The sequence below is a fragment of the Cupressus sempervirens genome, chromosome 6 (assembly GCF_028749045.1).
Source record: "Cupressus sempervirens isolate cs-2001-9-10 chromosome 6, ASM2874904v1, whole genome shotgun sequence".
Taxonomy (NCBI): domain Eukaryota; kingdom Viridiplantae; phylum Streptophyta; class Pinopsida; order Cupressales; family Cupressaceae; genus Cupressus; species Cupressus sempervirens.
The window spans coordinates 337,536,766-337,608,854 of NC_143123.1; positions in this window are offsets into that span (position 1 = coordinate 337,536,766).

The following is a 72,089-nucleotide window of genomic DNA, read 5'->3' on the forward strand; positions in this document are numbered from 1 at the left end:
CCATGTTGTTTTATTAAGATCATTGCAAATTTTATAACATTGTCTATATGTTATATTTTTTTCAAAGGTATAAATATCCCTAATATTTATATTGTGGACGAGGCATGGAGAGACACATCCCTATATTGAGACATGTCTCTTCATTAACACATTCTCATTTAATTAATATAATGATATTCACACATATATGTATACACACATGCACACATATATGTACACACACAAATACATACATACACACACACACATATACAATTGATATGTTTGTATATATATATATATATATATGATATTCACACATATATGTATACACACATGCACACATATATGTACACACACAAATACATACATACATATATATATATATATATACATACATATATATATATATATATATATATATATATATGTATATATATATATATATATATATATATATATATATATATATATATATATATATATATGTATATAGATATGTATGTATATATTTGTATGTACAGACATACATGTGTGTGTGTGTGTGTGTGTGTGTGTGTGTGTGTGTGTGTGTGCGCGCGCGCGTACATAGTCTCAAAGGTTTATCTAGCTGAAGCTACCAACCATCAATTGTAGGATTGATTTATACATAAATTAATTTTTTTTATTAAACATTAAAATAAAAAAGTATACCCACCTTGGTAGGATAGAACCAAAAGAGAAGATGATTTGATCTTTTGAAGGTTAATCCTATTCATTGGACAAGATTGTATATTTGGGATCATAAGTATTTAAGATCATGTTCCCCAAATAGCAGTTTTGAGACCCAACACTAGCTGGAGTGAGACCTTGGATACTTTTGGGGCACACACTATCAAAATAGGCATGACTACTTTCCACCACCTCGCACATAGCTATTTCTATCTCTACCACCTCCTATATGCTCCAATCTACTACTAGGAGGCTTGTTTTATCTATACACAAACTGGTAAAAAAATGTCCTCCTTCCCTTATCTTTGAAGTTACCAGAAGGTGCATAAGTCAAAGTGATCCATTTAACTTGCAGTGAGATGACTATATTTTCTCTGGAATACCCCAAAGTCATTAAGGAAATTGGCCCAAAAATCCTCCAAGTAGGGCGTGTGATTTTTGGCCTTGGGCATTAATTTGGTATTTTGAGTAGTAATGTCAAAATTATGTTGGGTGAGGTAAAATTTATGAAATTGATATACTTCCAACTCATTGGAAACCTCCTTTTCTTGAGCCACCATGCAACTATAACTATCATATTTCACAAGGAACTCAACAATTTGATAATCCTCTTACTCGTACAAACGTAGTGGATCTCCATAATCTATCTACTAAATTCTAACAAAATTATTTTGTGAAAATAGACCCAAGGAAGTATCAAAGGGGAGACTATAAACTATCAATATGGATGTAGATACTTTGCTTATTTATAATTTAATAGGGTCCCCATCCTTTGATCAATTTGTTCACCCAATCTAAGAGGCATAATCCAACATCTCATGAGATTGTGATCATACAATCAGTAAAGAAATAATCATTCACATGTGAAAAACTATTTAAGTAATCATCAAAGAGTAGCTATGGATAATATACCTGAGGAAAAGAATCCTTGATCTTTAAATCCATTATTCTTACAATGTTTATACCTTAAAGTCAAAATGTTTACCTCGATTTAGCCAAATAACATAAGAAGTCATATAAAAAGACTTATTTTTTTCTAGATTCCTTAGCTAACCATATATGTGATGGTAGATAATGATGGGCCAATCAAACTTAACATCTTTCCATGTCATCATATGAATGCAATAGTACATTTAGGGGGAAAAATTGATGCAGAAGCATCTTGGATTATATTTCTATCTTGCATGTTTTTCATGTTTCTCTATTGGTGCCAAGTTCTTGGTTGATTTCAAGTTCCTTGTTGGTGCTGAGTTCCTTGTTGGTGCCAAGTTCCATGTTGGTGTCGAGTTGCTTGTTGGTGCTGAGTTGCTTGTAAGTGCCGAATTCCTATTGATGCTAAGTTCTTGTGTATGTCGAGCATTTTTGAGTGGCAATATTTTCCTTGGTCCTTTGTCAATTGAGTTGTCTGTGTTTGGTTCTAATTTGGGCCAACTATGCATGCATTTAATTTGGTATTTGCATTTAATATTTTTTGTGAGCTGACTTGTGGCTTGGTTTCACATTTAATATAAGAGTTTATTTAGTTGGTAATTATTTACAGACCAATTTATGGCCGTGCAAGTATTTAAGGGGATCTTGGGTAGAGTCTTAGGGATGATTATATGAGGAAGAGTGAGGAGTTAGAGAAAAAGGATAGTTTTGTCTAGAGAGTTAGAATGCGAAGATAATTATTGAAGATCAAAGTCTAAATTATATTATTGGTTGCAACCTAGAAGGCCTCACATCCAAGCATGTATGCTAATAATTTGATGAATCAATAAGAGTTATTCTCTTCTATCTCCTTTTATTTTTGTTCTTCGTATTGTGTTTCTAATGTGTTTACTCTTGCAGGTGACTTTGGTAGCTGGATGTGTGTTTGGTCCTAGTTTTGTTTAGTCTCCCTATGTTATGTGGTATCAAAACTTGAGGTTTGTCCTTCTAGATATTTGATTGTGTAGAACACTAAGTTTATTTGGTTGTAGGGTAGTAGATCTAAAGATTTAACCTACAACTTGCAGAGAGTTATGATATTGTAGGAACCTGATTGTAAAGATAGTTCGATGTAGTGGAAATGCTAACAATGCCATATTAGATACATTGAGAAAAATTGTAGCCAGATTAGATGTTGTAGAGACAACCTAGAGGAGAGGAGCACATCTTGATTATGTGAGTGATGATGAAGTAGTAGCACCAAAACCTAATCTAAAACCTGAAGAAGATCAACATGAGACAAGGTTGTTGAGAGTATTATCTAGGGCACATTCAAAGAGTGTTGTAAAAGTTGTTCCTTATGATAGAAAGTTGGACACCATTGCTATGTTGGATTGGATCTTTGTTACAGAGAAGTTCTTTGAGTATGAAAATAATCCTGATAATAAGAAGGTGAATATTATAGTTACTAGGTTGAAGAGTCATGCTTTACTGTCATGGGACAATCTGCAAACTAATAGACAAAGGAGAGGAAAGGAGAAAATTAGGACTTGGCTAAAAATGGAAAACAAGGTGAAGAACAAGTTACTTCTTGCTGATTATCAAGTTATCTTGTTGAGAAAGATGCAAAATTTAAGACAAAGGGACATGACTGCAAAGGAGTATACTGAGGAATTCTATAGATTGGACTTCAGATCTAGACATATGGATGATGATGTGGAGAAAATTGAAAGGTACATAAATGGATTGAGATCTAGGATTCAAGATAAAATAAGTTTTGTGAAATTGGAAAGTGTGGAGGAAGCATATCAATATGCCTTGAAAGCTAAGGAGATCTTGATAAAGAAGCATGAACAAAGAAAAAGAGGCAGAGGTGGAAGATTCTAGAGAGACAGAGGTAGATCTTATGGAGAAGGTGGAAGATCTAAATTTTTTATACAAGATAAGGAAAAATATGAATGGAAGAGTGATGAAAAAGGAAAGACTGAGTGGAAAGGTGGTGATGCTTACTGAGGAGGTACTAGTTCTCATCAAGGAAGAGGTAATTCTTATTCTAGAGGTAGTTTTCGTGGTAACTGTTTTAGATGTGGTAAAGAAGGGCATAGACCCTTTGAAAATGTGCAAGGTAACATAAATGATGTGGTTGAAGAAGACAGTGAGGGTTCATTGAGTGGACCTAAGGCTGGAGAAAATTTGATGGTAAGAAGAAACTTATGTAATAAGGGAAGTGATGAGGAACCTATTCTAAGGAGAAGTCTTTTCAAGACCAGATGTAAGATGGCTAGAAAATGTTACAAGGTGACCATTGATAGTGAAAGTTATACAGATTTGGCATCAAAAGAGCTGGTTACAAATTTTCAAATGCAGAGGCTAAAGCATCCTAAACCCCATCATATTTCATGGATCAAAGATGAGCATAAGATATTGGTAAGTGAACAATGTATCATGAAGTTCAAGATTGGACATTATTTTGATGAAGCTTTGTGTGATATTATGCTAATGGATTGTTGCCATATTTTGTTGGGTAGACCTTGGAAATATAATAGATATGCTATATATGATGGAATATTGAACCAATATACTCTTTGGATGAATGGGAGAAAGAAAATATTGTTAGCTTTGATTGAAAGTCTAGCTAAGGTTAATTATAGTACTACAAGAATTCACATGGTTAATGGAAATCAATTTGAAAAAGAATTGAAGATGAATAAAGTATTTTTCTAGATAATTCCAAGGAGGCAAAGTTGTACCAGTAGCAGGTGAATGATAGAAAATAGTGTTGACTAAGTGATAGTTGAAATTGGTAGAGGCCAAGTACTAGCAACAAATAAAAATTTTCTGAATGAGTATAAAGATATTGTTGCAGAAGATATTCCTGATGGTTTATCACCAGTAAGAAGTATAAGTCATTGTATGGACTTGATTCTTGGAGCTAGTTTGCTAGACAAAGCACCATATAGATTGACATCTATAGAGAATGAAGAACTTAACATACAAGTGCATGAGTTGTTACAGAAGGGTCTAATCAGAGAAAGTTTGAGTCCATGTGTTGTACATGCTATATTAGCACCTAAGAAGAATGAAGAATGGGGGATGTGTACTAATTTAAGAGAAATTAACAAGATCACAACGAAATATAGGTTTCCTATGTTGAGGATGGATAACATAATGGATTCTTTGAGTGGAGAAAAGTATTTTACCAAGATTGATTTGAAGAGTGGTTATCATCAGATAAAAATCAAAGAAGGTGATGAAGGGAATACTTCTTTGAAGACAAAAGATGGTTTTTATGAATGGTTGGTAATGCCTTTTGGTTTGACTAATGCACCTAGTACTTTCATGAGGTTGATGAATAAGGTTATCAAGAGATTCTTGGGTAATTTTGTGATTTTTTGTTTGGATGATATTCTAATATTCAGTAAGACTAAGGAAGAACATCTTGAGCATGTTAGACAAGTATTGCAAAGATTGAAAGAAGAAAAGTTGATGACTAACTTGAAAAAGTGTTCTTTTATGCAAGAGGAGATTGTGTATTTGGGATTTGTGATTTTAGTTGATGGTTTGAGATGGATCATGATAAGGTTAAAGAAATTTTGGAATGGCCTACACCTGAGAATGTGGGTGAGGTAAGATCATTTCATGGTTTGGCTAGATTTTTTAGGAAGTTAATAAATAATTTAAATTTTTTTTGTAATGCTATGACTAAGACAATGAGAAGAGACAAAACGAATTTCAAGTGGACACATGAAGCTAATAAGAGTTTTGATGCTTTGAAACAAAAGGTTATTGTGTTTTAGATTAAGGCAAAAATAGGTTTTGAAGGGACTCGAAACACTTTACAACAATCTAGATAAAAATATTAAGAACCACCAAGTTTTACAAGGACCTAAAACATAAAGTAAAGACAAAACACACCCAAAAACTAGGTTTTACAAGGACTTAAAACCACAAGTTTAAACCAAAAAAAGAAACCAGGTTTTACAAGGACCTAGAATCTAAAGTTTTAAACAAGCTAGAAAACAAAAAGCAAAACCAATAAAACCACATGGACCAACAACCAACACACTAACACCCACAACCAACACCTACAATAGGTCTTTGATGATATTCGCCACCTCTTTACCTACTTCTACAATATTTTGGATAATTTTAGCCAAAGCTAAAATAGGAGCCTCAAGAGCCTCAGTGACCTTTTTCCTAATGCCCTACCTGGTTCTCTTACTAGGTCCTCCTAAACTCCCCATCCCAACATTACTTGGAGACATAATCTCCTCATTGCTCTTCTTACCCAAATTAGCCGCTGCAACACACAAATTGGAAGGACCCTATCCCATTCTTTACCCACTTTTCTTTATTAAGTAATGGAGTTCCCACTTATACTCCTTGAGCTTTTTAGGGATGTTACCAACTTAAATTTATAGCTATGCTCTCATAGTATGTTCATGGTCCAACTCTTTCTACATAACCCTCACTTTTTTCTTGAGCATTGTAATTTTATTATAAAGCCAGGAATCACCTTAAAGGGATGACTCTGCTTTAAGATTAGTAGTATGAAATGAAGGAAGGATGATTTTGCTTCATGAGACTCTTCCATGAACCCTTCAACAACCCTAACTTTAGAATCAATAGCAGTAGTAACTGTATTGATCTAGAATTCAATGTTAGCATCTTGCTTCTCCATCATCTCCTCTTTTTTCTCTTTACTTAGGCTGTTGTCCTTCACAACAAGGTCTTTACCCTCATTTTCCTTTCCAATATCCTTTTCCATTTTCTCCTCACTATCATTCCTCTTCGAAGGGGAAATGTGAAAACTCTATTTCTCTTCATCATCTCCTAAGGATTTTGACCCAACATTAGATTTAGTTAATTTGTCCTTGCTACCCTCCATATTATCTTTACCAGTTGAAACACCTTTGCTACTAGAATATCCATCCAGGTTGGAACTGAGGTCCCCCATTTCCATTTTGTCTATTTGTCTAAATTCTCAGACTCTATGATTTCCTCCACATTTTTCTTTTTACTCTCCTATTTGAAACCCTCTTTGATACTCTTGCTATCACTAGTACCTTCTTCATTTTTGACCTTAATTCTCTTAGAGTGAGGATCATTACTAGACACTTTCCACTTCTCCACAACCAAAGAGGGTTTAATAGCCTTGCCCTTAAAATTTTTTTCTATAAGTAAAATTAATCCCTCACAAAGCATAGGACAAGATTCTTTCTTCCTATGAGCATAGAGGATTTGAAGCAGATAATATTTCAAGTAAAATGGAAAAGAGATCCTATCTTTATGCCTAAAATAATTTAGGAAAACAAAGTAAAACTTATGGACTCTCTTTTTTCTACCATAAAGAATAAAATACTCATGAATGTATGACAACACATCCCTCCAGATGACCTTGATCTATTTTAGGTGGTAGAGATCTCCATTTTTTCTCCAAGTTTTTCTCTTTTGCTTCCATTTTTGGGAATTTATTAAATGCTACATTCGAGATACTAGTCTCCTTGCTGAATTTAATCCCATCCACGGGAAGGTCCATAAGCTCGGAAATAAATTCTTCAGACAAATTCATGGTGACCCCCATATAATGGGACCCTTTCTTCAATCCAAAATTTGAAGAAAATCTTAGTAATATGAGGCTTATACCCATGGAGTCTCTTAATGTAAGTCATTACTTTCCCCTTTTGCCAAATCTCCCACACAAAAGCATTCACCTTCCACTCCCTACAATTACTCAGTTCTTTCTTTCTTGGTTCCCCTCCCATCTCATACTCTTCTTTGCACCTACAATTCGCCTGAGAAATGAAAACCAAAAGAAAGAATAAAGTTTTTATGATTACTGAGGAGATTTTAAGCTTACATATGTGTCAAATACAAATCATAATAGCACCATAGTACTTCCTAGGGAAACTCATACTTTCCTTTGTAAACCCATCATTCCCCTTAAAAAATTTTCCAATCTTAGGAGATCTTTCCTTCTCTAGCATGCATCTTGTCATAATTAGTTATAGCTATAAGCTCTGATTCCTTGCATAGGTTAGCTTGCCACCTCAGTTTACTTTCCCTATAGATAGCTTGGTTAGCAATCCATCTAGCTACTAAATTGCCCTCCCAAAATATATGAGGAATTAAAACATTATCAAATTTATTCATAAGATCTTTAATTTCCAAATATACTTCCCTCAATGGTCCAAGTTATCAGACTCTTGTTACTAAGAATATTAATAATATTAAGTGAATCTCCTTCCAACCATAGATCTTGATATCTAGAATCCATAACCAACCTCATAGCATACAAAGCAGCCGTTGCCTCTACTTTATGGCTAGTAGAGATACTTATAGGAATGACAATAACATCAACAATTCTACTAGATTGGTCCCTCAAAACACCTCCACAACCATATTTTTCAAGATTCCTTTAGCTACACCATCAAAATTACCTTTAATCTATCCCATACATGGAGAATTCCATTTAACAATCTATCTCTAATCATCAATTTTGGTTTTATTGCTTTTAGTCTTCATAGGATTACTAATTTGGGTTTCATCAATCATTTTTCTTTGAGATTTGAAGTTTTCCTTGATATTCATGATAATATTATGACTAAGAACCTACTAAAGAATTTATTTATCTCTAAAGATTCTAAAATTTGTCTCTTTCCAGATTCCCCACCAAAGATGGGGTAGAGAAAATTTACAAAGGAAACCAATATCAACATCCTTTGAAGGGAAAGTCCAACTCTAGAAACATTGATTAATGTTGTTACATTGGACCCAATTTAAATTCCAATAAAGAAGGATATAATTCCAATTTTTTTGGCTATACCTACAATTTAAGAAAAGGTGATTCCTATCTTTAGATTCCATTTTACATAAACAAGATCTGTTGACCAAATAAATCCATCTTTTTTGCAAATTTTTTAGAGCTAAGACTTTGTTTGGAGCATAATACAAATAAAGATATTGATTTTAGGAGTAAGAACTTTAATCCAAGCTTTAGCCCATAAAGGTATATTTCCCATATCCCCCAAACTATTTTATCTTCAATATGAGGATAAAGGCTAAAAGCATTAAGAATTAATTGGATATTGGTAAAAATTAGATTAATCTTAGCAAGATTAACCCATTCTCTATTAATCCAATATTTATCCACTAAAATGCCATAAATATGTTTACATCTATCAACAAGAGTTCTATCCTCAAAATCCTTAATCAAAGGATGATCCAGAAGCCACACATCATCCTAGAACCTAATCTTATGCCCATTGCCCACTTTCCATTTGTAACCCTTGTTTAAAATATGTTTAGCTCCCTAGACAACACCCCAAATTGTAGAAGAAGACTAAACATTTGGGTATGATAGAAAATTAGGCAGAGTAGAAGTAGAAAAAAGGTATTTATGTTTTCAAATAGAACTCCATTCCTTATTCTCATGATAAAATCTCCAGCCCTGCTTTGCAAGTAAAGTTTTATTCATACTCCTAACTATACACTATAAACATGTCACACTCTAAACCATTCTATCCAAGGGATTCCATGAGTTCAGAATGCTTGGATGCTAGCTTAGAGCTCCCTATCCATGGAGTGTAAGAGAGTATGATTCGAATATGTGGGCTCTCAACTAAGCCTTATGAATACTCTTCTTGCTAGTAAACAATGTAATGGGATGTTCCAAAGATGAGATGCAAGAATGCAAATGTCCACAAGGAGTTCCTCAAAGATGAAATATAAATGTGAAGTAAGCTAAGATGGAATGGAAAGTGCAACTATGCTAACAAGATGAAAGTATTACAATATCCAAGCTAATTGTGCTATGTGAGATAAATCATTGCAAAAGAGAAACTGAACCAACATGCAACATGATATTAAGCTAGAATTCTATGGAATGAGAGCATGAAGACAAGAAAATGGAAGTTTTCCATAAATCTCCAAAGAATCCTATTAGAAAACCTCTAGCATAACAATATTCAAAAGGTGGATGGATCCTGTGACAAGGGGAGAGCTCTTTCTTTCAAAGTCGTACGAACGATAGAGATCAAGGTCAAGATGATGGATGATCAATGACAGAGTTTGAAAATAGGAGTGATCCATGTGTAGACACAAGTTAACCAATAAAATATAAGTTGACTTCCCATATAAGACAAAAATCACAAAGACTTTTGTTTTAATTTGAAAAATAGAAAAAAGGACTTTATCTGTCCACTTTAAGTGGGTTAGAAGAATAGGGTATTTTATTTAATTAAAAGGGGAATGTTCTTTTAATCAAATAATGAACTTAGGATAGCATAGTCAAACTATAGGTTATAATCAAATTAATTGATTATTAGCAATTTGGTCTAGGTAAATGATTAATTAAATTAGCTAAAATGGTAAGAAGGGGGCTAATAGTCTAGATGACCATTTTTGGATGATTACATTTACCCCTCTTTGACTAATGCATGATCAATCTGGGAATACATTACATTAAAGAAAATAGAAACCAAGTAAGTAGCAATAGATATAGATATATGATTTTGAAGAACAAAATGCAGAAAGAGCTAGCAAATCCTGAATGTACAATCTAGTAACAATAGTACTGAACACTAGGAAAAAGATGATGTCAAAATTCAAGAAGAATGCTAACACCTAGAAAAGCAGATAGATCGAGAGCAAATGAAAAGATCAAAGATATGCTCCTAAGAAATATATATCTGTAGTAAGTGATGATAGAGTATTTCAGTGAGGTTTAGATGTATGAGGTGGTAGGATAATTTTAGAAGAAGATGGAGTGGAAGGCTTTGGAAGCTTTTTATGAAGCTTTTTGGAAGAAGATGGAGTGGAAGACTTTGGAAGCTTTGAATGTAAACTTTGATATATTCAAGTCTTTCAAGAGAGACTTGGGGATCCATATAGCTTTAGATTTTTCTTTTTCTTTGGATGATTGAGAGTGCATTTCTTCAATGATGGATTTAGGAACCCATATTTTCTTTGATTTAGCTCTTTGGGTAGTAGACCTTTGTGGTCTCTTGAATGTTTTATATTTCTTAGCATTCACATGTTGATTAGATAGAACATAGTGATCTTCATTTTTCAATGGATTCTTATGTTTATTCTCGCTTCCAAAAGACTTGGGATTTGTGGATGAATAAGGCTGATATGACTGGTTTAGATGGATAGATGGGTGAAAATTCATTAAGGATAAGTGTCTTTGTTGATCTTGAGTCATGATAGGAGAGTTAGGAATGGAAAATATTGGAGATGAAGGAACATAAGGTCCCAATATAGATGGAAGGTTTGGAGGCTTTAACTTTGATGGATAAGGACCAAGGATAGATTCAATAGATGAAAATCCATAGTGGAAAGGGATATCAACATATTTAGAGTGAGAAATATGGTCAAATCCATCAATAGATTCATGAGTAGCTTTGATAGGAGCAACGATTTTAATAGGAGCACTTGAAGCTTGAGCACAATTTTGAAGTGGATATGGAGAAGTAGAACAAGAAGGGATACTTTGATCTTGAAAAGTAGCTTTCGATAGCATAGGAAGAGAACTTTCTTCATAATTTTTAGTAAGCTCAATGGAAATAGTGGAAGTGATGTCTTCATCATACTTAGGAGGTGGATAAGACATAGGATATGGAGGAGTGACATTTTGAAGGAGATGAAAGTGTGCTTGATCTTGATCTTTCTTGACATTTATAAATTTTTCTTTTTGAGAGTCCTCTTGACATGGAGCCACTTCTAAAGACAAGGGAGAAAGCATGGATTTCCTAATAGGACCTTGAAGAGGTAATGAAGAACTATCTAGAGGAGGAATAGTAGGCATAGAATTGGATGAAGGTTGAGGATTTTTAGTTTTAGTAGCATGTAAAAGGTTTGCAGCCAAGTGAAGGTTAGCTTGAGTTTCTTTTAGAGGTATCCCTTGAGGATATGCATAGTCAGTGCATAAAGCATTAGGTTCTTTATTTGATGGAGGCATGTTGGAAAGATTTGAAGTGTTAGGAGATGCATAATTGTTAGAAGAAGTGGAGGTGTCAAGGAGACCACGTATAGACATAGGTTCATAAACATGATCTTTCCCAAGAGAAGTATCCTCACCACATGAGTCACTAGAGGTTCCAAGATAAAAAATCTCATCATTAATGAGATCTTGCACTTTATGTTTCAGCTCTATACAATTAGAAGTAGCATGGTCATTAGATTGATGATAAGAAAAATAATCATCCAAGAAATGATTTCCATAGTAGCTAGACTTAGGCAACATGATGAGCTTGGTGCCAAGAATTGTTCTCAAAATGTCATCATAAGAATTTTCTATGGGAGTAAAAGTTCTCTCAAAAATATGTCTAGAATCATTTTTTTGTTTCTCAAGCAAATAACAAGCTATCATGTCTTCATCATATTGGTCAAAGATAGGCTTGTTGTGAAATTTTGGTGTATGCTCCAAGGATGTATCATTTTCTTGCTCTAAAAAAAGGCCTTTAGATCTAGTAGGAGAAGACAATTGATGTCTTGAAGTAGAGCATGTAGACCTAGAAGAAGAGGATGACCTTAAAGAGGATGGCTTATGTACATATAGAGAACTAGAAAGAGAATCATCTGATGATTTTGTTTGTTCCTCAACTATTTTCTTAAATATAGCATATGTTTTTATCATGCCCTTAGTGAGACTAGTGTAAGTAGGGTCTGGGGTCTCTCAAGTTTATTGTACTAATGTGTAAGCTTTGCAATTCCCTAAAGAGCTCAAACATATCAGGATCATCTAGATTTGGTTGAGATCTAATAGCACAAGATTTAGATCCAATAATTGTAGATGCAAAGCCAAGCATAAAAGATCCTAGAAGATAACATGATGTTCTAACTATAGGAGGTAGAGTGTTCGCTTGTTAAATAGAGGGTAGCAACAAGAGAATGACTTGTCAAACAATGTTTCCAAGAAACTTACGACATGAATGACCCAAGTCAAGAGTTAGGAAAGAAGCCAAATATCCAAGTAGCCAAGTAGATAGATAGGTAAAGACAAGTGAATGACTCTCCTAATCAAGCAAGACAATCAAGAGGTCAAGGTAGTCATTTTAGCAAAACATACTCTAACATGTAGCTTCCAGACCCAAGGAACCATGGTAAACAAAGTATAGATACTTTAGACAACCTAAAAACAAGTTCAAAGCAAGAGAAATCTAGTTTAGAAACTAGGTGAGACAATACAGTAACTCAGATGACAGTTTAATAGCATAAAATGTTGTACGATATTGTTCACAGTAACAAGATGACACTTTTTCTTGGTACGACAATTTTTCTTTAGCAATGCAACATAATTTATTATAAGTAGGAGATATTAGTCAAAGTAACTGGGCAATACTTATTTTGGACAAAAATTATCGTACAATATTTCTCCAGCAAGGATGCAACAGTTTTCTAGTGAATTGTGAAAAATAAATAAATAGTGTTGACCCAAAAGTTTATGTTTCAATTTGACAATCATGTAGTTTTTAGATTAGATAGTGTGAGATTTCAGTTTGTGTCAATAAACAACATGGTTTGTAGATATGAAAGGTATTTTGCATGTCTCAATTAGTTGAACAAGGGACAAAGCAACCTTGCCAACACACGTATCATGTGATATCAGAAGAACTTTCTACCATGCTAGCGAGATGTTTGATGTAAAAGAATGTTTACATAGGTCAGCACATTTGAGAACACTTTCCAAGCATATCTACCTAGAGGTCATGGTTCATTACTCAACAGCTTGGCCCATGCTTGATGATCCTTTTGCTCACACCAAGTGGTTGCCCACAAGAGATATTAGCTTTGTCATGGAAATGCCATAAGCATAACCAAGGGAACACATATGGTGAGTGTAAAATGTTGGGGTGATCTGGGTAGTCCACTAGGATCGATCCTTGCACCAAGAAGTTGAGCTAAAAAATAGGGTAGCTACTAAGTTAGAGTGTTTAGAAAGGGCTTCCATTCATAATCTTCCTCTTGTACCCAAGTAATAGACACCCCACCTTGCGGTGGGTAATAGATCTCACGGTCATAAGAGCACCTTAAGCATTCTTGCCTAGTGATCTCCTCATGGTCGCAATCCCACAATCAATCACACTAAGTGAAGACAAACAATACATCTACCAAGGTTTTATGTCCTTGATAACCTTGAGTTTATAGTGGGCTGGAAGAGCTAGGTATTAGTTTTTCCCCACTTGGGTCATTCCTTTTAGGTTGTCCAAGAGCAGACCCTCTAAAGGATTCTAACTACTAAAAATTGGATCCACTTTCAAGAGTCAAGATTTTTGATTCACCACAATGGTGAAGACCACACTCTCCTATCTTGATCACTTCCCCCAATCATGCCAAGAAGATCCAATTATCCCCTTGCTTTCAAAGCCCAAAGGCAAGTCAAGATTTGTGATTCACCACAAGGGTGAAGAGCATACTCTTCTATCACCAAAGGACCTTAATTGCAAGTTTAATGTGCCTATGAAAATTAAACAACTAGTAGATGCCACACATGGAATAAAAGAAAAAAGCAAGCAATTTTGATTTTTATGCATTGGGCAGCCTTGCAACAAAATGTTAGTAGCCCTTGTGCATTTGAAGCTTTGACATGAGTTCTTTTTTTTTTTGCTATTTAAAAAAAAAATCTTTGACAAGCGTTCCCTACAAAACCACAAGCTAGAGTGTATGAAAGTAGATAACAAACATGAGCTATGAAAATGTTAACACCTTAGCATGATTTATGATGTCTACCATCCTACATGGAAGCTTGACTATGGGAGAATTTTTTTTTAAATTATTTTTTATACATGTAAAATAGTTTAGAAAAGACCAAATCCTACAGAACCAATAAAAGTAATTTTTTTAAGTATACCACAAGTTAGTCCCAAAATAATAGCAAAAAACTATAAAGAAACCTTTGTCAGACAGTTGCAGACTTGTAAAAACCAATAAGCAGCAAGCATCAATTGAAAAATTGACACAATCACCCAAAAAATAAGCAAATTCAAGCTAGGTGACAATTTATGTTGGAAGATTGTTGCATGATACTTCTTAGGATACACGTGCGATAGTTTTCTCTTACACAATATTTCTTCTTCAGCTAGGTGACAAAACTTATAATACCAAGGCAAGAAAGTTTAGTATTAGCATGTGATAATTTTATAGGAAAAGTGTCACACTATGGTACTAACAAAAGTCACATGATATTGGAAAAATATCACTTGAAATCTACGACTGTAAAAAAAGAAAATTTACGAAAAGAATGCAAAAAATGTAGAAATGCAGCAAGATAAAGAGAAAAACTAAGAAAATCTGCCCCACGGTGGGCACCATAAATGTACACTATAAATGTGTCACACTCTAAACCATTCTATTCAAGGGATTCCATGAGTTTGGAATGCTTGGATGCTGGCTTAGAGCTCCCTATCCATGGAGTGTAAGAGAGTATGATTCAAATATGAGGGCTCTCAGTTGAGCCTTAGGAATGCTCTTCTTGCTACTAAACCATGCAATGGGAGGTTCCAAAGACAAGATGCAAGAATTCAAATATCCAACAAAGATGCAATGCAAATGTGAAGTAAGCTAATATGGAATGCAAAGTGTAGCTATGTTAACAAGATAAAAGTATTAAAATATCCAAGCTATTTGTGCTATGTAAGATAAATGATTGCAAAAGAGAAACTAAACTAACATGCAACATGGTATTAAGCTAGAATGCAATGGAATGAGAGAATGAAGACAAGAAAATGGAAGTTCTCCATAAAGCTCCAAATAAACCTATTAAAAAACTTGCAACATAACAATATTCAAAAGGTGGATGGATCCTTTGACAAGGGGAGAACTCTTTCTTTTAAATTTGTATAGATGGTAGTGATCAAGGTCAAGATGATGTATGATAAACAATGGAGTTTGAAAATAGGAGTGATCCATGTGCATACACAAGTCAACCAATAAAATATAAGTTGACTTCCCATATAAGACAAAAGTCACAAAGCCTTTTCTTCTAATTTAAAAAATAGAAAAATGACTTTATGTGTGCACTTTAATTGGCTTAGAAGAATGGGGTATTTTATTGAATTAAAAGGGGACATGCTCTTTTAATCAAATAATGAACTTAGGATAGCATAGTCAAACTATAGGTTATAATAAAATTAATTGATTATTAGCAATTTGGTCTAGGTAAATGATTAATTAAATTAGCCAAAAAGTTGAGAAGGGGGCTAATAGTCTAGATGACCATTTTTAGGTGATTATACTAACAAACCTAATACCTAGCCCACCATCCAATTTAGGCTTAAAAATTTTCTCCCAAGCAATTAATGCCATTCTCCTCTTCACCTCAGATCCAGACCAAAGAAAGTTCCTTTGGATTTTGTCAACAATATCGACATATTTAGCTAGAATCCTAAAGAGACTCAAAGCATACTTAGGAATACTTTGGAGGCAAGCTTTAAGAAGAGTAACTTTACCAGCTTGACTCAACAAATTACCTTTCCACCCTACCAATTTCATATTGAATTTCTTAAATAGATCCTCCCAAAAAGAATCCAAAGGATTAGGTCCCAAAGGGTTGTTAGAGTAAGTTATTTATTACTCTAGTTGCTTTAGCTCTCTTAGGTGCATATAATTAATATTTTATATTAATTATAATCTGCAAACCTAGTTTTCTTTCCTTTAGAGTTTTGTTCACCTTAAAAGGTTAAACTTTTGTATTTTGTTTTGAATAACTTAGAATACATTTTTTGCTCTCATATTCTTGAGAACTTCTAAGCTCTTCTTTTTCCATTTTTTGGTTTCTCTTCATTGTAGGATATTGCATGAAGGTGTTCTTGAGGATCCGTGAAGTTGGTTTTCTCAACTTCTACATGGTATCAGAGTGGACCTACTGCTTCCTCATCTAAAGATTCTTGAAGCCACGATTTGGAGTCAGAAACCCTAGTTTTTTTGGAGTTTTTTTCTTCAAAAGGGTGAAGGGAAAATTTTTGGGGTAGTTTGGGCCCAAATAGATGCCGCCATTGAATATGGAAGGCTGTTTGCAGCCAAGAAACATATAAAACTTTTCATTTTTGGCTTTCGGGCATCTGTGAATTTTTTTTTTGTCCCCTTGCATGCTGCCGTACGGTTGTATGGACACAAGAATTTAAAAAAAAAACAAAAATATATAAAAATTGCGTTTAAAAAATGTGCTCAGCTCTGGCCTAGCCGCCGCCCCAGCTCTACCTTAGCTCAGTCTCCACCAGAGGGTGTTGCCAAGTTCTCCTCCTAGGTGCCACCTCCGCTAGAGGCACCACCGCTACGAAATCGCCAGCTGACGTTAGCATTTTGTTTATTGATGTTAGCATTCTGACTATTGACATCACTTAATGGTGACATTTTTTGGCAGCTGCTGACATCACTTGCCAACTAGGTGATGTCACTATCTGGCCACTGATGTTATTTCTAAGCTACTAGATTTTTTTTTGGTGGTGGTCTGGTGATGGCCATATGGGCATCAAAGTTAAGCCTGTGTTTGTAATTTTCTAGTGAGCTCCTCTTGTGGACCTGAAGTCAGTTTTTTGCTCATAACTTGAGCATACAGATGTATTTTTGTAATCCAAAAGAAGTGCCAAAAAGTTGACTGAGAGACAGAGATAATGGTGCTAGTTTTATTTAATTCCAAGTTCATTTGAGCTTCCATATTTGGTGTTGAAGTAGAGGCTTTTGTTTTCCTCTTCTCTACATCTAAATTTTAGGTTCTTTTCTCAATTTTTGTGTTTTTCCATAGTTGTTGCTTTGGTTTTGGGGGATACATTTATTCATTGTGGGGGGGAGCATTTTCTATTTTGTAATTTTCTTTAGAATTAATCCTTTCTACTTCTATCTTATTCTTTCTCTCAATGTCGGATCCTTCTGTGATCTAGCTCATGCCGCACAACTATCACACCTAGAAGACACAAATGACTAGGCTTTTTTATGTCAAGAAGCTTATGGTCACGCTTAGATGTGAAACAACCTATTCTATAGCACCCTTTTGAGGTTCTTCAACACAGAAACAAAATGGATGAAGCCATGGGACTGATTGCACTGAACATCTCCAATAGTCTACTATTTCACTTGGATGGTTTGACCACTCCACTGGCTATTTGGAAAAAATTCCACACATTGTTTGGCATAATGGATGAGTTTCAAGCACTTCAGCTTGATGCAGAGTTGACTTCTTTGACACCAACCAACTTTCCCACTATTGAAGACTTCTTGATGAAGTCGTATAATCTTGCAGGGATGTGGTAAAAACAAAACTGATGATGAGTGTATTTTTTTGATACTCTTAAAGTTGCGAGGATAGTATCAAATATTTTCTTCCATTTTTTACTCCACCATGGATGCCTTGGGTAACAGACATTAGATGCCCTCATTTGAGACATTTTTTGATTGGTTGACATGGGATTAGGCTAAGATCCAACAGGTGGATGCCTCTAGCTCTTTCAAGTAAGCATTGGTTGCTCAGACTTCTCAAGGGAAACCAAAACAGAAAGCCAAACTAAAGAAAGATACACCAAAAATTGATGCCAAACCTCCAACTAACCCTTCCAAGGGTAAATCTACTTCGAAGTCTACTGAGACCTGTCATTTTTGTGGAAAGGTTGGAAATCCTGTTTCTAGGTGTTGGAAATGTTTGGAGGCTTTAGAGGAAGCCATGCAGGAGCATCACATTTCAACTCCTAAGTCTTCATCCCCCCTGTAGGGAAAGATCACACTCTTACTACATGAGCTATGACTTCTGGGCCTACTTAGATTCCTTATTCTGGTGCCTCTCACCATATGACAAACACTCAGTAGTTGGTCACCTCACTTGCCCTTGGTCCTACTTCCTAGATTGATGTTGGGAACTCATCACATCTTTTTTTCATGGGTTCTGGTTTTGTTGCATTAGCTGGGGGCTCTCTTCAAGATGTTCTTCTTGTCCCTAACATTTTGATGAACCTATTGTCTATCTATTAGATTTGCCACTCTGGCTCTGGTAAGATAGTTGAGTTCTCACCAAATGATGTGGTTATTTAGGACTTACACGATTCTAAGATGATTGTGGCTACTGGGTGTGTTGATTTTTCATCTTGCCTCTATAGATTTGATGGATTTGAGTCTTTTGATGACATAGGTTCATGTCTTGTTGCACATGCATATTCAGTAAGAAAACTTTGGCATGAGCATTTTGGCCATGTCAATTATAGATATCTTAAGTAGATGAGCACACACGCACTTGTTCTTGGGCTTCCCCAGATTTACTATATAGATGGTGTTTGTTAGGGTTGTGCACTTGGGAAACAACATAGGGATCCTTTTCACATGGACAAGCCACTCATGCTTTGGCACCACTGGAGTTGATTCATAGTGACCTCATGTCATTTCCCACTCCTTTTTTAGGTGCTAGATATGTGCTTACTTTCATTGATGACTTCTCCAAACATACATGGGTGTACTTTTTGAAGTACAAGTCTGATGTCTTCAATTCATTTCGAGTCTTTAAGACATTTGTTGAGAAGCAGTCTGGTCTTTCTATTTGGTGGATATGTACAGATAATGGGGGGGAGTATGTGAACCAAGATTTTAGGGATTTTTTTTTTGAACATGGTCTTCAACATCAGTTTTCAGTGCTCTACACCCCTTAGTAGAATGGTGTGGCTGAGAGGAAGAACAAAACCCTTCAAGAGATGGCTAATTGTATGCTTTAGTCTAGGTCCATGGATTCCTATTTTTGGTTAGAGGCAGTCAATTGTGCCAACTATATTCAGAATCAGATGCCTCACAAGGTAGTTCAAAATATGACTCCTGAGGAGGCTTGGTCTCATGTCAAGCCTGATGTATCTTCATTCCAAGTTTTTGGTAGTGAAGCATGGGCATTTATACCAGATTCTCAAAGGAGAGAAATGGAGTGGAAGAGCTGACACCTCATTTTTGTTGGCTATTGCAAGGATGTTAAGGCCTACAGGTTGTTTGATCTTGATTCTAGAGAGGTCCTATTTCAACAGGATGTCTAGTTTGATGAGCGCCTTCCTGTAGTAGATACCCTGCATCCAGAGTCTACTTCACTTACCACCACTCCCTCATCCTTTCCAATCTCTTTTCTAGATGATGAGGATAATGATCATGTTGATCCCCATTTACCTCCACCATAGGATCCTCCCCAGATGCCTAAATGGGCTTGAGCTACAGTTGAGGTTGTAGGATTGCCAGCTAGTGATCCTACCACTTCCTGTCACACCCTTTCACATACTGTGGGTTCTAGTCTTCTTAGTCATGCTATTTGTGATGATCCTTAGACTTTTGTAGTAGTGATAGGACATCCTAAGTGGGACAATGCAATGGAGGAGGAGTATTCTTCTTCGATGAAGAATCATACTTGGGATCTTTGTTCTCCTCCTAAGAGAAGAAAGGTAGTGCGATGCAAATGGTTGTATCGTATTAAGTTTGTTGCTGATGGTTCCATTGATTAGCGCAAGGCCCGTCTTGTTGTGAAGGTTTTTTCATAGGTTGAGGGTATTGATTACACTGAGATATTTTCCCCTATTGCCAAGATGAACTCTATTTGCCTTGTCTTATCCCTTGCAGCTTCATAGGGATGACCCATTTTTCAGATGGATGTGAAGAGTGCATTCTTGCACGTTGATCTTATTGAGGAGATTTACATGGATTAGCCTCAAGGATTTGTGTAGGATTCCACTTTGGTTTTTAGACTTTGATGCTCATTGTATGGTCTCAAACAGGCCCCTCGGGCTTGGTATGAGAAGATGGAATCTTTTCTACTTTCTACAAGCTTCACTTGTTGCCATTTCAATCCTACAGTCTACATTCAACATCTTGAGGCTGAGGTTTTGATCCTTGTGCTATATGTTGATGATATTCTTCTCATAGGTAACTCATCCTTTATGATTAAGGATGTTCAGAGAGCATTGATGGAACAATTTGAGATAACTAATCTTGGATTGCAACATTATTTTCTTGGTCTCTAGATTGTTCAGTCGCCTGTTGGAATCTTTGTTTACCAGTAATAATATGCTCTTGACATGCTTTGACGCTTTGACATGCTTGATTGCAAGCCTACTCCTACTCCTTTTTAGTTAAGTGTTACTTTGTCTACCTCTTGCACTTTTCCTTCATTGGATCCCACATTATACCGATAGTTGGTTGGCAGCTTGTTGTACCTGACACACACTCGTCTTGATCTCTCCTTCACAGTGGGTCTTGTCTCTCAATTTTCACATGAGCCTCATGAGAGTCATTGACAAAATTACAAGCATATTTTGAGATACATTTAGGGTACATTGATGTATGACATTCATTACACATTAGGGACACCTCACATTGTTGGCTACACTAACTCAAATTGGGTCGGTGATGTTGATGATCAAAAGTCTACTTTTGGCTTTGTTGTTTTGTCTTGGCTCTAGTCCTATCACATAGTTGTGCAAGAAGTAGTAGGCTCACACACTTCCATCTACAAAGGCTGAGTATCAAGCTACAGTGCTTGCTAGTTAGGAGATTTTATGGCTTTGGTAGTTGATGATTGAGTTTGGTTTTCCTCTTGATCGTCCCACTATTCTGTGGTGCGATAATCAAAGTGCTATTCATATTTCCCTCAACCCAGTGGAGCATCAATGCACTAAACACATTGAGCTTCATATGCATTTCATTTTTCATCTAATCTAGGATGGTGTTCTCTCTTTGGAGTACATTTCCACTGATGCATAGGTTGTTGAAATCTTCACCAAGTCATTTGCATCACCTCACCATCTTCAGTTGTGGTCTATGCTTGGGATTATGTAAGTTGTCCTTGGGGGGTCTTGTTGAGGCCTTCCTTCCTTCATGTTTTTTTTTATCATGTTTGTTCTATCTCTTTTTGGAGAGGGGTTTTTCCCACTGGGTTTTCTCCTTTGTCTCCAATTTATAGAGATTTCCTTGTATTGGGGGCCTGATCAGGCCTTGTTGCTGGGACCCATTTTCCTACTTTCATAGCTTTTCTAGGTTAGCTTCCTCCTAAGCTTCACTTAAGGGGGGGTGTTAGAGTAATTTATTTATTACTCTAGTTGCTTTAGCTCTCTTAGGTGCATATAATTAATATTTTATATTAATTATAATGCGCAAACCTAGTTTTCTTTTCTTTAGGGCTTTGAACTTTTGTATTTTTTTTTCAATAACTTAGAATAAATTTTTTGCTCTCATATTCTTGAGAACTTCTAAGCTCTTCTTTTTCTATTTTCTAGTTTCTCTTCATTGCAGAATATTTGCGTGCAAGTGTTCTTGAGGATTTGTGAAGTTGGTTTTCTCAACTTCTACAAGGGTGACCTAGGTAAGTACAAGGAAAATATCCTATAGAAAAATCAAGAATATTAGAAATCTTTCCTTGTCTAGTAACTGGAGTATTAATAAAATACAAATAACTCTTGCTCCAATTAATCAACTGAATTGAAGTAGAGGAGTAGAGATTAAGGGTCTTTTTGAGATTCCTCACCTCCCTAACCTCAAATTTACCTAAAAGATAGTATCATCCACAAATTTTTCATGAAAGAAAATAAGAGGATGAGAAGAAGGTCTCAATCCTTTAATTTCACCTAAAGAAACCAATTTCCCAATATATCTACCCAAGCAATCAACCATAATAGTAAAGATGATTGGAGATAAAATATCTCCTTGTCTCAACCCCCTAGATGGTTTCAAGAAATAGTAGATCTCCCATTAACCATAACAACAACCATAGTAGTAGAGATCATCTACATATAAGCTTAATCACATTGACACTAAAACCAAAAGACATTAAGATCTTATGAAGAAATGACCATTCAACTCTATCATAAGCTTTAGCAATATCAACTTTCGTAATAAACCCCTAATTGTTAGAAATAGATAGTGAATGGATATTTTCATGCACAAAAATAATAGAGTTAAGGATTTGTCTACTAGGAATAAAACCATTATGTTTATCGAATATAAGAGAAGGAAGAATGTTCAAAAATCTCAAAGGACTTTAGAAATGATTTTATAATTCAAGTTGCAAAGGCTGATAGGCCTAAACCAATTTAGGGATTTAGCACCAATCTTCTTTGGAATTAGACAGGGGAAAGTAGAATTAATTTCCTTCAACATCCTTTTAGCCCCAAAGAATTCTTTGACAACATCACACACATCTTTTCCAACCAATTTCCATTCTTTCTAAAAAAATAGCATAGGAAAACCATCTAGCCCTGCTGACTTATCCCCTCCTAACAAGCACACAAATTTATAAATTTCCTCTCCCTTAGGAATAACACACAACAATCTATTCTGATCTTTAGAAAATAATGAAGGAATAGCATCCAACAATTTAGCCTATTTTGTCAAATCAATTGTAGGGTTTGAAGACATCAAATAAGAAAAAAGGAAATCATTTCATTAGAAATTTCCTTTTCATTAGTTAACTTGATTCTTCCTTTATTAAGACTAGAAATTCAAATTTTGGCTCTATGTTTCAAAGTTGACAAATGAAAAAAATTCATATTTCTAGCACCTTCTTCTAGCCATATAGATCTGGACATCTATCTCCAATAAATCTCTTCTTTAGTTATAATGTCATGATACTCCCCCATCTTCTCATTTTCTTCCATAACCAAATCCATTGAGTACCCTTCCAACTATATTCTATCTTGGAGAGCTTGCAAATCCTCTTTAATTTTTGTTTTTCTTTCAAAAATGTCCCCAAAATATAGTTTGTTCCATTCCCTAATTTTCTTTTAAACATTTCTGAGTTTAAAAGCCACTCGAAATAAAGTCATTCCTTCAATATTAATTTTCCACCATTCTGCCAGCCGAACCTCAAATTATGGGTACTACATCTACATTTTCTCAAATCTAAATGGAAAGTTCTTCCTATCAGCTCTAAATAACAAAGGAAAATGGTTCAAACCTATCTTCTAGATGGACTTAAGATTACACAAAAAATCTTTTATCTAATCTAGAGATATAAGAACTCTATCTAGGCAAGCTTGGATACAGTCACTACCAATTCTTTAATTACTCCAAGTGAAATCAATCCCAAGAAGATCTAAGTTCATTAATCCTTCCTTCTTTCTAAAATCCATAAAATCTAGTCTCCCATCCAATTGACTAGAATTTCCCCCTTTTTATCATGCTCATAAAGTGAAACATTAAAATCCCCCAAAAAGATCCATCTACCCTAATAGTCATTACTCTTAATGTTAGATAAAATAGCCCAAAACCTTTTTCTAGCATTCTTGTTATTAGGCGCATACACATTAACGATATACCAATCATTGTTCAAGGCAATATTCTTAATCTTAACTATCATAAAATGTTTATTAGTACTCAATAGTAAACCAGTAACCAAGGATTGCTTCCATGAAATCATCGTTCCTCATGAGGCTCCTTTTGAACTACTAGCCATAATATAATAATTCTTAAAAGATTTAAGCTTTTCAACTTTCTCTTTATTCATTTTGGTTTCCTGGAGCACTAAAATATTAGGTTTATGCTCTCTAACAAAATTTCAAACAATATCTAACTTATGAATACTATTCAACCCTCTAATATTCCATGTAATAATTTTCATCATAACTTTTTAGGGGTAAAATCCAGGATAGTTGCCTGTTTGCCATGAACAATATTCTGTAAGCTTTCACTTTCTTTGGTTTTCCTAGAAGTTTTTCTTCAAGGTTTCCCTGGAGTTCCAACATTTGGTTTCAGCTTTGGAAAATGAATTTCCAATTTACTACTCTTGGTCTCCACTCCTTTAGGTAAAGTGTTACCTTTTTTTCTCTATTTTCTTTCTTTGACCCTATTTCTGTTTATGTTATTTCTTATTTGAAATCAAATCCATACCTTTGGATTCAAGAACATTTTTGATATAGATATAATCTCTTGAAAAAGGGGAGTCAATTGAATCTAAGATTCCTGTATCCCCTCTAAAATATCCAGTATGCTACTTCTTTCCTCAAGAATTTCTCCTTCCTCTGTCTCTTCTAATTCTTCTATATCTTCCCATTCTGGCTCTTTGTTTTGAAAGATAACCATCTGATACATAGGATCTACATCCTTCTCTTTTTCTTGTAATTTTAAAGTCTCCTCTCCTTCCATTTGTATACCTATGTTTTGATTATCTTGGGTATCTTTTCCTTCAATCACCTTTTCAAGAATAGCTTTAGGTTTCCATATCCTTTTCTGGATCTTAGTTTCTTTTTTTTTTTTTTCCAAATTCATCATATTAGGTTGATTTTTTATTTTCAATGGACAATTATTCGACAAGTGACCCTATTTTTTATAGACAAAACAAGCATTAGGAAGATCTTCAAATAGAATCTCTTGCATCCTCTTACCAAGTTTTGAATTTAGTTCCACCTTCTGCGAAAGGTTCTTCAAATGAGCTACTTTGACATAGATTCTGGCACAATAAATTTTTGATCTTGAAGTTGTAGCATTATCAATAATTGCAAGTTCACCAAAAGATCTAGCTATCCCCTTAAAGATATCTTCATGTTAGAACTCAAGGGATAAACTAGGAAGTCTAACTCAAATTGGAGTAGTTAAGAAGAAGGCATCAAGCAGATCCATATTGGGTTCCCACTTTTTAATTGTTAGAGTACTATTACCAAATGACTAAGGTTCATCGCATACCACCATATTTAAATCTTCCTTACAAGTAAATATAAAGGAAAGAATGAATTCATCATAAGTGCAATATCCACTTGTCCACAGAGTGCCCATTTCCTTTTGACCATATTTCTCAATGCATCAATATCAGGTCTAGCCCCTAGAAATTTTCCAACTAGGGTAAAATCCATTGTTGAGATAGAAAAATCAACAATTGAATCTGGAATAAAGATTTGAAAATCACCTTTTTCCTTGTAGGATTTTGAAGTAAGTGGAGGAAAAGAAGATTTTCCTCCAAGTCTTCTTCCAAATAAAGAAGACCACTTGCATTGATCTACTTCTAGATTCTCCTTCTTCTGGTCCTCTGCACGAAAAACATTTGCACTCTTTTGTACACCCTCTTAGATATTCCTATCCCATAATGGGTCCCTATTGTGGACATGACAATTAGATAGAGGATTAGAAAGAACATTAATTTCCCCACTTTTTGTGGAGCAAGAACCTGACTGAGATTTTTCTTCTTCCTCCAGGAGTCCATCATAGTCCATGTTTGACTTCCTTGTAAATCCTATTGAAATCCCTGCTATCTGACTCCTTGCCCCTCTGGGACCAGTTCCAACCACTAAGGTTTTGCCTAAAAATTTCCCTCCTACAAGAGCTCCAACTATTTCAAATTCTTAAAACTTATTTCTTTGCCTGATTTCAATAAGGTATTCCAAGTTGAATGTGATGCAAGTGGTAGTGCAATATGAGCTGTATTGAGTCAAGAAGGTAAAATTGTTTCTTTCTTTAGTGAGAAGTTGAATGATGATAGAAGGAAGTATTTTATGTATGATCAAGAGTTTTATGTAATTTTTCAAGCCTTGAAGAAGTTAAGACATTATTTGATTCCTAAGGAGTTTGTGTTGTATACTGATCATAAAGCTTTACAGTACTTGGGACATCAACATAAATTGAATCAGAGATAGATTAAGTGGGTTTAGTACTTGTAGACTTTAACATTTGTGATTAAGCATAAAAGTGGAGTCACTAACTGAGTTTTTGATGAATTGAGCAAAAGATGTTCTTTGTTTACCAAGATGAAGGTTGAAATTTGATTTTGATGAAATGAAAGTGTTGTATGATGCTGAACCTATTTTTTTTGAGGCATGGAGAGAGTGCAAAGCACAAAATATCACATGAGTAAGTTGGATGATTTTTTAATTCAAGAAGGTATGTTATTCAAAGGAATTTAGTTGTGTATCCCTAGAAGTTCTATGAGAGTTAATTTGATCAAGGAAATAGATAGTGGTGGATTGGATGGACATTTTGGAATTGATAAGAGATTGAGTTTGTTGAAGGATAAGTATTATTGGCTATAGATGCATAAGAATGTTCAAAAATTTGTAAAATGTTGTGGAGTTTTTCAAGTTGCAAAAGGAGTAAGTCAAAATAATAGTTTGTACACACCTGTTTATATTCCTGAGAAACCTTGGAGTGACATCAATATGGATTTTGTTCTTGGATTACCTAAGATGTAAAGGGGTATGATTCCATATTTGTTGTTTTGGATAGATTTTTTAAGATGGCTCATTTCATACCATGTAAGAAGACATCAAATGCTGAGCATGTTGCTAAAATTTTCTTCAAAGAGATTGTTAGATTGCATTGATTACCTAGAAGTGTTGTTTATGATAGATACAGTAAGTTTGTTGGTTACTTTTGGAGGACTTTGTGAAAGAATATGGGTACTAAGTTGAAGTTTAGTTATACATTCCATCCAAAGACAAATGGACAGATAGAGGTTGTGAATAGAAGCTTGGGTAATTTGTTGAGATGTTTAGTTGGAGATAAACCATATCATTGCAAGTTGGTATTGGCACAAGATAAGTTTGCATATAATAATTTTGTGAATAGGAGTATAGGGAAAACACATTTTAAGATTTTTTTAGATTAAGGAAAAAAAGGTTTTGAGGGGACCCAAAACCCATTACAAAAAAAAAAGATAAGCAATAAGGATTACCAGGTTTTACAAGGACCTAAAACTTGAACTTCACAACTAAACAAAAGCTAGGTTTTATAGGGACCTAAAATTAGAAAAAGTACTGAACATAGTTCAAACTTAGGTTTTACAAGGACCTAAAACCTAGAGTTAATACAAAAAAATTGATGAAAACAACACAGAAAATAGAAGAATAGAAGCAACAACTTGACTAGGGACTAGACATCTGCAAATTAGATCAACAATTAAATTAGATCTTTAACGACCTTAGCTAATTCCTTGCCAAACTTTGTAGTACTTTGAAGGATTTCTTTTGAAATAGAGCCAAACACCTCAAAAAAAGCTTTCTTCATGCTTTGTCTCATTCTTTTACTCAAACCATTGAAAATCTCAGCTGTAGCTGCATTAGGTGACATGATCTCCTCATTACTCTTTTTCCCTAAATTGGTAGCCATGACACATAAGATAGATGTCACCATATCTATTTTTTGCCCAATATCTTTAACCAATTCCCATAGTTCCATTTCATACTCTTTTAATTTCTTAGGATATTTCCAACTTGATTTTCTAGTTGGGTTCTCTTGATTTTTTCTTGATCCAGATCTCTCTGGATTTTTCCCATTTTTTTCTTTAGAATAATTATTTCATTATAGATCCAAGAGTCCACTTGGAGGGAAGCATCCACTTTTTTCTTGGCTTTATGAAGGAAAGATAGCTTCGTCAAATTATTTTCATCTCTAACCTCTTCATCAAACTTTTTCCCAAAATCATTAGTGATTTCCTGGGTTTCCTTGAGATGGAGATGATTATCAATATTTAAACCCTTATGATCCATTATCTCCTTTTGATTCTCCTTGTTTAGGCATTGATCTTTAATGACTAGGGCATTTCCTTCATCATTCTTATCTATTGTAATGTCCATCAGAATTTTAATGTCAGAAATACCCATTTTGGTGGGTGTAGGCTATTCACTTTGGTTCCATCATTTTGCCCCAAGGCTTCTAAGATCATTTTTGACTCAAATTTCCTTTCTTTTCTACTTCTGCCCTCATTCTCAACCACTAAAATACCCCTACTTCTAGAGTACCAGTCCAGGTTAGAGCTAAAATTCCCCTTTTCCATGTTATCCTCATCATCTACACTTTTCTTAGACTCCATAGCTTCCTCATAAATTTTATTCATTTTTTCCCTCTTAATCCCCTTATTTGTGCCCTTGGTATCACTAAAACCCTCCTTAGTTTAAACCTTATTATTTTTAATTTTCTCTTCTTCTCTGTAATTGGTGAAGGTTTTACTGCATTATTTCTATAGTAATCCTCAATTAATAAAATAAGAACTCATGGAGCACATGTCTAGATTCCTTCTTCCTACGGGCCTAAAGACTATGAAGTAGAGAGAACTTCAAATGAAAAGGGAATGACAACCTATCTTTATGGCAAGAATGGTTTTAAAAAAATTGAAATTTCTGCATCCTTTTAGATCTTCCATCTAGAATGAAGTATTCATGAATGTAGGATAAGACATTTTGCTAGATTACCTTGATTTAGTCTAGGTCATAGAAGTCCCCATTCTTCACAAGCCTTTTCTTCTTGATCTCATTTTTTAGAAATTTCTTGAATGTTACATTCGATATGTTTTTTTATTTTCTAAAATTTAGTCCCCCATTTGAAGATTAATAATCTTTGCAATAAATCCCGTAGTCAAATTCACTGTTACCCCATGAAGAATAACCCTTTCCTTCATCCAATTCTTGAAGAAATAATTAGTGCTATAAGGCTTGTAGCCATGTAAATTCTAGATGTGCACCATCACTTTTCCCTTTTGGAGTATCTCCCACACCATAAATTTTTCCTTCCATTCCTTGCGGATAGACAACTCTTACTTCCTCGACTCTCCACCCATCGTCCGTCCAGCTTGCTCTACAAATTTTCTAAAAAAAGGCAATTTCAACTAAGAACAAGGTATGCTTAATCTCACAAAGTTTTTTTACGCTTTAAACGTGCCAAGCACTTTTGGTGATGCCATAATGGTACCTCCTAGAGATACACAAATAATTCACAATAAAACCATCACTTGTCATAATAAATCACTCAATCTTATGTAATTTTTCCTTTAATAGCATTAGTCATATCATTATTAATAATCACCATCAACTCACTCTCCTTGCTAAGGTAATCATGCCAAGTCATCTTAGCATCGCTATTGACCACTTTATTTTCTATCTTATTAGCCACTTTACTGCCTTAAAAAAATATATGGGCTATAATTATTTTGTTAATTTTTTTAATAAGGTATTTAATTTCTATTATGCTGTCATCCATACTCCACGTAGTCATGCTCTTGTTATTCAACATATTCAAAATATTTAAAGAATCCCTTTCCAGCCATAAATTCTAGATTCCACTGCCATCCTAATAGTATACAAAGCCACAATAGCTTCAGCTTTATGACTAGTTGAGTGACCAGTAGGAATAAAAATGAAATCCACCACTCTGCTATAATGATCTCTTAGAACTCCACCACACCCCACTCTTCTAGGAATGCAACCTAGAGGAATATCAGATTTGAGGGATGTTTCTTCTGAAGAAAAAAGAAGTGATTCACAGGAAGAATTTTATGATTTTATGGATTCTTTGCATAAGGAAGTGAAGTTGAGGTTGAAACAAAGTAATTAGAAGTATAAGGAGAATGTTGATAAGTCTAGAAGAAATCATTTTTTAAAAATTGGTGATGAGGTGATGCCTCATTAGAAGAAAGGTAGATTTCCTAGTGGAACATATAGTAAGTTGAAGATGAAGAAGTTTGGACCTTGTAAGATCTTGAGGAAGTTTGATAGTGGTAATGCTTATGAAGTTGAGTTACTTGATGACATGGATATATGTACTATATTCAATGCTACTAATTATAAGTACCATGAGTCAAATGATGAAGTTTTTATATTAGATGATTATCCTAAGAAGAAAATTGAAGAGGTTGAACAGATATTGGAGCAAATATTTGGTAAAAGAACAAGAGGAAAAGATTACTATGAGTATTTGGTGAAGTAAAAGAACATATAATTAAAGATGCTACATGGATTTCTTAATTTGAGTTAGATTCAGCTTAGGTTATGAAACTTTCATGATTCAAGAGAATCATTTCTTTCAACCTAGCTGTCTGATGCAGGAGCATCCTGGGTTGCATTACTATCCTACATTTTTTTCATGTTTCTCAATTGGAGCCGAGTTCCTTATTGGTATTGAGTTCTCATTGATGTTGAGTTCCTATGTATGCCAAGAATTGTCGAGTGATAGTATTTGCCTTGGTCCTTCATTGACCAAGTTGTTTGTGTCTAGTTCTAGTTTGAGCTGACTTTTTGCATATTTAATTTGGTATTTGTATTTAATATTTTTTGCGAGTTAGCTTGTGGCTTGGTTTCAAATTTAATGTAAGGGTTTCTTTAGTTGGTAATTTGTAATAGGCTGACTTGGGGTTGTGCAAGTATTTAAGGGGATCTTGGGTGGAGTCTTAGGTATAATTGTATGAGGAAGAGTGAGGAGTTAGAGACAAAGGATAGTTTTTTCTAGAGAGTTAAAATGAGAAGATCATCATTGACGATCAAAGTCTGAATTGTATTGTTGACCATAACTTGGAAGGCCTCATAGTTGGTCATGTATGCTAATAATTTGATGAATCAATAAGTGTTTTTCTCTTCTATCTCCTTTGGTTGATGTTATCCATGTTGTGTTTCCACTATGTTTGCTCTTGCAAGTGGCTTTTGGTAGCTGGGTGTTCCTTTCCTAGTTTTCTTTAGTCTCCCTACATCAAAAATCCTTGGTAGTGGTTCTTAGAAGGCCCTTTAGAGGAAGAAGATGTAGAGATAGATGGGTTTAATGAGGTCTATATATGACAAGGTGATAATCATTTTTGTAATTCATCTCTTAGATTCTTGAGACAATAATGATTAAAAAATGCTTGGTCTTTTTGTTCCCCTTTGTCAAATTTTTCTACAGCATCAATTTGGGAAGTGGATACTACATTCTTTCCCCCATTTAGGGTGTAGAGAACCAACACAATAGACTTAGAGTCTAAGGTGACAAGGGGATCACCTATGGGTCTGACCATCATCATGTGCTATGGGTGATAGTTTTGAGATAACTACAAGATAAGGTTTGAGCACTACATGGAGTATGGGAAGTACGTTGCATAGATGAGCCCAAAGATGGATACTTCAAATTCCCTATGCTCTTTCCTATTTTTCTTTTTGGTCAAGTCATTTTTGCATTGTCAAAGATCTTCCTAGTCTCCAACATCAATATCTATGATATTCTTCAATAGTGTATCAATCCTAGAAGGGAAGAGGTTCTCATTCTTTTGATACTTAAGAACCAATGGGATCTTCTTAATTTATTTCTCCACTTTGGCATTTTTCACAGAGGAGGCAAAGGGCCCCCTTCTAGAATGTCACTAGATTCTCCCAAAGAAGGCATTATTGCTTGCACAACTGGACATAAATCAACATGTTGGGAAAATCAAAATTTACTTAGTACTTAGAATATTCTAGATCTTGGTATCTAGGTTTGGCTTGCGTTAAGTAAAAAAAAAATATTCTTTTGGAACCATGTAGCTTGAAGACCAACATGAAATAAAGCATGAATTAGTAAAAACTATGGAATGATTTCAGAAAAGTGTACATTATGAGATATAAAACTACCATAATCAAAAGAGAGGATGCCAATCTTTGAAGTTCAAAAACCTATAGAGCACAAATATTTATAAGGTAGTGGCACAACCAATGTTATTTTGAATTTTTATATATTTTTATTTCCTTGAACATCCAATCCTTTTGACCAAAATCATGACAAAGGGGGCCGGAAGTAAAACTCTAGCATTATCATTGTGATTATTGAGTTTTAGTAAAATCAATTAAATATTTGTGAATTAGTCGCATGTGTGATACATAAGACATGTTTAAAGTCATGTGTACTTTTTGAAAAGGGGGTGATCTGATAGGATAGTAAATTATTGAATACAAAGATATTTGGTTAGTCAAAAGAGGCTCTACCATGGGAAAAGTGGTAGGCATGATGAGATGTAGCATGAGACCAAACACCAACTCTTGCCACCAAATATAGTTGAATTTTGTTGGTGCATTATCAGCAGGTCACAAAAACTAGAAAAGGGTTGACCAATAAAAGTTAAAACTCTTGATAATACAAAATTTGAACCAAAACTAATTTCATACAAAAAACCTAAAGACCTACATGAGAAAGGCATCTCAACTTAGCGTATTGTATCTTAGAGCCAAGTTGCAACAACTTAGGCTTGTTGGGTCCCAACTCCAAATTTCAATAGGATGCAAGAAATTATGTAGAGTGCACATGAAAATACACTCTACAACCAACCAAAAATAAAAGGAAAAAATAAAAAAATAGTTAGAGTCGTGGGCCTTAACTATCATACCACAACTAGAAAAATGACCAAAATTAGTTAGGGCCAAGGGTCCTAATGGGTGATGAAAAGAAAAGAACACACCAAAGAGAAGAGGGAACACTTCTCTATAAACTAAAACTAGACACAATGAATTCAAGCTAACAAACAAGCTTGAATTCATGTAGTTTGGTTAGTTTGTGAATCAAAATTCTTTTGACTCTACTAAATGTGAGTGGAGCCAATTACCATGATGATAGAAATAGAAACAAAATATGCAAAAAAAACCACAATCATGATGATAAAAAAAAGAAGAGCCAACATAAAAATATAAGATTTCAAAGAAAAATGAGGCAACAAACCTCCAACCTACCAACTAACTTGAAGACCATGCATGATCTTGTAGAAAGAACACCCACAACCCTCAAAATCTACATAGACTAGCAATGAAATATAATGAGCACCACTAGAATTTAAGTCAAACTCCACTTTGTGGGTTTCCAAAGATGTAGAGGACACTCAAAAGATTAATTTTACATAGCTCAAATTATTGCAAGGAAGGGAAAAATGCAAACCATAACCTCTTTATATAGCATTGGATAATTGATCATTAATTAGGGTACTTTTTACTTAAATTCATTTTAAGTGTCCTATTCAATAGATTCTAAAAATATCTTTCCTCTTATTTTGAGAAATAGTTAGAAGATTCCATCTTTGAAGACCCATAGCCTGAGCATTACCTCACAATTTTGAAAGACATCTCGAGATTCAAAATATTAAGTTTCCACTATCACCACAAACAAAAAGAAATGAAACAAAGTCCCCAAAAAAGGGAACAATGGACTTGAGGAACCAAGTCATGAAGGAACCAATGAAGAAAATTTTTTCCCATTTAGGGACAAGGAAAAAGAGAAGAGGGTACCCAAAATTTTATCAAGAAAAATATAGGGATGGATGTATACGTAATAACAAATTGTGTCTCAATGGGACAAATGTGTCATGCATCTGAGAAATATAGAATTTACCATGTAGAAAACCACCATTACCATAATGGACAATTTATTCTTTCAATGCAATTTTGAGTTCCAAAACTCCTAAATCAAAATGATCTAGATAACCATTTATACCAAGCTTTGATGTGTGTGATTTGGAGGGGTATATATTTTATTTCCCTAGGAAAATTAGAGAAATTATGACTGTGTCAGATATTACCTCTTTCTTTTTATTGGTTATCATGCAAAATAAAATCTAGGACTCTTTCCTCCCCTTTTAGATTTTATCATTTTTTTAGAGTAAAAATGTAGTACTTCTTTCATTAGAGTCTTCAAGCTTTTCTTGTTACTCCAACAATGCTTCTTCCACCTGCTAATCTATTGTATACCTTATATGAGGAAGGAAACATTCTCATCCTAGGATAATGCTTTATCTTTTTTGTACAATCTATTGGAGCATAGTTGATCTACTCTCAAGAGTTTCTTCATGATTTTCTTCTCTTTTTTGGCCAACTCAATTTACATTTCCATTTAGCTAGTGCGAGATTCTTCAGATTTGATAAAGTTCAATTGTTCCCTTAGATTACAGTAGGAATTCATCTCTCATAAAGATAGGAATAATATATACCCATGTAGTTGATTCAAGAGTACCAAAATGCACGAGGCATGTTTCCTAATGAGTGATAACACAATATATGAAGGAGACCCACGTATTTCAAGGAAAAAAATTACAAGGTCCTAGAGAAAATAAATAAAATAAACATAAAGATCCAAAAGAAGAACAAAAATCTTGAAACATTTACAAGGTAAAAGATAAAGAGTATTTACAAGGGTATACTAGGACTATATATAATCCAGTTGTACATAAAATACTGCAGGGGAGATAAAAACCCTTTATCCATCTCACTCAAAATAATGTATGAGGAATCATCCATTGACAGGAAAAGGGGAAAACTTCTTCTAGTGAGGTATTATGGTGGTATGTGTTTGTCCCACAAACCTCATATATGTGGTAGAGTCCAAGGTAGAGTTGATGAAACTTTGTATGCTTACCCTTCTTCTCCTAAGCCTTGTCCAATAGGAGGACTAGGTTTGAGACATGAAAGAATTTGTATTGGGCCATTTTGTCAAACCAATTCTTGACCAACAGTTGGTATTTTACAAAGTGTTCAATGGAATTGTCCCTTTGTTCTTCCAAACAAAATAGATTAAGGAGGTAAACCTCCACAATATTATCTCTCATTAATTTATCACATGAGTTGTAGGACCAACATGTATAGATTCAATCAAGATTAAGATACTGGCCATAAACCCAATAGAAAGGAGAAGTTGCTAAGGTGGCCTTAACTTATATGCAATATTTCCAAAGGGAAAATATAATCTTTTAGTGCCAATCCTATGGAGTCCTCCTGAGTGGATACTTGATAACCTCTAAAAGGTTCTGCTACCTTGTAGTGTGTGGGACTATTTGAGAAATAGGAGGTTCTAATGTACCTTCTAGAATAGAGTGTATGGAGGCTAGGACATCCTTTGGAGGCAACACCATAATGGGTTCCTCAATAAGATACCTTTTATGTATGGTCATGGGTAGGTTGTGGGGTACAAGAATTTCTTCCTTATCTTTCTTCTCTAGAACAAATAATTAGTGATAGGAGGTTAAAAATTTGACACAAGCTTTGCAAACATACTCATAATTCCTATCACAATGTAGCTTGTACCAATTACTAGACAAGAGAATAGAGAGGGAGGAACTATCCCTAAAGCCAAATGTCATCTTTTAACCTTACAAGGAGATCTTGGATTCAAAATGTAGTGGATTAAATAGTGTGTGTGTTATAGGGCACACATGCTATAGTGTGCACACTACATGGAGTGACAAATAAATACTAGAAAACCATTTTAAATAGGTCTAACTCATACCAATTTCAACATAGGGATCATATTCATAACCTGTAACATATAAGTATAAGAAAGTATAAGCTGTATACTCTTCCTTTCTTATACTTAAGTTACATTTTATGTATATAATTTTAGGATGTTTGAGAGTGGTTTTAGCTACCTAGGAATTAAGATAAAGATTCTAGATTTTGAGGGTTTTAAAGAAATTTCAAAATTAGTTAAATTTTAGAAATTAGAACATTATCTTTATCATGATTTCTAGTAGACTATTGACTATAAATTTGATGATAGGGTCCTCATTGAGGAATGTTCCTCCAAATGAAATCCAGGTTCTTTATCTTAGCCTCATACATGTGAGGTTTGAGTTATGCATATGCTACCTTTCTCACTTGACCATAGTTAGTGAGCGTTTGTTTCATTTGAGGTTCACTATCGACCTTGATTTGGTTTACCTCTCCCTACCAGGGAAGCCACAAGTGGGAGAAGTTAGTTGAAATATAATTGTCATGGGCATTGGATCAGTTTCAATTTACTACATCATGTAAGTTTTAGGGATGTCAACCACTTGGATGTCTATAACACTAGGCACTCAAGGTTCTTGGATGAGCTCGATTTGAACATTTAGCTTGTCTACCATCTTGATAGAAGTTTTGTCAAGATAGACCATTGCACCCTTGGATGGCATGTGGAATGTATACACTTCAAAATTTCCATGTAATTTAATTAAATATTTTAATATTTAATTAATGCCTTTCTTCTATTAGCTTTAATAAATAAATAAATAAATAAAATTAAGTCACCTAGATTAGGTCCCACTATTCCAAGTCCAATAATTAGACCTATTAAGTGACTTAATTAATTAATTAATTACACAATCATTGATGTGACTAAGTCTACTAGTCCACATCCCTAGTCCATGTCACATGACACCTCACATTTGCACAAATAATTATTTTTAGAAAATATTATTAACTAAGCCTATTTCTCATCACACAGTAGTCCTATTCCTAAAGGGCTAAAGAGGATTATGCGCCCTCCAAAGAATAAGCCATAGAAAAATTTCCCTCACATGACTGGGTCCTTGGGACACTTGTCTCTTTGTGGAAAAGTCCTTACCACCTCCTCTACATTCTAGTGGTTGGTCAAGGCACCTCTCTTATTCAAGGGTGACCCATATGATACTTGTACAAAGAGTCCTCATTGAGAGTAGGGTCGCACCACGCTTCTCTGAATGGTCTTTGTGAGATGAATGACATGTGTCTTTCCTATCCTCTCAAAAAACTTTGTGTCAAGGTGAGAGGAACATGGTCCCTATTCTTCCTCTCACATCCCAACCAATCCCTCATTTCTCTCAACTCTTTCAACCAAGCCATTTATAACCCTACATTTGTCCAAATTTCACTCTCAACCATTAATTTGTTCCACATAGGCTAGGGTCTACCAAAAATATATAAAAGGAGCCTTCACCCTAATTTATAAGCTAATTGGAAATACTTGAGCATTAAGCATTCTAAAATCTCTTAGCAATTATTAAGAATTTTAGCAATTCAAGAGTTTTTCATTATCATTTTAGCATCAATTTCATAAGTATTTTCATAATGACATCATTAGGATCATAATCCATCTTCCATTCATCTATCCATTTCATATAGTTTCTATGCTTATTCTAGCTTTTTCATTGGAACATTATTCTCCAACACCTTGAAGAATCTTGAAGAAGGAAATGATTTAAATCTAAGATTTCACAAAATTAAAAAAACTCAAAGCTAGGAGGACATTAGAAATAAGTTGCAAGTAGTAGGTGAAGGAAAAAATGTTATTTTGTTCATCTTTTCATTTGTAATCTTTATTGTTTATGCTTAATTAGATTATATTTACTAGTGTAATTATATATTCTATATTTTCATGAAATTTTGCATACAAAAGCCAATATGAGTTTCTTGCATATGGATAAAGGCATGACATTATCATAAGCTCCAAAGTCCACAAGAAAATTATGAAGGTTCTTACCACAAATTTTCAAATTAAGAAGCAAGGAAGGATCCTCAATGTTCTCCCAAAAATAGCCATGCTAGCATCATCAAAAGTGATGGTCTTAGGTGGGTTTCGATGGGTTTATGCTTTCTCCAATTGTTGTAGGAGAGATTTAATCAACTTAGGACAACTAAGAAACACCTCCATCAAGGTCATGATGGTGGTAGTATTCCCAATTACCTTTGTAATGTCAAATAATCACTTTTGGATCCTCATGCTCCTCATCATAGAATTTTAGGAATGAAAGGTGGACCCCTTGAGAGGGGAAAATTAATGTTTGCATGGGGATCTAGAAGGATTATATACTTTGTGATGGGATTGATGTTGTTAAAGGGCCTTTGTGGGATTGATTCCTTGTGTTGTAGAGAGCTTGTGAATTGGTAAAGGTGTTAGCCTCAAAGGCAGGGGTGGAGTGATCAAAGAATGCTATAGATCAAGTTGTTTTATCTTCTCCATACTCTCTAAAGAAGATGATCTTGCAAATAAAAGGTAGATCTATGAGGTTCTATCAAGGACTATGGAGGATCTAGATCAATGTGTAGTTGATGATCTGATGAGAAAATCTATATAACCTTCTCTAGAGTGGCACAATACACCTCTTAATGTGAGCCAATATTGTGTAGTTAGCATCAAGTGGTCAAGGGATAAGATTCAACAAGATACACAAAGTGACTAGGACCTATACCTCCTTAAGTGCCAGATTGGTTTGGGGTTACACCGTCATTATTTAACATGTTATTCCACCATTGATTACCTAGATGTGAATTATTATAGTTTCCATATTTTTATAACTTTGTGGGCTGAGGTTATGGGAATCCCACTAAACTAAGATGATGTTTCCATACTATGAGAGACTAGGGTTTTGGGGCATAGGTTATTCTAACTTCTATTGTCACATGTCCATTATAAGTGTGAAAATGATTAGTTGGACAGATTGCACCTCAATGGTCAATTGGGTGTTTTGGTCACATTGTAATGATTAGGGTTGCAATATTACCACAATAGTAGGTGTCATAGATGTCTATCTACTAAGGATAGCTACAAGATAGGGAGGATTTTTTTCTAATATGATGGTCCATCCTAAGGGATTAGATTGAAGAAAGAAGTCCTAAAAATTAAAGGGTTTCAGTTGAGGTTGATTCCAAGGAGTAATCTCCCAAGTGAAAGGGAGGGGGTCATAATCAAAGAATATAAGTACTAGAGGATTATATTAAATGTTGGATCCCCTACAATCCTATCAGGATTGTATCCACTTGGGTAGGTATTCCCTTTGATATTTTCATTGTATAAAACACCTTGCCATGTTCCAATGAATTTTTGGTTGAGATCCTAAGAAATTTCCAATGCCGAGGAGTAGAACTTGGTGAGGATATCATAGTCCATAAAATAAATTATCTAAAAAATGAGTGTTGAAATACATGGGTTAGGTGCATTGAGTTATATCCACATTTCCACTTCATCTAGGAGGAAAATGGTGTGGTACAAAATTTTAGGGCTCATTAGAACTGATGGTTGAAAGTAATCAACAATTCATGTGGTTCCTTTTGGATGACAAGAAACTAGTTGTGGCACAAGGTGTGATCAACCTAGAGTTAGAATGATGGAAGGAGTGGTTACTCCATGTCATCTCATTTGTAAATAGAGTTCATGGGTAGGTTCAAGTACTGGGTTAGTTCATTGAGACCCAAAGACAATGGGAATAGATTGCAAGCCACATCCTTATGTAAGATATTATGTTGAACCATGACATCTTTTTAGGCTTGGATGTATTATTCCATGATCCACAAGTCCTGGTGATTGTGCTTTAGGCATATCATTTCAAGTTGTACTGGGAGATTATACATTGCCCTGTAGTGCCCCCATTGGGGAATTGATGCCTACAAAGTATGCCATTGGTGGGTTTGGATTAACCAAGATCACAGTAGTCCTAGCCAAAGGATGGGAAATTTGGCCACTCTAAGTAATGGCTAGTTGGGACCCAAAGGTCTAACCTTTGTTCATGGATTTTTTCTTCTTCCTCAAATGAGAGGCCCAAGTTCTTGGAAATCACTGAAGTTGGTCAACAAATGTAGGAGATATTGAAGACAAGTTGCTAAGAAGGATCCCATATGAAAAATATTTTGGGGACTTGGAAGGTCACTCAAGGATTTTTTAGGTGGGTTATGTTCAAGGTCTTCCAGTGGAACACAAAAGGGCCCTTCTTCTAGTGCTATTTCCTATTGAGTCCTTAGTTACATGCTACATTAACAGGATTAATAATTTTCATGAAGAACAAGTGAACCAACCAACATAGCTTGGAGGTGTTTTCTAGAGGATGAATCCTCCTAGCTCCCAAAAACATGGTAGTTAGGTCTTGAATCTATGTGGTTTGGCTTAGTTGGGTGAGGTGATTGTAATATTCAAGGGGTATTGCTTGTAAATTACACTATATTGAGAACCAAGAAATAAGGATATGCATGAGTAACCATGTAACCATTAATATAAAAAAGGAAAAAGATAGAATAGAAATTAAAAAATATCTTACGAGTGATCACTTTCATCATTATTTTGATTAATAATACATGCGTAATTGAGTAACTTACTAAGAATATTAATTATCTATGATAATTAGTACATATATGCACAATAATGAAAAATTTACTGCACAAGAATGAAATATTTACATATATGAGTTACTATTAACTACTTACACAAAAGTTTGCAGCCACACTTGAGGTATGACCCTCAAGAAACCTTGTGTAACATGGAAATAACCTCAAGGTGTGGGACTTGCACTTTGAGGCTAGATCTCTAAAGAAGGCTAGCTTTGTTACAATCATGATGCTCCTAACTACAACTTTAAGGAAAAAGGGAGAATGAATGCATGGAATTAAATTACTAAAATGAAAGGGGGTGATGCAGTAGATTGAACTTATCATTCTTCCCTAACTATTGATGTACATAACACCAATAAGCACTCTAATTTATTCTCTAAGTACTCATATATAGGCCAAAGCTAATGGCATGTTGCAAGGAAATCAGATTCACAATGCAACATCCATAGATTAGATTGACACAACCTATAAATTGAAAGAACATAAAAGGAGCATTTAGCAATAGGTAGGAAATATACTGAAGTAACTAAATGGGAGAAATGATAAAAGAAAAGATTTTATTGATGCATGGAAAGACAAAGTTACAATTTGTTGAACAAAGATTCCTGTAAAAAGAATGAAAAGAACCTAGAAAATGTGTACAAAGCTTCCTGTTAAAGAGATTAGGAATAACTCAATTACACTAGTTGAGTTTAAAATCCAATTACATTAGAGTTAAGTTATAGATTTTCCAACCAAAAAATATCAGATAAAATCCAATCTTGTTGTTAGAAATAGAAAATACTAAGGGGGGAGGGAATTAGTATTCCAAAAATATTTTCCCAACTATCGATATAATTCACAATATTATAGCTTGCATAAATGAATAAAATATGTAAGATGGATAGTAAAGACAACCATAAAGCAATGCAACACATAGCCCAATATTTTGTTAACTAGGGAAACCTTGGCCAAGTTAAAACTATTGTGGGGTTGGTACCCACAAAATGATCCACTAATTAAAAGTATCTTGTCAAAGATATTGACCCTCTTAGGAGTTTATTACTATTGAGAACAATTATTCAATTGTATAAAGCTTTAGCCAAGCTCAGTCAGCACTAAAGGAGAAGTCAGTGTTAACTGAGCTTGGTTAGTCAATGAAGAGAGTTAGTATTAACCAAGCTTGGTTAGTCAATGAAGAGAGTTAGTGTTAACCAACTTTGGTCAGTCATCGAAGGAAATTTTGTATTAATCAAGTGACCAATCTAGTGTTAGTTGACTATCAACATATTACTTTTGTTAATTAATTAGTTAATACAAGCCAACCAAATTGATGTTAATTGTTTGCATGGAAGGGTATTCAAGCCAACTTGACATTGATTATAATATATATAAAAGGTCAAGTTATAGATTGAATCAAGGAATTGGGAACAATTTGAAAGAAACAAAATTAGAAGGATATTTGATTAAGAAAGGATCATCCATGTTAGAAGACCAAGATGCAAAGAATATTTTAGGTAGGAAGGATCAAGAGGTTAAACTAGAACAATGATCTAAATCTACAAAGTCAGCCCCTTCAAAAATTAGGTCTATCATTGTTAGTCTCTCTTAATTGTAGCAGTGAAGAAATATCTTGACATAGTTTAAGAGTCATTTTGTAAATCCTCTAACAAGGTGGAATTTCTAGATTGAAGTGTCTGAAGACCTCTAACAAGGACATTCATAATAGGGGGATTCAAATCCTCTAACAGGGTCACATTTAACCCTATGTTTTGTAACCTTTAACATGGTTGGCTCCTAACAAGGCTCACTTCAAAAGAGTGAAAAGTTGTAACTAGTTGCACTAGTGGTTTTCCCAAATTGGGTTTCTATGTTAAATTTTGGTGTCTTATGTGTTCATATTATTTGCTTAATGCTTTATGTTTTTGCAACTAAGTTACTAAAAATTAATACACATTAATTTCCTTAAGACTGCTTTGTTAATTGAGCTACAATGAATATCTAGTTCTAACAAAGTAGAGTAAGAATTTAGATACTTGTGAGAAGTTTGTATTGACATCTAAGGGACTTGGAATTTTTTTGTGGTAATTGATTTACCATTCCCCTCTCAGTTACTCCTTTCATTTCCAATAATTGGTATCATAGAAATTGGTGCTTGTGGGAAAGGTTTCAAAGACCTAAGCTAAAGATCAAGAGATCTTATAGAAGAGAGATTCCTAAGGTACATCTGGGAGCCATTATATTTACAGGTCTACACTTCTTGCTGAACCAGTATGTGGCACCAAAAAAGCCTTTAATTGTGGATCATAAGGTGGATATGAAGAATCACAACACAATGATGATTGATATTGCTTCCTCTCTCAACTATTTTGAATTTTATGAAGTCAAATATTTCCCTACTACCCATGACATGTGAAAAAAAATGAAGAAGATCTATGGATGAGATGATAATGTGAAAAGAACCAAAGCAGAAAGTCTAAGAAGCTAGTTTGATCAAATGAAGATGAAAATATTGCTAAATACAGTGTAAGAATCAAAGCAAGTGTAAGTGTAATTAGAGATGTAGGAGAAAAAATAGATGATACAATAGTAGTTAACAAGGCATTAATAACTCTTCTTCCTATTTATGAAATTATAGTTTCAACTATTCAAGAGATGATATGTGATCCTAAAAATGATATAAATTTGGTTGCACTAGCAGGAAGATTGACTTCTTTTGAGTTGGATAACTTTGATAACTATCTTCCTAATACTAACAACAAAGAATCTACATTCAAAGACAAACTAACTCTTGGTAGAAAGGGAGGAAACTTAAAAGGAAAACATAAATAAAATGAAGAAGATGATGATTCTGAGGATAAACTTGAAGCCATTGAAGCCCTACTTTCAAGAAGGTAAATATAAAGGTAAAATGCCACTGATTTGTTTCTCATGTGAAGAGGTTGTTCACATTGTTATAAGGTTTACAAATAGAGAAAATAAAGATGATACAAAATACAATAAGCTCAAAGGCAAGGAAGACTTCAAAAGCTACAAGGACTACAAAGACAAAGGTAAGAAATCTTGTAACATTGCTAAAGATTTTGACATTGATGATGAAGATGTAGTGGTATATATTTCTATTAAGGATGAATTAGATAATGAGGAAAATGAAAAGATGACACTTATTTCTCATGTTAGCAAGAATGACACATGGATAATATATAGTTGTTGTTCTCATCACATGATTGGTGAATAAACTAAATTTGAACACTTGGAACATTATGCTGGTGAAAGTGTTAGATTTGGAATAGTGAACCATGTTATGTGAAAGGAAAAGGATGAATTGTATTAACTGATGGAATAAAATGTGACAATTCCTATTGGGTTTAAGGTATAAGAAAAAATTGATGAAGGGACACACCACGCTTACCAACTCATAATCATAAATACAATAATATGGAGATAAAGAGAAGACAAAATTCTTCACAAAGCATGCTTTTATTATACTTGAAAATTCTTACAACTTCAACAATATGACATCATAGATATGAATTCTTCCAAAATAATTTTACAAATGCTTCAACACAAGAGAACTCCTAAATAAGAGTTTACACAAGAAGAGTCTTCACACCAACAACTTCATCAAGAGATTTCACCAAGAGAACTTCCACCAAGAAGAGCTTTGCCAAGAAGAAACTTCCTCTCAATATCTTACACACTAAGATCTTTCACTTCCAAGCTTTCTTACAAGAGATTACACCATGAGAGCTTCACTAAAAGAACATAAACTTGAAGAGCTTCACTACAAGATCTTACACTTGAAGAGATTTCACTTGAGGAGCTAACACTTGAAGAACTTGATTACAAATGATCAAAAGCCTTGCTTAAATAGGCATTTACCATCAAAGATCTTACAAACACAACCAATGTGGGCTAAAATGTAAAAACAACTACCTTATAAAAAATATTAAATTCCTACCCAAATACAACTAAGTACCACCATGTGGCCAAACAAATATTAAATGCTTCATTTATGGAAATTTCCACAAACTTTTAAGATGCCATCTACATGCCTTAACAAATGAAATGCCAACTATTTTCTTGTTTTTCTATTTATGCCACCTATGCACCTTGAAAATAGAAATTCCATTGTTTCTCCTTTTTTCTATTTTAATTTTTTTTAAAATTTTAAAATTATTTTTCCTCTAATTTTTGTCACTTTATCTCTCCTTCAATTTTTTTTTTTTAAAATAAAGTTTATCACACCCCCTTTTTTTTTTTTTTGTGATGCAAGATGCTCCTACATTAGACACCCCATGGTAGGACAATTTTTTGTGGCTATGAATTCACAAAATGAAGTAGCCACTACTTGCATTTTTTCTTCTTCTTGTCCAACACCTGGTTGGAACAAGCATCTATTGTTGATGTATTTCCTTCTTCTTTTATTTCCAACACCTACCTAGAACAAGTGTCTGATATTGAAAATACTCCTCTACAATCAAATTTGTCCAAGTATTACTGTCATCATCCTCCAATCTTGTTAAGTTAATCACACTTGCAATAAACTTAGTAACACCATACAAATCTTCCTTTGCATACCAAACATCACTAACAAGATCATTATCTTTCAAACTCATTTCATATTCAACATCCCATGTGATGCAGGAGCATCCTAGGTTGCCTTGTTATCCTACTCATTTTTGTTTATTCTACATGTTGATGCCAAGTTACTATAGCTCTAATGGATGCCAAGTTACTGTAGCTCTAATGGATTTTGAGTTACTGTAGCTCTAGTGGATGACAAGTTACTATAAATCTAATGGATGTTGAGTCAACTCTAGTGGATGTCAAGTTACTATAGCAATCTAGTGTTGACCGAGTGTTCCTTCATGTGCCAAGTTACCTAGTGTATGGTAAGTGACTCTTCATGTGCCGAGTTACCTAGTGTATACAGAGTGACCCTTCATGTACCAAGTTTTCGTATTTATGTTGAGTGTCAGCATTTAGACATGATTTTTGTGAGCTGACTTGCATGATTTATTTTGATCACAACATTTATGTTAAGATCTTTTCTTGGGATGTGTCTAGACCATTGTTGGTTTAGCCTTCCTCTTATGTAATTTTCTAGAATGATCTATAAGCCATTTTGGTAAGTATATATAGAATGTTTAGGCTTAGAGTTAAAGGCATTTTTTGGAGGGATTCTAGAGCAGAACACAAAAAGTTTGGAAAGTTTGTTTCATATGTATCTAGAGCTACAAATTTGATGTTGGATCTTTGATCTTGAATATATTTGTATCTGGCTATAACCTAGAAGGCCTTATAGCTGGGCATGTATGTTGATTATTTGATGAATCAATAAGTGTTTTCTTTTCTTCCTCATTTGGTTGTTGTTCTGTGTTGTGTTTCTACTATGTTAACTCTTGCAAGGTGGTTTGGATAGTTGGATGTGCCTTTGGTCTTAGTTATTCATCCCTCCTTGTGTTAGGTGGTATTAGAGCATGAGGTTCATCCTTTTGGTGATTGGATCATGTAGAACCTTGAGTGAATTAGGTTGTAGGGTTGTAGATCTATATATTTGACCTATAACTCATAGAGGGTTACGATCTTGTAAGAACCTGATTTATAAAGATGGGTCAAGGTAGAGGAATTGCTGATAATGCAATATTAGATACATTGAGACAAATTACAGCCAGATTAGATGCCATGGAGACAACCTAAAGGAGAGGAGTGCATCTAGATGATGTAAGTGATGATGAAGCAGTAGCACTAAACCCTAATCCAAAACCTGAAGAAGACCAAGATGAAGCAAGGTTGTTGAGAGTGTTGTCTAGGGAAAATTCAAAGCCTGCTGTAGAAGTTTTTCATTATGATGGAAAATTGGATACCAATGTTATGTTGGATTGGATATCAAATATGGAGAAGTTCTTTGAGTATGAAAACACTCCTGACAATAAGAAAGTGAAGATTATAGTTACTAGGTTGAAAGGTCATGCTTGACCATGGTGGGAGCATTTGCAAATTGATAAGCAAAGGAAAGGAAAGGAGAAGATCAAAAATTCATTGAAGATGGTGAACAAGGTAAAGAACAAATTCCTTCCTACTAATTACCAAGTTAGCTTGCTAAGAAAGATGCAAAATTTGAGATAAAGAGACATGAGTGTGAAGGAGTATACAGAGGAATTCTATAGATTGGACATTAGATCTGGACATTTAGATGATGATGTTGAGAAAATTGCAAGGTACATAAATGGATTGAGATCTAGAATAGAAGATGAAATAAGTTTTGTGAAGTTGGAAAGTGTGGAAGAAGCATAACAATATGCCTTGAAGGTTGAGGAGATCTTGACAAAGAAGCATGAACAAAGATAAAGAGGTAGAGATGGTAGATTCTAGAGAGGTAGATAGATCTTATGGTGAAGGTGGCAGATTTGACAATTTTGTATAGGATAAAGGAAAATCTAAGTGGACGAATGATGACAAAGGTAAGACTAAATGGAAAAGTGGGTAATTCTTATTCTAGAGGTGGTTTTCATGGTAATTTTTTTAGATATGGTAAAGAGAGACATAGATCTTTTGAATGTAGATCCTCTAAAAGTGGGCAAGGTAACAAAAATGATGTGATTCAAGGAGATGATGAGGGTTCACCAAGTGGACCCTAGGTTGGAGAAAATATAATGGTGAGAAGAACCTTATGTAATAAGGGAAGTGATGATGAACCTATTTTAAGGAGAAGTCTTTTCAAGACAAGATGTAAGATGGCTAGAAAATGCCGTAAAGTGATCATTGATAGTGGAAGTTCTACAAATTTGGCATCAGAAGGGTTGGTTAAAAATTTAAAATTGTAGAGGTTGAAGCATCCTAAACCCTATCATGTTTCATGGATCAAAGATGAGCATAAGAAATTGGTAAGTGAGCAATGCCTTGTGAAGTTCAAGATTGGACATTACTTTGGTGAAGTTTTCTATGATATTATGCCTATGGATTGTTGTCATATTCTATTGGGAAGACCTTAGCAATATGATAGATATGCTATGCATGATGGAATATTGAATCAATATACTCTTTGGGTGAATAGGAAGAAAAAAAATTGCTGCCTTTAATTGAAAGTCTAGATGAGGTTAATTTTACTACTGTAAAAATTTACATGGTTAATGGGAAACAATTTGAAAAGGAAATGAAAAAGAATCAAGTTTGCTTTTCTATAATTCCAAGGAGACTAAGTTGTGTCAATAGTAATCAAGTGCCATAAAATAGTGTTAATCAAGTGCCAGTCAGTGGTGATGGAGTGACAACTGGAAATATTAACCGAGTACTAGAAGAAATTGTAAAATTGCTGAATGAGTATAAAGAGATTGTTGTAGAGGATATCCTGATGGTTTACCTCCAATGAGAAGTATGTCATTGTATGGATCTAATTCCTGGAGCTAGTTTTCTAAACAAAGCACCATATATATTGACACCTTTAGAGAATGAATAAATTAATAGACAAGTGCATGAGTTTTTGTAGGAATGTTTGATCAGAGAAAACTTGAGTTCATGTATTGTACCTATTTTATTAGCACCTAAAAAGGATGGAGAATGGAGAATGTGTACTGATTCTAGAGCTATTAACAAGATCATAGTGAAATATAAGTTTCCTATGCCAAGGATGGATGACATAATGGATTGTTTGAGCAAAGCAAAGTATTTTACCAAGATTGATTTGAAGAGTGGCTATCATCAAATCAGAATAAGAGAAGGTGATGAATGGAAGACCTGTTGGAATGTCTTAATGGGAAGAGTGCTTTTGAGAGGGGGGGTGAATCAAAAGTACTAGCCTTTTTACTTATTTTAAATCCTTAATAACATATAACTGAAATTAACATGCATGCATATAAACATTAAACAATCATGAGAAGCAAACATGCATCACCACATAACACTTGAGATTTTGGTGACCTAGAAACCCTCTAGGAATAAGAAGGTAAAATTGAGGTGGGGATGATAACCACAAAATTACTGCAGCAAATGATTTCAACCACTTTTGATGATTTGCCCTGTTAAAGGCCTACCCTATTAAAAGCTACAACACACTATTAAATGTAACCCTATTAAAGGATTTCTACACCTTGTTAGGAGTGTGCCCTGTTAGAGGACTTAAGAACATTCAACTTAGAATGCCACCTTGTTAAAGGATTTACATAGAGATATTAAACCCACCTAACTCAATAGGATTTCCAAATTCCTAATACAATTATGAGAGAGTATTAGAATGATACACCTGATCTAATGCAATCTCTAATGCTGATCTCAGGCTCTTGATCTGCTCTTCTATAACTGATCTCTGCTAGATCTAATCTACCTTTCTCATCATCATCTTATTCTTCATCTTCACTAATTTCTTCTGCTTCTCTTGCTGCAGTTGTTTCTTCAACACCAAATTTCTTCTTTATTTTCTTTTATAACTGATCCCCTTCTAGCTGTAAGGATCATATCACATAAGTTTTATCAATCCAGTAGGTTGAATAGTGTACCTTGCATAGTAGTGGATGTGGCATATAAGCTTGTAAAGAAAGACCACACCTATGGCCTTATAGAGCTCATGTTGCAGTAGATAGATGAAAATCTTGGAGCAATTAGAAAGTCTAAGGGAGCATAATGCAAATTTGGGTCAGCGTTGGTATGCATGTTCTTTTATGTGATGAAGAAATTTCCTTCATTTGGAAAAGTCAACTGGAGTCAGAATAAAACAATTGTTGATCAAATAAATGATTTTATTGCACAAATGGGAGGTAGCTTTGATGAGCAAATGACTATCTATTTTGATTATTTCAAGAACGCAATGAAGAAAAGAATAAGGATACCAATCTCATTGGTGAATCACCATGAGAATGACATATGTTTTCTTGTTGACATTGATTATACTTACATCCAAGTAGTCTTTCCAAGAGTAAGATGACTTAGACCATTGGGATATGAGCTTGATGTTGATCAAGCTTCTACAACTATTACAACATTACTTGCAGAGGAAATGGACAAAATTGCCAAGGCATTTGGAACTTATGACACTGTCAAATCAAGAGTTGTTATAGAACTCAAGATAGCCACAATAGTCAAGAAGAAGGAGAAGCTAGTAAAGAAAATAAAGAAGAAATTTGGTTTTGAAGAAACAAGTGCAGCAGGAAAAGAAAAAGAAACTAGTGAAGATGAAGAAGAAGGTGATGATGAGAAAGATGAAGATGAGCTAGAACAAGGGCCACTTGAATTGACACAAGGCCAAGGTAAAGACAAAGATGAGGATGCTAAGGAAGAAGAAGCCAAGGAAGCACCCATCAAAGGAAAGGCTATCAAAAGGAAGGCAAAGAAACCTCCTGCTTCTTAGCCTACACCAAAGAAAGCTGCCATGCCAACACCCAAGAAGCTAACAACTAGAGCTACAACAAGGGCCTCCACACAAAAAGACAAAGAGGAAGCTGTCACAAAGAAGAAAGCAACCAATAAGGAACATGAAGAACCAAGAAAAAGAAAAAGAAATGTGGCTCAACTTGATACTGATGAGGAAGATCAATCTGAAAAGGTAAGTCATTCTCCTAAGTCTTCAGTTGATACATTATGCGAAAAGATTGGGAATGGAGACTTAAGTTACATGGAAAAGATTGATTTCAATAAGTTCACTAAAGAGGAACAAAATAGAATAGAAGAATCAGTCTATACAATGATGGCATAGTTCAAGTATACACCTCTTGAACTAGATAGACAATTGCCAAAGGAATTGTCTAAAATTGTAGAGGACAAATGGCATTTTTGTTTGAAAATGGAGAAGGAGATGAGAGAATCAACCATAGCAAGCATACTACCTAATTTGACAAGGGAATAGATAACTAAAGTAGTCAAAAGGCATAATAAAAGGTTTATACCTAAGTATAGGGCATTTTCCATACTTCAGAATAAAATAGAAGAAGTTGTATAGAGAACCACAAGATCGTGGAAGAATTTATATAAGAAAATTGAAAGATGAAGATAGGGGTACTGATGGGCAACAAGACCAAAGTGTGCAAGACACACAACTACCACCTCCTAGTCCTCCTCACTCTACTACCACACCTGTAGAAATCATAAAGATTAAGGATTTTGTTGAAACCTCAAGTCAAAACATCAATCCACTAACTGCAGAGGATCTCACTAAGATCCTTGACCAAACAACTCTTCAAGCACAATTGTGTACAAGTCCCATATTGGTCAGTGTAGATCAACTCCAAAAATCAGTAGATAAACTCAAAGAAGCCAAGGTGTCACCATAAGAACCACCTCAAATCACTCAAATTACTAGACTTTCATCACCACTAAGAATAGCCATGCAAGCTCATTAGGAGCCAAGTGCAATAGCAGAGGAAGTCACAAGTACATCAATATAGATAACAAATACACCCCCAATAGTAGTGGCACAAGAAGAGGATAAGGAAGAAACACATGATTAAGGATTTAAAACATATAACTAAAATTAACATGCATGCATATAAACATTAAACAATCATGAGAAGCAAACATGCATCACCACATAATACTTGAGATTTTGGTGACCCAGAAACCCTCCAGGAATAAGAAGGTAAAATTGGGGTGGGGATGATACCAACAAAATTATTGCAGCAAATGATTTCAACCACTTCTAATGGTTTGCCATGTTAAAGGCTTGCCCTGGTAAAGGCTACAACACACTATTAAATGTGACCCTATTAAAGGATCTCTACACCCTCTTAGGAGTGTGCCCTGTTAGAGGACTTAAGAACATTCAACTTAGAATGCCACCCTATTAAAGGATTTACATAGAGCTGTTAAACCTACCTAACTCAATAGGATTTCCAAATTTCTAATACAATTGTGAGAGAGTATTAGAATAATACACTTGATCTAATGCAATCTCTAATGCTGATCTCAGGCTCTTGATCTGCTCTTCCATAACTGATCTCTACTAGATCTGATCTGCTAATTGTGTTCCTTGTTCTATTTTGATCAACTAGATGTGTAAATATCGTCCTTTCCACTAAATCTTTGACACCAATGTTCTGCAATGACCTTAATAAAAGGTTTTTCTTTTCCTTCTTCTTTTCTTTGCTTCTCTCTACTTGTTCAATGGCATCAAGACTCCCTTATAAAGATTAGTGGTTCATTATGCCTCCTTGATTCAAGTGTTCCCACTCAAACCCTTGAAATTCACCCATTGGTTGCATGCAGTCTCTAATTTTCTGATTGGTTGCATGAGGATTGCATAGGTGGTTGGGAGGATTTGACCTTATCCTTTTATCCTATCATGAGTCATGCATAACCATTTCACATCATGGTTTGTATTGGCACAAATTCTTATGCTAATCCTGTGTTTCTCGACACATGAAGTAATACTAATACTCGACACCATCTCTTCTGTATTGCTTGGCATCCACTGTGTTTCTACTTTACTCGGCACCTGAATCTTTCCTATATTGCTTGGCTCTTTTTGGATCCTGAGTTACTCAGCTCCTATAGAATTATTGTGTCACTTGGAACCTATAGAATTACTGTGTCACTCGACACCTATAGAACTCTTGTGTTACTCGACACCTATTAACTTCCTATGTTACTCAACACTTATTAGTTTTTTGTATTGCTCGACTTCTACTGATTCTTGAATTACTCAACACTATCTATAACTTGACATGTGTTAGAGTTCTGGCTCGGCTTCCATTGTATACTCGACATGTATAGTGAAGATGGTTAAGTGTGTTGAAACTCATTTTTCAATCTTACTTATTTGATCAACAAGACCACTTTCAAGAAAAAAGATGGTTTGTATGAATGGTTAGTTATGCCTTTTGGTTTGACTAATGCACCTAGTACTTTTATGAGGTTGATGAATGATATTCTAAAAAAATTCTTGGGTAAGTTTGTGATTTTTTATTTGGATGATATTTGGATATTCACTAAGACTAAGGAAGAATATCTTGAGCATATTAGACAAGTATTGTAGAGGTTGAAAGAGGAAAAGTTGTTGATTAATCTGAAAAAGTGTTCTTTAATGTAAGAGGAGATTGTGTATTTGGGATTTGTGATTTCAGCTGATGGATTGAAGATGGATCCTAAGAAGGTTAAAGCAATTTTGGAATGGCCTACACCTAAGAATGTGGGTGAGGTAAGATCATTTCATGGTTTGGCTAGTTTCTACAGAAAGTTCATAAGAAATTTCAGTTCTATTTGTAAGGCTATGAATGAGACAATGAGAGGAGATAAAAAGGAATTTAAATGGACACATGGAGCTGATAAGAGTTTTGAGACTTTGAAACAAAAGGTTACTAAGCTACTTGTATTATCTTTGCCTAATTTCAATAAGGTATTTCAAGTTGAATGTGATGCAAGTGGTAGTGCAATAGGAGCTGTATTGAGTCAAGAAGGTAAACCTATTACTTTCTTTAGTGAGAAGTTGAATGATGCTAAAAGGAAATATCTTGTGTATGATCAATAGTTTTATGTTATTGTTCAAGCCTTGAAGAAGTGGAGACATTATTTGATTTCTAAGGAGTTTGTGTTGTATACTGATCATAAAGCTTTACAATACTTGGGAAGTCAACATAAATTGAATCATAGACATATGAAGTGGGTTGAGCACTTGTAAAGTTTCACATTTTTTTATTAAGAACAAGAGTGGAGTTACTAACATAGTTACTGATGCATTGAGTAGAGGACATTCTTTGTTGACTGAAATGAAGGTTAAAGTTCATGGTTTTGATGAAATGAAAGAGTTGTATGATGCTGATCCTAATTTTTCTGAGGTGTGGAGAGAGTGCAGAGCACCAAATCAGATAGATCACAAAAGTAAGTATGATGAGTATTTCATTCAAGAAGGTATGTTATTCAAAGGCCTTCAATTGTGTATTCCTAGAAGTTCTATGAGGTTGAATTTGATTAAGAAAAAGTATAGTGGTGGATTGGATGGATATTTTGGAATTGATAAGACATTGACTTTGCTGAAAGAGAAGTATTATTGGCCACAAATTTATAAGGATGTTCAAAAATTTGTAAAGAGTTTTGTAGTTTGTCAAATTGCAAAAGGAGTGAGTCAAAATACTGGTTTGTATACACTTATTATTATTCCTAAGAAACCTTGGAGTGACATTAGTATGGATTTTGTTCTTGGATTACCTAAGACAGTGAAAGGGTATGATTCCATATTTGTTGTAGTGGAAAATTTTTCTAAGTGGCTCATTTCATACCATGTAGGAAGACATCAAATGTTGAGCATGTTGCTAAACTTTTCTTTAAGGAGATTGTGAGATTGCATGGATTACCAAGAAGTATTATTTCTAACAGAGATAGTAAGTTTTTTGGTTATTTTTGGAAGACTTTGTGGAAAAAGATGGCTATTGAGTTAAAGTTTACTTCTACATTCCATCCACGGATAGATGGACAGATAGAGGTTGTGAATAAAAGCTTGGGTAATTTGCTAAGATGTTTAGTTGGAGATAAGCCAAGTAATTGAGAAATAGTGTTGGCATAAGTTGAGTTTGCATATAACAATTTTGTGAATAGGAGTATAGGGAAAAAACCTTTTGAGATTGGTACTAAAATTTAGCCTAGAGGTATATCAAATTTGAGAGATGTTGCTGGTGAAGAAAAGAGAAGCACTACAGGAGAAGAATTTTCTAATTTTATGGAGTCTTTGCATAAGGAAGTGAAGTTGAGGTTGGAACAAAGAAATTAGAAGTATAAGGAGAATGCTGATAAGTCTAGAAGACATCATGATTTTAAAGTTGGTGACGAGGTGATGGTTCATTTAAAGAAATGAAGATTTCGTGTTGGAACATATTATAAGCTGAAGGTGAAGAAATTTGGACCTTGTAAGATCTTGAAGAAGTTTGAGAGTGGTAATGCTTATGAAGTTGAGTTACCTGATGACATGGATATATCTCCTATATTCAATATTATTGGTTTATATAAGTATCATGAGTCAGATGATGAAGTTGTTGTATTAGAAGATTATCCTAAGAATAAGATTGAAGAAGTTGAACAGATATTGGATCAGAGAGTTGGAAAGAGCACAAGAGGAAAATATTACTATGAATATTTGGTGAAGTGAAAGAATAGGCCTATTGAAGATGCTTCATGGATTTCTCAATCTGAGTTGGGTTCAACTTAGATTGTGACATCTCAGTGACTCAGGAGAATCATTTATTTCAACCTCGATTGTCTGATGCAGGAGCATCTTAGGTTTCCTTGTTATCCTACTCATTTATGTTCATTCTTCTTGTTGATGCTAAGTTACAATAGCTCTAATGGATGCTGAGTTACTATACCTCTAATGGATGTCGAGTTAATGTAGCTCTAGTGGATGCTGCTCTAATGGATGCCAAATTACTATGGCTCTAGTGGATGTCGAGTTACTATATCAATCTAGTGTTGACCAAGTGTTCCTTTATGTGTTGAGTTACCCAATGTATGTTGAGTGACTCTTCATGTGCTGAGTTACCTAGTGTATGCCAAGTGACCCTTCATGCACTGAGTTTTTCTATTTATGTCGAGTGTTAGCATTTGGATGCGATTTCTGTTAGCTAACTTGCAGGATTTATTTTGATTGTGACATTTCTGTTAAGATCTTTTCTTGGGATGTGTCCAGACCATTGTTGGGTCGACCTTCCTCTTATAAAATGTTCTAGAATAATCTATAACAAGAAGGCCTTACAACTGGGCATGTATGCTAATTAATTGATGAATCAATAAGTGTTTTCTCTTCCTCCTCCTTTGGTTGTTTTTATGTGTGTTGTGTTTCCATTGTGTTAACTCTTGCAAGGTGGTTTGGATAGCTAGATGTGCCTTTGGTCTTAATTATTCATCCCTCCTTGTGTCACCATGGGTCATAAACATTTACCTCTTTCACATATTCATCTTCTCTTTCTTCTTTCATGTCATCAACAATGCATGTAATTGCTTTACTTGCTTGACCTCCAACCAAGGCATTATACTCTTCCTCTATTACTATAGTCTTCAAATCATCTTGATTTACTTCAAGCTCAAAAATCTTGTAATCTTGATGCTCTTCCTCTTCTCTCTCATCTTCTTCAACTTTATGTTTACAAATATTTTCCTCTTCATTCTCTTACTCTTCCTTTGTATCACATGTGTGATACTCCACTAGATCTTCTTTCTTTTCTACATCCAAAGAATAGTCAACATCTCTTTTCTTGTAATGCACTCTTCTCTCTCACAACTCAACCTGTAATTTAGTCACCTATTTTTGCAAATCAATGAATACAATGCATAATACCTCTTGATTTCTTGCTCTAATTTTCTCAAGTCTAGAAATCCTCAAAATCCATCTAATTACAAAAGTCATATTCTTCTTTCTCTTCTCCATGATCAAGTATTCATAAGAAAAAATTCATGCAATAAAAGAGCCTTATGAAAACTACCTCACAATCGACAATCTATCTACACACTTAGCTAAAATCACAATTCTTGTGCAAACTACCTCACAATCAGTGATCTATCTACACAATCAAGAACTTCTTCTTGAAAAACTACATCCAACATGAGGTCCGGGTACAAACTGCCTCACATTTGGTGATCTATCCACATGCTGAGGAACTACCACTTTGATAGCATTTGACGAAGGGCCACACCACCCTTATCGACTCATAATCATAAAAAAAACAATACAGAGACAAAAACAAGATAAAATGCTGCACAAAGAATGCTTTTATTAGACTTCCAAATTCTTACAACATCAACAATATGACATCAAAGTTTATGACTTCTTCCAATAGAAGTTTACAAATGCTTGAACATAAGAGAACTCCCAAATAAGAGCTTCCACAAGAAGAGTCTTCACACCAAGAGCTTTACCAAGAAGAGCTTCCCAACTAAGATCTTATACATTAAGATTATTCACCTCCAAATATTTTATACAAGAAGAGATCACACTTTGAGAGATTCATGCTCCTGCATCAAAAATCTACTAAGTGTGGCATTGCTGAACAACATTGGATACAAGGTAGAATTCATGAATACGAAAGTCAAGCTATTGGATAGAAAGGAAGCCTAGTTGGGACTGGTAATCAAACTAAAGGTAATCTATTCTATCTAGATCTCACTAAAATTTCATGATTTTTGGTACAAGTAGAGGAAATTTGGCTATGGCATAAAAGAATGTGTCATGTAAACTTTGATAACCTAGTTACCATAAGAAAGAAGAAAAGAGTAAGAGGTATTCCAAATTTGAAGAAACCTGATATGGACACGTGCAAACAATGAAAAATTAGAAAAATAGGCAAAAGTCATTTCAAAAGTAAGAATTACTATATAAAAGAAGTCTTGGAACTAGTTCATACTGATCTTTGTGGAACAATAGGTAAAGAGAGCTAAAATGGAGACAAATATTTCATTTTGTTCATTGATGATTATTCTAGGATGATGATAGTAATGTTCCTAAAGACAAATCTTACACTTTTCAAAAGTTAAAATGGTATTTTGCTAGAGTTGAAAAAGAAACAAGGAAGAATCTAAAATGCCTAAGGCTAGATAGAGGAGGTGAATTCATCTCTAATGAATTCAATGAATTCTAAAATGAAAGAGGGATCAAAAGATAAGTATCTAGACCCTATTAGAGAAAAAAGATAATTTAATTTAATTTATTAAATTACCTTTTCTCCCTTCTTAAGATTTTACTTTATTCATTTTTTAGCTTTCTCTATTTAATAAGTATTTTATAATTATTAAATAGCTTTCACCTTTAGGTTACCTTTAGTAACTTATTAGGTTACCCATTTTTGGGTTTCAATCTCCTTTTATAAGGATTGATCTCTTTGTAATTATGATTGCTTCAATCTCTTCTTATTCTGAATATACAATTTGCATGTTTTTAGATCAAACCCTTGCCTCTTCTTGTCTTTTTTCTTCTCCATGATAGGTTTTCTACATGTAGTTATCCAAGGGCTTTGTGGATTTGATTTGCATATTTTCTCAAATCCTATATGGTATCAGAGCTAGATCTATTATAGCTTGTTCGGTATTTGGAAAAAAAGGGAGAACAAGGGTTTGACAGATCAAGTTTAGAGTTTATTAGGTATTTTTTGAGAAAATAAGGGGTCACCAATTTTTGGAGCAGTTTGAGGCCAAACAGACTTCATAGATGGATCCAAAAGGCATCAAAATCCCCATTTCCATATAAAGTTTGTTCATTCTTGACAACGTTGATCTAGGAGGCAAAAGTTTTTGCCTGGTAGGGTCGTACAACCTCTGGGACACATTACAAGGTAGAAAAATTAAAAAATACAAAAAAAAATTTATGTGGCTTTTGGCTAATGTGGTTAGGAAAACCACTAGCAGTCACCAAAACTGCTAGTGGTTGCGGTAAATCGCTGGTGGTCCCACATACCACTGTAGCTTGGTGGATGCTGCAGCTCCTCCACTACCTATTGTGAGCAGAGTCTGCTAACATTGATGCCTACCCACCTCTGTAGCCCTACTCAGAAGCCTATCCATATGCTTGACCACCGCTCCATTGGCAGTGTGGAGGTGGTGTATTTTTTATTTATTTATTACTTTTTATTAAAGAAAAGTATTTTTTTTTTGCATTTCCAGGGGCCCTATCCATTCATTTCCATAACTTGAGCATACAAATGTATTTTTTCAATCTAAAAAATGTGCCAGTAAGCTGGTTCCAAGATGGAGACATTGGTGTAGGTGTTTTTTGATTTTGATGTAGTTTGGTTGCCTATTTTGGTAGTCAAGGCTAGTTGTTCAGTTTTTCACTCCGGAGGGCATATCTTGAGCATCCCATCTCTATTTTTCAAAAATTTTATACTTTGGTGAAAGATGGTTTTGTCTACTTTTTAGAAATGACATAATTTCTTCTAGATTTTGCTCCATGCTCTTTCTATCATATTTTTTGCTTTTTTGCTCTATGGTGGATATCTTAGATGTTTTAGGTTTGGAGATTGTTTTCTTGGCATGGGATCTCTTCTTTTGGGTTATTCTATCTATTGTATCAGCTCCTTGCCTATTTTGATCATTTTTGATACCATTTGTAAGAATTTTTATGCTAATGCACTAAGGTAAAGTGCCTGTCATTACTTTTTGGGATCTTTTTCATCATTGTGATTTATTGTACTCGCATTATATTATAAAATGCCATGGGGGGATAGTTAATTTCCATTTAGTGCCCTCTTCCTTTTTCAAATGAGTGACCCTTCCATGATATTAGCCCCATGATGTATCAGTGACACATGCCTCTATAAGTGTCTCTATCTCTTCCTCACTCTTGATGTTCTTGGTTCTTTCTATTTTGTAGGCAATTTTTGGCCCACTTTCTCAGTTTCCTGTCACCTCACCCTTGTTTACATTAGGGGGGGGGGGGGGGGTTCTTCTATTGTTTCTAATGCTACCTTGGCTCATTGGAGTGAGCTATGTATTTAGTATTTGATGCTATGTACTAGGTGATTCCAGTGGCTGGATACCTATACATTTTGATGAGATGGATCATCTACCATATAAACACTCTTCTTTTTGTTTTTAGTTGAGGTTCTTCAGATCATTAGTTTCTTTTTGACATATTTTGTGACTTCTTCATGCTTTAGTGGTTTCCTTCATGATCATTCTTTGTTCTTATTTTTTGGAACATTCCTCTAGTTGGAGGCTTCTACAATCCTTCACTAGGTTTTTAGCTATCTCTTTTTGGAGTAGAGTTTTTCCCATTGAGTTTTCTCCATTTCTCTATTTCACAGAGATTTTGTTGTGATTGGGTATCTCATCAGTCCTTGTTGCTGGGACCCAAGTTTTCTGTCAACATTGCATTGTAGTTCCTTACTCTTTTTGCATTATTGCTCATCTCAAGGGGGGTGTTAGAGAAAAAGGATAATTTAATTTAATTTATTAAATTACCTTTTCTCCCTTCTTAAGATTTTGCTTTATGCATTTTTTTGCTTTTCCTATTTAATAATAATTTTATCATTATTAAATAGCTTTCACCTTTAGGTTACCTTTAGTAACTTATTAGGTTACCCTTTTTTGGGTTTCGATCTCCTTTTATAAGGATTGATCTCTTTGTAATTATGATTGCTTCAATCTCTTCTTATTTTGAATATACAATTTGCGTGTTTCCAAATCAAACCCTTGCCTCTTCTTGTCTTTTTTCTTCTTCATGATAGGTTTTTTGCATGTAGTTATTCAAGGGCTTTGTGGATTTGATTTGCATATTTTCTCAAATCCTACACACTCGACACACCTCAGTAGAATGACATAGTAGAAAGAAGAAATAGATCCATCACGGATTGTGCAAGAACACTGATGATTGAGAAAAATGTTGAAACCAAATAATAAAAAGAAGCAATTAACACAATAATTCATATCCCTAATTGATTTCACCTAAAGAAAGGTACAAATCAAACACCTTATGAATTATGGTATGGATATAAACCTAATGTTCATTATTTCAAAGTATTTGGAAGCAAATGTTATATATTCAAAGAGGTAAGGAAATGAAAGTTTCATGAAAAAAGTGATGAAGGCATATTCCTAGGCTACTCCAACAAGAGAAAAGCGTATAAATGTTTGAATATTGCTACTCACAAAGTTATAGAAAGTTTACATATGAAGATTGATGAGTTTGTAGAAAAGAGTGAAGAAAAAAGAAGTAAGGAACCTAAGGACTATAGAACCTTTGTTTACTATGAGCCTAAGAATTTACCCAAGTTACAAGAAAGTGTGGTCGGGAAACATTAGACTATACCACCTAAGGCAAGTCTATAGTGAAAACCAAGTTGTAGCCAATGCAACCTGAGCAACATATAGTTCAAATTGAGTCATAGATAGAGGAACCCAAGTCACAGACAAAGGGAACTGAGTCTTAGATAGTTGAACCCAAGAAAAGAACAAAATATCACAAAGTCATTGGACATGGTGAACTAAGTGAAACAAGTCTAGAATTTAGAAGGAGAGAACTTGTACTTGCTAAATATGTGAGAAGGCATCATGCATTTGATCAAATAATTGGAGATCAAAAAGGAGGCATATTGACAAGGAACAAACTAAAAGGTACATATTTTCCTAGTGAATTTGAACCTAGATCTATAAAAGATTCTTTGAATAATGAAAGTTGGATAGAGGCAATGAATGAAGAAATTGAGAAAATTGAAAGAAACAATACCTAGACTCTTGTTCCTAGACCCAAGGAGAAAAATGTAATTGGTACAAAGTAGGTTTTTAGAAACAAATTGAATGAAAAAGGTGAAGTATCAAGTAAAGGCTACTATGTAAAGGATATGTTCAAGAAGAATGCATTGGCTTTGGAGAAACATTTTCTCATGTTGCAAGACTTGAAAGAGTTAGAACACTATTTACATATGCTACACACAAAGGATTCAAAGTGGATCAAATGGATGTGAAATCAACTTTCTCGAATGAAATTTTGGAGGAAGAAGTATACATCATTGAAAAACCTAAAGGTTTCATTGATCCAAATAAAAGAGACATGGTTTGCAAACTGCACAAAGCTTTATAGGTCTAAAACAAGCTCCTAGAGCATGATATGAAAGACTACATGGATATCTAGTAAGGATTGGTTTTCAAAGAGCAAGTGATAATAGTAGTCTATATATTAAAGAATGACCAAAAAATAAGATATTGCTAGTAGAGATATTTGTTGATGACATATTATTTATAGGACATGATGACTTATGTAAAACATTCTCTAAAGAAAAGGGAAGAATGTGAAATATTAATGTTTGGAGAGATAAAATTCTTTGTTGGTTTACAAGCTCATCAAATGAAGGATGGGATCTACATCACTCAGTCAAAGTATATCAAGAAAATATTAAAGACCTTTGGAATGGAAGATTCCAAACTAGTTGGAACACTTATGTCTATTGGACACAAGCTATCTAAAAATTATGATTTAAAGGAGGTAAATTAAACTACCTATAGATCCATAATTATGAATTTTCAGTATGTGGTACACACAAGGCTTGATATTGCATTAGTAGTCAATATAGTTGCAATAATTTGTGCCAATCGTAAAGAAAATCATATGATGGTAGTTAAAAGAATTTTGAGATATCTAAAGGAAATAAAGACTATAGTTTATGGTACAAAAATAGGGGAAATGTTGCGTTAAAATCCTTTACTAATATAGATTGGGCTAGAAGCATTGATGACAAGAAAAACACTTGTGGAGGATCATTCTTTCTTGGAAAGAGGTTAGTGTCATGGACAAGAAAGTAGCATTATTGATCTCTTAGTCTCCAATAGAGGTAAAATATGTTGTTGCAATAGTTAATTATTCTAACATAATTTGGATCAAGGAACCATTGTTAGGAATGAAGGAAGAAATAAAGGAACCACTGGTTATCTATTGTGAAAATACAAGTTGTTGGGACTCAAAATTGAAGCACTGATTTTGAGTACCATTTTGAAATTTGAGTCAGATTAAGCCCCTACAAACATTTTTCATGCATATGTACCCGACTATCATTTTGAGGCCTATGAAGTGTTTGATGCATTCAACACCTTCATTAATGTCGATAGACATTCTACAATGGCAGAACGAGGGAGTGGGATGGTGTGAGTGTGTTAATGTTAAATTTTATTCTTCTAGGTTAAATTTGAAAACCATCTACATGTCAAAAAATTAAATCTTATTATAAATAGAATATAATTTAAAAAAAAATTTAATAAATACCACATAAAATATCCATTTAAATTATAATATTTGGAGATGTAAATTATCCATTTTTTAAGAAATTAAAATAAAAAGCTTAAGTTAGTAAAAAAATAAATAATTGGAGATAAAAGGAATATAAATAATTTTAGATGTAGTAAATTAAATTATAATTATTTTGTAGTGGATATCTAACAACATTTCATTAGATAGATTTATTTAAGATATCTATACTAGTTTAGTATATGCATGCTTCCCATGATGATATGTTGCCATTCTGTGAAGTGTCATTTTGAGAATTTCTCAAATCTGCATTTTTTTTGCACTAGTGTCAAATATAGTCAAGAAGCCTAGTTTGCAATTGAATATCTTGCACCTGGTTAAGTTTCATGGCTCACCACTTTGGAAGTGTTTAGTATGTATATCAAAGAACCTATGTTTTAGATTTGAAATCATTTTGATATGTTTTGACCAGGTTTTGAATCCCTCAAAGTTTGTTGTTTATTGTTGTTATGCTAATGCATATTGTTCAAAATTTCAAGAAGCCTTGTTTGACCAGTTATAACTTTGACCCAGTTGAAAAAAATGAAAATATTATTATTTTATTTTATTCTAGGGGTCAGATACTTATTATGTTCCATATTTGAGCCTATAACAAATCTATTTGAGTATTTATAAAAAATGATTCCAAATGTAACTTGTAAAGTTTTACTGGTATCTAAAAATGTAGATTGATCAGTAGTCCTTTTTGGGATGTCATAACTTTGAGACCGTGATAGATGAGACTAAATGGATTGTACCAATTTTTTCTACTCTAAAAATACTTCAAGTATACCAGTTTCAAGTCTTGACAAATTTGTCTGCATACTTTCCTGGGTCCATTCTGTTTGTGAAAATCACTATTCTGCCAGTGTTCCCAATTTTGCAATTCCAAGTATCCAACTTTGCATGCCTCCCAAATGTGCCCAGTTATTCATCATGAGATAAAATCACATATTCATACTCTCCATGTGACACTAAACCAATTCCCTAGGTCTTGTTACTCCAAGTTTATGTTTGGCCTATTTTCAAAGCCAAATTCGAATGTGATTATCTATTTCTAACATATTTAAATGAAGGGTAGTCTGGAGGAGGCAACTTTTTCAGTCAATATCTTTTGAACGAATAAATGAAATTAGATGAGATTTTGTAGATTGAAAGAGTACATACTAGAGAATATAAAAACAAGGTTTCAGGGCTTGATTGTTTGATTCTGACAGTTTTTAAAGCTAGCTTAGAGGCCTCCTAATATGAAAGTCACAGGTTTGCAAAATAATGAAAATGAATTTTAATTGATTAAGCAAGTGATCTAGTTTGATTCTAATTAGTATAAGGAGCTCAATGGATCAAATTGTGAGGAGTTTAATGGATCAATCTAAAAGTCAGTTGTTTGAAAATGATTTTTTTTAGTTGGAACCACTTTGGGGTCCAATTGATCTTATCAAAGTAATGAAGATCTGTGTGGGTTGAAAACATTATAGTTTTTCTTGTTTGTGCATTTTATCTTTTGAAATCAAGTGGGTATGGAATCATGTTTTAGTGAGGAATAGAGAATATTAAATGTGTTGAAGATGTTGCAAATCTTACACAGGATGAGGTCCACTTTGTAATAACTGTGGTTGTAAAATTGCTACTTAATTTTTCTCATGAGATAATTGTTTATGATTTTTCCTATTTAGGGTTGAGCCTTGATTAGAGATTGTCTGTAACCAAATGAGAATCTCCATTTTTGAATTCCTTCCCAAGGTTTCTCACAAATACACAAATAAACATTTAATTTTTTTGAGTATTATTTCATATTGTGTTAATTCCCTCTAGAAGGCACATTGGAGGCCCAACAAATGATTTTAAAAGGGTATATGGTCTTTAAGATGGAATTGTTAGGGTTTGAAAATGGACACGCCAAGTGCTGAGTAGATAAACCATTTTATGGGGAGAGGTATAAAAGCATTGTTGGAATACTTTAGAATAATTGAGAGAGGGGGTGAATCAGTTATCCAAGGTCTAGATGTATAAATAAAACTTTTCATAGCTTAGTGAACCCATAAAACATTATTCATCATGCATGCATCCATAAGATTATGCAATCACTTAAAAATTTGTAGGTTAATGTCAAATCAATTTGTAGAAATGTAAACATGAAACATAATAGATTCATCAACACACTTGACACAAAGATTTACATGGAAACCCAATTTGGAAAAAAACCATTAGTAACATGCTACCCTTTTTCACTCTTTTGAAGTGATGCCTTGTGAAAGGCCAACCCTATTGAAGGTTACAATACACACTGTTAAATGTGACCTTGTTAAAGGATTTCAATCACCCTATTAGGAGTGAGCCTTGTTGGAGGACTTTAGAAAATTCACTTGGAATGTCACCTGATTAAAGGATTTACAAATGATTGTTAGGTCAACCTTAATCCAAAGGATTTACCCTAGATTGATACAATTATTAGAGAGTAATAGTAAGGCTTGATTTGATAACAACTTACAACTCCATTTGTAGATTACCGATCATTGTTTTATTCCTCCACTCTGCTTGGTCATCACACATTTAAGCTCTGATAGCTTGTTAACCATTAAACCTTCTTGCTTAACATGCTAATGTAGACTCTTATCTTAGGTCATTTAATGAAGAAAAACCCTTGACTCCTTCTCTTCCTTAGGTTCTCACAAATGACAATCTTGTTTCATGACCAACAATTCCGATAAATAAGAAATAAAGATATTTTTTCTCTCATTCTCCATCATCAAATTTAGGGTTAGGATGGATTAAGTAGGATACAATGAATCTACCACATATTCCATATCTCTTCTAGAAAATTGTTGGTAAATAGATTGATTCTTTCTAATTTTGACTCTTAATTCCCCAAACTGTGAACAATATCTGATTAGTAACAATTGAAAAGTTGCTTTTGAAAAGGATAACTTTTCTCTCAATTAATAGGTACAACTCCCTATTATGGATTTGCAATAAATTATGTTTTGTTCCTAAAACTTATATGGGGTGTGGTCTTGACTGGAGAATAGGAGAGGTAAAACTGAGCTAGGCCTAAATAGGATCTAACTCAGGAAAGAAGTGATTTCTAAAGAATTGATTAAGTTTGTGAACCCACACATCTTATGAAATCACAAAGCTTAATAACTCAAAATGGCATAACAACTAATACTATCTAATTCAACTAGAATCTAAGCTATAGGGAAAGAAATATTAATTGAAAGGAAAAAAATCTAAGAGGTTTCTCTTTAAACATGACATGACACTACTTATCACATCCATTCACTTCTTCAAAAATAGGGGAATGAAACTCCATTTTTTCCTTGCCTTGGTTTAGATTAAAGAGAAAACATGTAATTAACAAATAACAAAAATGGAACAAAAAATAATTGATACAAAATACCATTCAATTGACTCTGCAGCTTCAAGTACTTCACACCAAAAATTAGTTGACCTTTTATTAATCTTTCAATTTCATACATATAGGATTTTGAGATGACCATTACAATAGAAGTTCAATTAGTTCATCTCCTCAAAAGAATAAAAAATGGTAAGAAATTAGTTTTTCGTATTACAATGATTACATCAAAAAATAAAAGAGGCAAAATATGAATCACTTTGCCTTCATTTCCATTTCAACTTTCACCCTATATGCTTTAGTAGAAACAATGATTGGGATTAGCTCTTCATGCCTAGGCATGTGTATGTTGGTGTATCTCAAGAGCCACGTTGAATGCCCCCTCACCAAATCTTTCATAGCATTCAATCGATCTTGTAATTCCTCTATGGTCATGTTTATACATTTGCTAAGTTTATGGAGTTTCACAACTTTGTTTTGATTACTAGAGGATATATTTGTCAGACTATCTATGAATTTGGAGAAATTCTCCTACATGATAGTTATTCCAACGAGTCCTTTCCCTTGGCTGCTAGTCTACAAATTTGTATGCAATCCACTCATGAGCTCAAAACTCCTATCTTGGTCCTTTTTTACTTTATCCTCTATCTCCTTAAGTCCTTTCTCTACTAACAAGATCATTTCCAATTTGAACTGCATGCTTTGAATCCATTTGAACAAAGGCTCATCTCCCTTTGGCAAGATCTTTGCTTCGATGAATTCCTTTTCCTTCATTTGAATAATCATCTTCAAAAGAGAGATACAATCATCACTTTTCACTCTCTCTCCAGCCCAAGTATTTCTATTATCCAAGATGTTATCCTATTCTATTTCTAATCTTAAGATAACATTGCCAATTTGCTCTATAATAGAGATTCCCTCCAATTTGAGCTTCCCAGTCTAGTCCTTACCAATTTGGCCAAAGTGCCTATCTTCTTGAAGCTGAGAGATAAGGGCTTGAACTTTGAAAAAAGTAGGATTACTTGTTACTGACATTCTAGAGATACTTATCAGTGGAATGACCAATTGTCTAATAGATCTTTTCAGTTCCTCTATCTCTGCCTTCATCCTAATCTTTGAAAACTTGAGGCTTTCTAGTTGTCCTTCAATTACTTCATTGGTTGGATTCCACAAGAAAACCTTGGTGTCATGTCTGGCATCTCCAAGATCCATCGAGTGCAAAGTAAAATCATCTGCGGTCATATCTTCCATTCATCCATCCTTGGTGGGCTTCACAATCTCCATTGTTAGGTGTCCAATTTTAGGATCTTGTCCAAGGATAGACAAGGTCTTTTGCTACTTACCTTACTCAAAGTAGACCTAGAGAAAACTACAAGAGATAAGGCATCCTTGTTTGGAGCACTTTCATCCTTCCTCTTTCTCTTCTTCTCCAAAGTATCCTCCAACCAAGAATCTGTGCCTATCACCTTGGAGGCTATCCCAAGTGAGTCTATGCTAAACATCTTTGTCTTGACAAGAGTAATTGCTATCGCAGTTGAAGAGAAGGGATTCTTTGGAGCTTGATAAATAATCTTGGAAGAGCTCTAGCCTTTCTCTACCTCTAAGGTTTTCTTAGCTGCCTCGTCAGATTCAGTAGATTCATTGCTATTGCTCCTTCCATCTCCCAAATCCTCTATCAGCATTAGGGATAGACTTGGCTATAGAAGTGTAGTCCTTACTTGTAGAACTAGACTATGATGAGTTCAAGGAAGTAGAGTGGCATGAGAAGAGGAAATTGGGGTGGCACGAGGAGAGGGAACTGGGGTGATGTCACTATCTTTTGGGTCCTTCGTCTTCTTCTTCTCAACATCAGTTTGGGTTCCAATAACTAGAAGGGAGCCATCATGGAAAGTATTAGCCATAATAATGTTCTTATCTAGAGGTTGGTCACCTCCTCTTAATAGTTGAGATGGTCCTTGAGTGATGGCCAAGGTTACACTTGTTGTGCCACCTTGAGAGGAGGAAGGAGATGCAGCTATTGGAGAAGCTTGAGCTAATGCACTTTTACTTCTACTCCTCTTTGAAGTAGTCCATTGGACCCACTTTGTAGTTCTTTTGATGATTAGGACCATCATGATATCTAAGTCTTCCTCAACATCTTTATAAGGCTCTAAACTAATAGGAGTGCCTCCTAACTCAATCAGATAAGTATTACTATACATATGTTTCCCATCATCTTTTAATCCTTCAACATCAAGATTGATATTATATGTTTTTATTTTCTCTAGTGTGGGCATGGTGAAAGCATGATCTTGACTTTCAAATTTGTCTTTATAATCTGCCTAATAATCTTTAATAGTGGTAATTTGTTTGATCACACTCCCAATCTATAACACCTCCCTAGCATATACATTGGGTCAAACATAGGTCTCAGGACCTCATACATCTCCAATTTGTACCTCATCTCAAAAAATTTAAGCATATTATTTGCATTAGATCAAGACTGACAATTGAAGGTTCCTACTCTAATAGGGAACTCATATCCCTTCTTCTTCAAGCTCCCACTCAACATGTTCACTTGGATTACCTACCTCATGATCTCTATCAACAAAATCATGTTGCTCGGATATCTGGGTAGCTTCAAGGGGAATCCATGAAAAGTAGCAAGGAACAAATACAAGAAAGATGAGAACTAGATAAAATAACTTCCAAACTGGCTAATAGCCTCCATTGTTTCCAGGCTGAATCTCCTCTCTAGGCATCCCTAGAGCTCCCTACAAATTCTCATAGTGAATGCATCATTAACTTTGACATACTTTGTATAACTATTTTGCAATTGTAAACAAGGGTAAAACTCATAAGATTTCACATCATCAAGAAAATCTTCTACTCTTGGGAGTCCTTGCCATAATTTTAGGGAAGCTAGCATATAAATGAGAAAGGAGGACATATAGAAGGTGTTGTAGAATTTTGCAGCATGGAGAGCATTGGACAGAGTCTCACTTACCTTGTGAGCCCAATCAATAAACTAAGTATCAAAGCATATAACTTGCACTAAAAAGAAATATTGCTCAATAAAGTTTAAAGCCTCTACTTCACCTCTCACTCTATGCAATAAGACTAGGATGTCAACAATCTCAGGTTTGAGATTAGTTCCAAATAGAGTTTTGAGGACCTTACTCTTGGCACTCCATGGCTTTTGAAACTAGGACTGCATAATCTCCTTCCTCTAGACCATCTTCTTAGTGGAGAACTTAGAAATTTCTCCTCCCATTGTCAAATCCAAAAAATCTTCCTATTTTGGAACTCAGAGGCAATTCACCATAGTTTTCCTATCAATGGAGATCAACACTATATCATCTAGTAACACAATTTGTTTGGTATCTAGATTGTAGTGATTTATGCATTCATAAATCAATTCTAGACATCCTCAGAGTTTCTTAGTTATGGGTTGAATCAGCTCCAATTTTAGCCTCCTTTTAAAATCTTGCATATCATGAAAATGGAGTGAAGTATCCATGAAATTCTGCAATATGGACTTGATTCCATTTAGCCCATCAAAACCCACAAACCTTGTTGCCATTCTATTTAAAAATGAAATGATTTGAAATTTCAAATCTAGAAGAAGAATAGGATATTGAATTCACAATTACAGGCTATTTGAAAAAGTTGTGTAATTTAATAGAATAACAGTTCAAGAAAAAGTGGTAGTTTGAATAAGTGTTATGTTTCCATCTATACAGGAGCCTCAATTCACCAGTTGATCTTCAGGATTCATGCCACACAAATAGATTAAAGGATAAATCCTTTGAAATAGTAAATGCAAGAACTCTAATTAATATTTTAGTGTCTTTTCACTATTTCCATTGGCCCAACGATAACTTTCCATTCTTTCATACTTACTTTCCTGTTTCCCATTAAGTTTTAGGAAATTATGAATAGAGTACCCCGTAAGGAAATATCTGCCTAATTGGATTCTACTTAGTATAACTTTCCTGCAATAGTTAGATTGTTTCCATTATCATCTTAAGATGTTTTGTGTACAATTTGTCAGTATAATCAACTTACAAATTTGATTTTCTTTTGAATGCAAAAAATTGTCCTCATGGGTTGAAAACTAGTTGAGGAGAAGATGATTTTCATTTCCCCGCCTAGACTTTCTTTTAACTTTATCTTTTGAGTTAATATTTCCTTTGGGTTTGGATAAGTTTAAATGGAATGTGATAGTCAAAAGGGACATACTTCCTTGTTTCTTTTCCTTTACTATTGCCTTTGGCAGAAAATAGACTTCATGGGTTGAAAACTCGTTGAGGCAAAGTCAATTTTTAGTTTTCTTCTTAAGATGATTCTGAGCATTGTGATGAATCTTGAATGTTCCCAAGGTAGTATACCATAGTGAAAATAAGAATTTTCCATAAGATATCTCTTTATCGTCTTACGTGGATCCGTAAGAATCATTTGTTGCTCTTCGTGGGAAATCCCCTTGATGGGTTGAAAACGCACCGAGGAGAAGGTGATTCTTATTTTTCCACAAGTTTCTTCTTTTCATTGAAAATATGATAACCCAAAAGAAAGCTCAAATTTGTAAATAATTTTTTCATGTTACAAGAATCTCCATTAGATTAGGTACTAAGCTACTTGTAAGACTTACAACATAAAGGAAAACCACTTGGCCATTAAATGTAGGGGAAGGGAAAGATGAAAAATATGATGAAGACTCTTTTCACCTAAAGGAACTTAAAACTAGACTTAGACATACCTAGGCTTGACTGAGACACAAAATTCTCCACTTTTGCAAAATGGTTATAAGGTAAAAAGTGGTGTAACAACTGGTTCTGACTAGGGACTTGGGTAGACTATACCCAAGCAAGGAATCCAAAATCTCTGGTTTCACAAAAATAAAAGGTGGCTACACAACAAAATTAAAGTAGGGAAAAACAATGAAGCAAAAGAAAGAAAGGATAACTAACTAGGAAAACACATAAAGGAACCAAACATTACTATAATACAATACACGGGTTACTTGTTCTTAGTTTGAAATTTGATAAAGTTTTAGATCCTGACTATTGTAGGTTAGAGGTAGCACTTCACCATCTTGATAAGCCAATTTGAATGAATTATTCTTGAATGCCTGATGAATTATGAATGAGCCTTTCCACAAGGTATCAAAATTTTTATGCATACCCTTTGGAGCACTTCACTTATCCCATACTAACATGCTATCTCCTATCATGAATTTTTGTGGTCTCAGCCTCTTATTGAACATACTCTTCACTCACATCTGGTGTTGTGTGATGTGATCCACAATTTCTTCTCTTTCCTCTTCAAGCTTGCTCAAGTAAAAAATCCTCTTTTCTAAGCCATATTTATAGATATCATAGTCAATTAATATCCTAAGTTTGTTCGTAGCCAATTTTAAAGGTAATGGGAGATTAGCCTCAGTTCTATAGACTAATTCAAAAGGAGATATACCAATCACCCTCTTAGGTATTAACCTATCTATCCATAGAGCCTCATGAATTTTCTTGTGCCAAGTTTTCTGATTATCTGACACTAATTTCTTGATAATATTCATCAAATTTTTGTTACTGGATTTTGCTTGACCATTTCCTTGTGGGAAATAGTCAGATGAATGACTTACTGTGATTCCATACTTAAAGAAAAATTGGTAATCTTAACTGAAGAGAAATATGCTGCATTCTCCATCACCAATTTGATGGGAACACCAAACCTAACCAATATTTTTTCCTTAATAAATTCACATACTACTTTAGAAGTAGTTTTCTTAGTTGCTTTGGCTTCCACCCACTTAGTAAAATAATCAGTTATAGTTATCACATATTGGTGATTGGCACTAGATGTTGGGTTAATTGGACCAATGAAATTAAGACCCCATTTTTGAAAAGGCCCCTCAATAGTGATAGGCCTTAGCAGTAGCACGGCTAATTGAGGATGCGCAATGAACATCTTACATTTTTCACATTTTGCCACCTAGGAATAGGCATCCTTGAACATTCTAGGCCAGTAATAACACTTTCCTAATATTTTGAAAGCCGTGACTGAGGATGAGAAATTCCCTCCATAGGCTTCATCATGAAATGTTTTTAACAAATTTTCTTGTTGTTTGTCTACACACCTAAGGAAAGTTCCATCTATGGCCTTTAAATTTTTTTTTCCATCCCAAATCACATACTTAGCTACTTTCAATTTACGATCTCTCTTTTGTCTTGTAGTTAGGACCTCTAGACATTCTCCATAAGTCAATAAATAATCCATATTCTCAAACCAGGAATCTTGCATGCCTACAACCAAAACTAATTGCTTTTCTCCCAATTCTTTTGATTCCTCAGCGATCTTGTTTTTTGCAATTGCTTTGCACAAGACATTACCCCTTACTAGCTTGGTAGGCTTAATTTCTATATCACACTCTTGTGTCTTTGCTATCCATGTTCCTTTGGCATTACATCCCACTTCCTATTGTGTTAGCACATTTTTTACTTCTACATCTAGAACATAGACTATAGAATGTGAATGCAAGATGTAAAATCAATTTTTTTTGAGTGCTTTGATTACTGCAGAAGCATTTTTATCAATCTATGAGTATTTCAACTCATGATTTTTTAGGGGTGTGCTCATGAAAGATATTGGGCTTGTTTCACTTCATCATTATCTTGCATTAGTATTGCTGATAAAGTGTGTTCAGAGGCATAATAGTAAATGATGAAATCTCACTTATAATTTGGGTGGAATAATACTAGAACATTAGCAATAGTAATTTTTATATTATGAAAGGCCTACTTTCCCACCTCATTCCATTTTAAATTTGAATTTCCTTTCATCATGTCAACAATAGACTTAGTGGTTTCTAAAAAATTTGGTACAAACCTTCTAAGGAAATTCACCTTCTTGAAGAATGATTTAACTACTATTTTATTTGATGGAAGGCTCAATCTTTGAATGGATTTGACTCCTTTGGGGTCAATTCTAA